This window comes from Mustela putorius, unplaced genomic scaffold (genome assembly GCF_011764305.1).
Source record: "Mustela putorius furo isolate JIRA1106 unplaced genomic scaffold, ASM1176430v1.1 tig00000253_pilon_pilon_pilon, whole genome shotgun sequence".
Lineage (NCBI taxonomy): Eukaryota > Metazoa > Chordata > Mammalia > Carnivora > Mustelidae > Mustela > Mustela putorius.
The window spans coordinates 10,642,514-10,714,602 of NW_025421329.1; positions in this window are offsets into that span (position 1 = coordinate 10,642,514).

Below are 72,089 nucleotides of genomic sequence, written 5' to 3' on the forward strand. Positions count from 1 at the left end.
GATGGGGAATAAAATTTCTTAGTGAGTTCAGAAAAGGAGTTTTTATGGGGACATCCACGAGGCTTAAGGCATATGCTTTAAGGACGAGCCTTGGCTCAACATAATAAGGAAAACAGTTCTACACACTGGTGCAGTTTCCACCAGGTACTTACGGACACTTGTGATGATCCCTTTGATCCTTTCCTTGATTAGATGAGGCTAGATGTCCTGTCTGACTTTGGAGATTCAGCCTCTTCAAGGAAACTTTTCGCAAATCTTCGAAGGGGAGTTTTTGTTCCCAAAAGGTTAGCTGGGTTCCCCTTCCTATTTTAGGCCCAAAATATTGTGATGATCATGAACAAATGAAAAATGATCCTCAGGTTTTTCTCCTCCAAACCACCACCAGAAAAAGGATTCCAACAATATTTTATTAGATTTAAGGTGCCTTCCTCATCAGAGAGAAGTGTTGTGGAGGGCTGCCTGAGAGAACAAATCTGTCCCTGTGGTGAATAAAGCATGACTGCCCTCCCTCACTTAGGAGGATCTCCCTCTCTCATTCTTTACCTGGCCGTTAGAGGATGATAATAGCAAGAGTTGTAATTCATCTAGTTTGTTACCCAAAGTTTTCAAGGAAACCTAAGCCCACTGTCTTTCAGGATGTCAAGATAAGGGACAAATGAGAATAAAGAAGTCCTTGAAAAGTATTTTCATTACTTTGTTCTGGAAAATTACATGAAACAGTTGTTTTTGGCCACGCAAACCAGATAAATTTATGTTTGGAATAAAATAATATTTAACAATATTTCCTACTAATTAAAACAACCTTGAAAGTTTGTTAAATGTATGGATTCCCAGGTCTCATCTCTGGAGATTATGATTCTGTTGTTCTGTGTGAAACCCAGGAATCTACTTTTTCTTTTTAAAGAAAACATTTATGTGTGTGTATATATATATATATATATATATATATATATACAGAGAGAGAGAGAGAGAGAGAGAGAGAGGAGTACATAAGCAGGGGGAGGAGCAGAAGGAGAGGAAGAAGCAGGCTCCTTGCTCAGTCGGACATAGGGCTTTTCCCCAGGATCCTAGGATCATGACCAAAGCAGAAGGCAGTTGCTGAACTGAGTGAGCCATCCAAGCACCCTGGGAATCTGACTTTTTATAAGCATTTCAGATAATTCTTTTTTTTTTAAGATCTTATTTATTAATTTATCAGAAATCACAACTAGGCAGAAAAACAGGCAGAGAGAGAGGAAGGGAAGCAGGATCCCCACTGAGCAGAGAGCCTGATGCAGGGCTTCATCCCAGGACCCTGCGATCACGACCTGATCTGAAGGCAGAGGCTTAACCCACTGAGCCACCCAGGTGCCCCAGCATCTCAGATGATTCTTATGAACAGTCTAGAAAAATAGTAAAGTGGGTCAATCTACCAGGACTAGAACAAATGCACTTTATTTTTATTTTTATTGTGTTATGTTAGTCACAATATAATAACATCATTAGGTTTTGATGTAGTTTTCCAAAATTCATTGTTTATATACCAGACCCAGTGCTCCATGCAATATGTGTACTCCTTAATACCCACAACCAGGATCAACCCTCTCCCACCTCCCTCCCCTCTAAAACCCTCAGTTTGTTTCTCAGAGTCCCCAGTCTCTCATGGTTCATCTCCCCCTCTGATTTCCCCCACCCAATTCATTTCTCCTTTCCTTCTCCTAATGTCCTCCATGTTATTCCTTATGTTCCAAACATCAGTGAAACCGTATGATAATTGGCTTTCTCTTCTTGACTTACTTCACTCAGCACAATCTCCTCCAGTCCCATCCATGTTGATGCAAAAATTGGGTATTCATCCTTTCTGATGACTAAGTAATATTTCATTGTATATATGGACCACATCTTCTTTATCCATTGTCTGTTAAAGGGCATTTTTTCTCCTTCCACAGTTTGGTTATTGCGGACATTGCTGCTATGAACATTGGGGTACGTATGGCCTCCTTTATTTTCACTACATCTGTGTCTTTGGCATAAATACCCAGTAGTATAATTTCTGGGCAAAAGGTAGCTCTATTTTTAATTTTTTGAGGAATCTCCACAGTGTTTTCCAAAGTGGCTGCACCAACTTGAATTCCCACCAACAGTTTAAGAGGGTTCCCCTTTCTCCACAGCCTCTCCAACATTTATCGTTCCCTGTATTGTTAATCTTTGCCATTCTAACTGGTGTAAGGTGATATCTCAGTATGATTTTGATTTGAATTTCCCTGATGGCTAATATGATGAACATTTCTTCATGTGTCTGCTAGCCACTTGTATGTCTTCTTTGGAGAAATGTCTTCTCATGTCTTCTGCTCATTTTTTGACTTATCTGCTTTTTGGGAGTTGAGTTAGAGGGGTTCTTTATAGATCTTGGATATCAGCCCTTTGTCTTTAGTGTCATTTACGGATATCTTCTCCCATTCTGTGGGTTGCCTCTTTGTTTTGTTGACTGTTTCCTTTGCTATGCAGAAGGTTTTTATCTTGATGAAGTCCCAAAAGTTCATTTCCACTTTTGTTTCCTTTGCCTTTGGAGACATGTCTTGAAAGACGTTGCTGTGGCCAAAGTCAAAAAGGTTACTGCTTATGTTCTCCTCTAGGATTTTGATGGATTCGTGTCTCACATTGAGGTCTTTCATCCATTTTGAATTTATCTTTATGTATGGTGCAAGAGAATGGTCGAGTTTCATTCTTCTATACATAGCTGTCCAATTTTCCCAGCACCATTTATTGAAGAGATTATTTTTTCCACTGGATATTTTTTCCTGCTTTGTCGAAGATTATATGACCACAGAGTTGAGGGACCATATCTGTGTTCTCTACTCTGTTCCTTTGGTCTATGTTGCAGCTTTATCTTAATAAAGCAGCTTTGAATTTTACAAAAACCCTAAGCACCTCTAATTCTGGGATCTGGGACCAACTCCTATGTAATTATTAGGAAAACAAAAACAAAAACAAAAAAAAACTCAAACCAGGCAGTATACTCATTGGCCCAGCATATCATTCTTCACTCAGCAGTAAGAATCCTCTTTCGAAAATGTAGGAAAGAACTATTTCCTTACTTGAAACCCTCAAAGTCCTCTTTCTCTGCTTAGAGGAGAGACAAGTCCCGCATTCTGGTTTTTGAGGTTCCCAGCTTTGGCTGCCTCCCATTACTACATTTTACTCTTCTCCATGGGCCCACTATGTTTTAGCCACATTCATTTTCTGTGCTCTAATGCACAGAGTACATTGCTGCTTTTGGATCTTGGCTCATGGGTCTGAGATACTTTTCTTGTGGGTGTTATATAACACATAAGTTGGTCTCTGTTTTACTCAGGCCTCCAATAAAACTCCCTGTGCTAAATGGTTCAGTCTAAATAAGGAAAGTACTGCTTCAACATCATAACCTTTATATTCTCAATAGCACTCAGTAGCATCATCTCAAATTGCATTTGTTTACAGTATAGGGTTTTTTCTACCTCCATCATTATAATCTTAGCACCTATCTTAATTGGGAGTGTCAAAAATCTGAAATTACTGAGGATTTCATTTTCAAAAATGGAGTTTCAATATTCAAGTGACATCCATGTCACTGAATGTTCTCCTAGTCTGGTTCAGCACTGAATGTTCTCCTAGTCTGGTTCAGCACAATCAGCCTATCCCAGGCATGAAACTCAGCATAGTCTTGTCATATTTGGTGGGTGTCCTATTACCTAACATTTTACTGAAAAATCTGTTACAATTAAATAAAGCAATTTGTGTGGTTTTAATTGACCCTTATTTTTTGTTTGATTCTGTGCCCAGGCTAAATAGAACAATTAGAGGACCCTAGTTATTGATACTTCCACAAATTCCATAGCTCAAAAGTTCAAGATAGACTGAAAGTGTACTATGATGGTGACAAAGCAAGCCAATGGGTCCAGTCACACCTTAACACAGATAAAATGGGGGCTAGGATCCTTCTTTTCTTTCATCACATATATCTTAAAGATCTGGAACATTATCTGGATGCCCTTCCCAAAGATTGTTGGGCAACTGTTGGCAACAATCTTTGGGAAATTTATGTTGCATGTTGGAAATATGGTCTTACTATCATTAAGTAGAAGACATAGAATACCAAGATCAGTGATCCCAGACAAGAAGCAGAATCATTCTCCAAAATGTAGTTGGTCCATATCCAAAATTCAAGTTGATTTAGTTAGATACCTGGAGACATGCATATTCAGCCATGAATTTGTTCTAGCAGGATGTGCCATCTCTTAATATCAGACTCTTAATAGAAGTACTATTGAGGTTTCTCTGCACATATAAATTTCTACCTTGAAAGTGTTCTAGGCAATAATAATTGCGTTCATGCTTTATGGAGTCATCATTGGTTCTTTTCAGTAGTTAGATAAGGCAAAGAACAATTTTTTGAATAAATATTATTTTTTTTAAATGACATTCCACCTCCCTGAGGCTACATAAAACCTTTACTCTGGCTATCCCCTCTCATGAGTGAATTTCAACTTTCTCAGTTTGTCTCCTGTTTCCTAAAGCATATGAATCAGGTCCTGATTCTCAAGGCAAGCCCCGTCTTTCCAGAAAGATAGACTTCAAATCACTGATTGATGGCACATACACAAAGCCTGATTGAAATGTTATTTTTGCAAGATGCTTTAAAAACTATGCAGTTCATTTATTTCTCTACATCTTTTTTCTTGTGATGTATTTATTTATTTGAGAGAGAGAGAGAGCTGGAGAGCACAAGTTGTGGGGAAGGAGAAGCAGGCTCCCTGCAGAACAGGGAACCTGACCTGAGACTTGATCCCAGGACCCTGGGATCATGACCTGAGCCAAAGCAAATGCTTAACTGACTGAGCCACTCAGGCACCCCTCTCTAGATATTCTAAGCCCCAATTTGAATTTGGTTGAGTCATTTTGCCAAATATCCTTTACTTATCTGTGCTTGCATGCTCTACACTTTTCTTTTTTTCCAAGAAGAACTCAGACCTGGGTCTATTCCAGCATTTGAGGTACATATGTAACTGAGGGCAGATACTACTGAAGCATCCATTGCTCTCCCTGAAAGGATGCACAGGGAGCACCGGCTTGAAAGATTCAGTGAGATGGATCCTCCAGCAGGAAAGGGTTCATCCTCTCTCTCTAATAGACACTATTCCATCCTTGCTTTGGCTGAAGGAAACCCAAAAGAGACACCAGTCTTGATTCTGTTTCCTCTGTTAACCATTATTCTGGCACTTATTTAACCTTTGGTTTAACAACTACTGCACCCTGAGGGTATCAATCATTTAACTATTTGGTGAAGCTATTAAAGGGAATTGGGATGCCTAGGTGGCTTAGTCAGTTAAGCATCTGCCTTAAGCTCAGGTCATGATCCCAGGGTTCTGGGATTGAGCCTCAAGTTAAGCTCCCTGATCAGTAGGGAACCTGCTTGTTGCTCTCCCTCTGCCCCCAACTTGTGCTTATTTTCTCTCTCTAGTTCTCTCATTCTCAAATAAATAAATGAAATATTTAAAAAAAAGATATTAAAGGAAATTCTAGAACAGGATAGAAATATGATTATCAAGTTTCCTTTTAGCCCATAAATTCCATGATGAATTAACTTCATGATTTTGGACTGAAATGCCCTCCCTTTCCCATTCATCCTACTAAAAATATGTGTATCTTCAAGATAGACCTTGACAACTACTGACTGCTCACATTTTTCTTCATAATTTATAACTGATAATAAATTTGCTTGTGGCTTCGTTGTAATTTCATGCATCAAGCTTGGATGTGAAAACCTGGTGACTAATCAAAATGCAATGCCTGAGTGTATCAGGTAAACTTCTGTGTTTTCTGCTGAGGAGACGAATGACCCAAAAACCTTTCTAGGAGTTCCAATAAGAACCCAGCTGTCAAAGTCAGTTTGAAGACTGTCTTTCCAACACTCATTTCCCCTGGCTTTCTCTCAGCTTTGCCTCTCTCCTCTTCTTTCCATCCCCTGTTTTCTTAAATCAGTTTTTAAAATGTGCATCATTTGAAAGGAATCCACAGTTCAGGTAAAAAAAAATGTGGCCCCTGGTGAAAAGTGGGGTCATGATTGATAGAATTTGTAGCTAAAACATGCCAACATCCTGAAAGAGATCTGGCCATTCACAATGATGATTCTCAAAATGAATGTAGGGCACCAACGACCTGAGGAGCACAAATTAATTAAAATAAAACTGATTCTGCCAGGATTTTAATGAAGATGTTGAGAGGCTTGCTTATAGCTGGCTGAAGTGGAAACTTACTGGAAGTTCTTAGATTAATGGGTGGAGAGAGCAGCAGATTGAGGAAGCCAGTGTGTCTTAATTGAGGGACAGATGGCTCCACCAGCCACAAAAGCTGCTCCCTTTCTCAGTTTCAACCCACTGGAGGCACTCACTCATGGTGGCGGTAAGCAATAGCTGTGGAGCTCAGGGTGCATGTAGGTGAACATGTTACAGTGGAGAAAGGGTTTGATTTTGTGTCCTGAGGGGTGATCCTCTGATGGGACTGTTAAAGAAAAAAAACCACAGAGTTTTCTGACAGGAGACTAAATAATTCTGATCTTGCTATGCAAAGCCCACCATCCTGAGTAAAAAGGAAACAGCAAGCATGCAGAGCTGTGCGGCACCTTGGGCAGGCTGCAAGCCTCTGGTCCTAGAGGTCACTCTGTGCCCTGGATACCTGGGGTGACTCCCAACTGCTCCCTGCAGCCCACTTCTTCCCAGAATTCACTTGGAAAGTGCAGAGCTAATCACTACATGCATCTGGGTGAAGCCCTCTAGGACTCTCCATTGTTCTAAGTGTCAAATTCCTTAACAGGAGCCGCAACTTTCATCTGGTGAGACACTCATTTCTCATTTTTTCTCTTTACATCACAGGACCACAAGTCCCTCTTTCCCTCAAAACACACTGGGTTCCCCTTCCCACCTGGAACACTGTTTCTATTTCCACCCACCTGACAGGAATATGTCTCAGGCACCTGCCAGGCCATGTCTTCGAGACCTGTGTTCCTACTTCTCTTCTCTTTATTCTTTGTTTTTGTGCTGGTGTTCCTATCAGTTTTTCCATCTCATTCAGGGCTTAGATGAATGTCTGACATATAGTATGTGCTTTATATGTGTCTGTTGTAACAGCCATTACCTACATACCATGAATCCCAAATCATTATCTCCAGGGACCTTTTCTCCTGGGCACTAAATTTTAATATGTGCCTTTTTACTAGGTATCATCAGAAGGTACTGAAGCATCTGCCAGTCAGTATGCCCCCAAGTGAAATCATTCCAAGTAGTGCAGTTGAAGGAGCATAAATTTCTGACATATCTCACTTGGGTTTGAATTCCAATTCTGGCATTACATATACTTGAAAAAGCTACTATATTCTGGAATTTCATTTCCTCATTTATACAATGAGATATACAATGAGATAATTGTATAAATTGAGATAAAGCATTTCATGAGAATTCAGTTAAGACTACAGAGACATAGACATACACCAGATAGAATGATTGGGATAGAGTCAATGCTTAATAACTATTAATTTCACATCTCAACCAAGTCCTTATCCTCCCAATTTCCAAACTGTTGTTATTTTTACCTTTAAATCTTCCAGTCCAACCTTTCCCATTCATTCATTCCTCACTTGTTTACTCAATCATCCATCCACCATCTGTCCATTCATTTACTCTTCCATCTGTTCATCCATCCATCCATTCATCCAAGCTGGGTCCCTAGAAGTGCATGGATACAAAGGGAAAGATGAATAATTAATGGTGGCTAGAGTGGAGGTTTGTCCCTGGAGCAAATAAAGACGACTTATAATACAGATGAGAAAGAGTGGTGACTGATTTGTTGTTTATGCTAATATAAGAGGGCTTTATCCTAAAATGAGAAGCTATCCAGTATTGCAGAGACCATTACTGATACTGATGACCAAGCCACCCATGAAATGGGAACAGTTAAATCAACAGCCATATGAATTAAAGCTCTCTGAGAATGGTTGTGTGACTATAGGAACTTAAGATCTAAGAATAATGAAGCTAGGAAAAATGATGTCCTAAAATGTTGAAAGTCAACAGTTTGGGGAGAAAACCAACTTGTGTAGTAGAGATAGTGAGGGAAGTAGGGAGAATTTTACAACAATTTATGTAAGGAAAGATAGGGCCTAAATTTACACTAGGCAGAGAGGTGGAAAAATGGATTTGCAGAAGAGATCTGAGAATGCATGGGTTGGCTATCTGGGTGAAATGGGGGCAAATTATTCAAATCCCTTGTGCCTTGGCTGCCCATCCATACAGTGAGCATATCTCTACCATAAGCATCTGATGAGCTTATGCGTGTGAACTGCTGAGATATGTACCTGGCACATTGTGAGGCGTTAGTAAAAGCTCAATCAAATTAAGATTATTAAACAAAATATAGAACCATTTCTGAGAAAAAAGAAGAAATATTTCTGAGAATATTTCACAGATATGATGAATAAAAGAGCTAAGAGATTTGCAAAATAGAGATGGTTTGGGGTGGATGCAGAGCCTAAAGAAAGGAGGGGCAGGTGGCATGGTATCCACATAACAGGATTAGATCAAGGTGGGAGCCACCAGTTCATACCTGAGCCATTAAAAGCCAACAAAAAGAACTTGCTCTTTTTCGCAAGTGACTCATTTTCTCTTCCCACATAGGCCCAACCTGTTCCTAATTTATCTCCACTGCTGAAGTGGACTTTCCATTATTACCAATGGTCTGGCTAGCACATTCTGATTCCTGACTCCAACTCACTTCTCCCCAACCCCTAATTTTGACAGACTCTTGGGTTTTCCTTCTATGAAATGAAGACAATCGAGAACAATGGACTTTATTACCAATATCTTCTCTGATTAGTTTTGTGGCAGTATCTTACTTGATAATAATCACACTTTTCGGGGTCATCCTAGGTCCTTCCTAAGGGACTCAAATGCAGATTCACATGAAAGTTTGGATATTTTGATCAACAGCTGGAGGATGTTGAGCATAAATGAAAACAAATACCAGGGTTGATGAGTCAGAAGTTCTGCAGAATATGACTAATGGTTTTGTATTTATTTCTAAGTGTGTACTATACACTGTGGTACAGAAGGTAAATGTAAGATCTGGGGAATTCTGAGAAAGCAACAATTTTATGGTAGAAAGAGGAAGGAAAAATGAAACTGTATATTGTAAGCATATCAGTGTTATTCTGAATTTCTTGCTCTACATTTCAGCTTATCTTGTGATTTTGGTAATCACCACCTCCCCACCCCCATCACAGAGATAGATGGATGAATGGACAGACAGATGGGCAGAAATATCAATAGATCTACTATGAATATAATGTGCCATGTATAGTGCTTACTACCTCATATCCAACATATCATTTAATCCCTCAGAAAATTCCATGATGCTGGTGTCATCATTATCATCCTTATGAGGAATTAGAGGTACACAGAGTTACTTCCAGGAAACTGACATGAGCATCATCTATAGAACATATTCAGATATCAACAGTTCATATGAATTTATGTGTGTGTATGTATGTAGATGTGTAGCTCTTTGTAAGTTTATCACCTGTGTAAACACCACCACAATTAAGACACTCAAGTCTACTATTACCACAGGCTCCCTCTTGCTAGCTCTTTATAGCCATACCTACCCACCTATCCCTTCACTGTCCTAGACTTGGTAACCACCAAACCTTTCTCCAACTCTATAATTATATTATTTCATGAATGTTACATAAATGTATTCTTTTGATATCAGCTTTTTTCACTCCACATAATTTCCTTAATGTTCACCCAAACTGTTGCAAATATCAAGTATTCATTCCTTTTTTATTGTGGAGCTGTTTTCCATTGTATGCTACACTGACATTTTAAGTCATAGATTTGTTAATTTAGCAAAATTAAGAAACTAATTTTGTAAGCAAAATTCTGTGTAGTTGATAAACTATATGAGTTCAAACTTTGAAAGGTCATAAAACATGGAAGCAATCAATCAGATGAATTATATGAGTGACATTAATGCCCAACACTGGTTTGCAGATAGGAAACTAGCAACTAGCATGCGGGAGGTGTTCTGTGGCAATTGTTGAATAAATGAGTAGTCTGTGGGTTTCAGAGCTGGACATCACATGTGTGCAAGGCTTGAGGGACCTGTCCTAGCTTTTGAAGGTGAGTTGATATATGCAGCTGGGTGCTCTGGCACAGTGACTAAGGAAATAGAATGGTCTTGATTTCCAGATGCTGCATGGATCAGAGTACCGAAGCAAGAAACCAGATCAGAGTCAAATACTCAAGTGTCAGAAAGGGAGGAGACACTCATTCTCTGAAACTGTGTGTGTGTGTGTGTGTGTATAGAATGGTCAGAATCTGATTCAGAAAATGAACTGACAAATGTAGCAGGGCCTCAATAAATGGTGGTCCTTATTGCATGCTGCACAACCATGGGAGCACCATTATGGAGTTCTCAGGTGTGCAGTGCACATGCTGCAGCGATAGAAACTGTTCTGTGTAAGGAGGAGGCCTGACGTCAAAGCCCAATCAACATAGACTTGATTTCACTGCAAGGGTTTGGTCATTTAAGAGGATGACAAGGCCCAAAAAGTCAGTAGGAGAAGTTGGTCGGTACCAAATAGGGTACATCTAGGCAAGATCAGCCTTTTAGAGTTTGTAAGGTTTTATAACGAGATAAACACGACACCAGGCGAAGTGGGTGCAAGGCAAGGTTTATTAAGGCACTCTCTGGCGAAGTTTCAGGGTTCAGGAGAAGGGGAGCCAAGAAAGTTGCTCTGGGAGGAGGTGGGCACCCTCCTGCGAGGTTCCAGGACTCTGGAAAGCAGAGTGGGGGAAGTCCCGCTGGGAGGGAGTTGGGGGGGCGTCTTTTATCTGTCTCCTGCATAGGTATCGGGTTACCTATGGAGATGTGACCTGGGCATACACCCTTTTGGTGGGAGAGTCAAGGGTTAAGGAGGGGGGTAGGCTGGAAGAAGGCGAGACCCAGCAGTGGTCATTTCCATTGCTCTTCCTGCACTCCGGGAGCCTCCAGAGCCGCAGGTCATTTCTATTGTTCCTCCTGCACTCTCCGATCCGGGGACCCAACAGAGCTCTGGCCACATTGGGTAGTGGAAACTCCAAAGATAATCAGGACTCATTCTCTGCATGTCCTTTTCTGAAGTGGGTCAGTTTTAAAGGAGACTTGAGGTTGGGGGTCCCCTGACACTTTAGTCTGGGTCCAGCAATGTGACTTAATTCTACACCACATCTGATTTGGTAGAGGCTGGGTAAAGGGGGAGGAACTAAGACCCATAAATTTAAATTCTTCTTGGGACTAACAGAATAGTAGGTATTGGCCTGGGTTTAGGGAGCAAAGAAAGATTTAAAACAAAGTTTAAATAGGGAGATTTGGAACAGAAAAAGCTCTCTTGGTCCAGTCTCTTGTAACCATCTCCCCCAGAGACCATCTTGAGGTCTTGAAAAATGCATTGCATTGTATTTCATTAGTAAGCATCCTTCTATTAACCAAAGATCACATGCACACAGAAATTTTTTCAGAGGGAAAAGAGGTCTAGAGACTTAAATTCCCTAATGTAACAAAGATACAAAGATGCAGGAATTTCAATAACAAGGTGTTTTAGACTTATGAGTGTGTTTTGTTATTGCAAGCTAAAATTTGGAAACTGGTTTATCTATAGCCGAGACAAACAAATGAACAAACAAATCTAAAGGCTTCCTCCTTTGTCTTTAAACCCATATGGTCCGCAGCTATTCAGAACCTCTGTCATCCTGGCGCCTGCAAAATGTGAAGCAAGCCACCCTGTTAAAGACAAAGAATAACAATGAAATCTCAGGGGTGAACAAAAGAACAGGAAGCTCCTTTTCTCCCACTCATTCAGCTTCTAGTTTCAGATCCTAATCAAGTTAGAGCCAATCCCAGTCAAGCCTTAGCAAATCTTATTATCTAATTCATGAATCTCATTATATCCAGTTCATGTTGTGACAACTCCTGTACTGGGAAAAGTGTCAGAATTAACAAAAATGGGAAAGCCATCTGTGACTCTGAAACCACCACCAGCTTGGAGTGCCTTTCCGCCTGTGTTAGTAGGGTCTGCCTGGGTACGTTGCCTCCTTCTGTGATGAGGGGCCTGCACGGACAGAAAAATGAAAATGTGGACACCAAAAAAGGAAGGCAAAGCCAATGATGTTACTGCCACAGGTGAACACATGGCTGGTGTTGGGCTGCCCTTGGTCTCTGTCTGGGTAGATATCCCAGACTGAGAGTGTATTTACTGGACACCATAGGTGAGTTACTTGACTCCTCCCATCAGTCACCAAGTCCTGAGCTGTTTGGCTCCAGAACACCACTCAAATCTGACCCCTCCTTTTTAAAACTTATTTTTATTAACATATAATGTATTATTTGCCCCAGGGGCACAGGTCTGTGAATTATCAGTCTGACACATTTCACAGCACTCACCATAGCCCATACCCTCCCCAGTATCCATCACCCAGCAACCCTATCCCTCCTAACCTTCCACTTCCCAGCAACCCTCAGTTTTTTGTGTGTGACTTTAAGAGTCTCTAATGGTTTGCCTCCCTCCTGATCCCATCTTGTTTCATTTATTCCTTCCCTACCTTCCACAACCCCCACCCTGCCTCTCAAATTCCTCATATCAGAGAGATGAGATGATATGATAATTGTCTTTCTCTGATTGACTTATTTTGCTCAGCATAATACCCTCTAGTTCCATCCACATTGTTGCAAATGGCAAGATTTCATTTTTTGATGGTTGCATAATAGTCATATATATATATATATATATATATATATACCACATCTTCACCCATTCATCTGTTGATGGACATCTAGGTTCTTTCCATAGTTTGGCTATTGTGGACATTGCTGCTATAAACATTCAGGTGCATGTGCCCCTTCAGATCACTGCATTTGTCCATCCCTACAACCAGAACTTTGTCAGTTCTCCTGAATTTCAGCAAGTGTCTTCACTAGCCCATCTCTTCCAATGGCAGCACACTGCATTCAAAATGAGCCTCATTCTTTTCTTGGGACACTACATCAAAACTAATGGCATACTGTATGGTGACTAACCACCATAATGAAAGTAATAAAAAAGTAATAGTATTAAAAGTAATTGTAAAACAAAAAAATGAGCATTCTAATATGCATATGGGATAGGGTCACTTGGCAGGTTACTCTTTCAGAAAATGTTTGACTGTTTTCAGAAAGTGTTTTCCACTTGTTATCAGAACAAAAAAAGATGTGTTTTTATCTGATGTTTGTCTAACCCCATGACCTTCCCCTTACCTACTTGCCCTGTGAACACTTGGGTTATGAAATGAAGTCTAAAACTCTGTCTCCAACTCTCTTTTCCTTCCCCCCACTTTGCATTTCTTATGATAATCTTTTCACATGATATGACTTTATCCCAAAATATGCTTTTAGGACTGAATGAGTGAATTTTTTCATGACTTCCTGAAGGCTATACTTTTGCCTTTCCTGTGCATTTCCATTGTACCTTTTATCACACAAACACCCCTCTCATAACAGTAGTATGATGTGTTTTAATAATCTTTTTCCCCAGTAGACTGGCAGATTCTTAAGGACAGGGAGCAGATCTTATCCAGAACTGTTTCTGCAGAATCTACCACTCTACTCAGAATATAAGTGTATTGAAAATATATCTGTTGAAAAGAGTGAAAAAAATGCCTTCTCTAAAAGTAATTTCTCTATTATCTCAGTACTGAAAAGTCAGTGTTGGATCCAGAAAGAGTTTTTGTTGTTGTGGTGGTTGTTGTTTTGTTTTGTTTTCATTTGTGTTTTTGTTTTTTGTCCATTAGGACTTTCTTTGGAAAATTTAAAGCAGAATAGAAACCAGAGTACATTGTAGGAAAAGGAATGGGTTAGATTGGAGATAGACTGATGTTTCTATGTTAAGGTGTCTCTGTACATAGAAATTTTGAGATGCATTTTCCCAATTAAGGATAATAGAGAAATAAGAGCTGAATTCCTCCTCTGCTTTCCATCAAATATTCCAATGAGTTGCCTAAATTATAACCATTACCACTATTTCTGCTTCTGTACCTTTGCTTGCTAACCCATGAGGAGATGGAAAAATACCAGCAAACTTTCTGTAGGCACTCTGTAACCACACAACCCCCACCCAGAATTGAACCTGGCAGAGTGGCCACTCCTGGACTCCCACCCGGCTCTGGGCCGAGAGATAACAGCCATCTGGCACCAGAGAAACCCCCACCCAGAATTGGACATGACAAAATGACTGCTCCCGGACCCCCCACCCAGCTCTGGGTACAAGAGATAATAACCATCTGGCACCCCGCGGCTTGACAGGGAGACCCTGGCCAATCCTGAGGTGACACATACCCTAGCGGTGCCAACCAAGCAGTTTGAAAAATGACAGCCCTTTGACCTAACCAATAATCTGTTCCCAGCTTTTTCCTGGTCTGTAGTGCGCCAGTCATACTATAGAGTTGCTTTTTGATTTTCCCGCGGTATGTGGCGATTTGCTACAAGATACTATGATGTATGCTAAGTCCCTGCCTCCCCACAAATAGTGTATAAAAGATGTTGTGATCCCGAGCTCAGGACCTCTCAGCGTCACCGGCAACGAGTGCGCAGAGGTCCGGGTTCGAACTCGTAATAAATGACCCTTGCTGTTTGGCTTTGACTCTGGACTCTGGTGGTCATCTTTGGGGGGGGTCTTGGAATTTGGGCACATCATCAAGATCTCTATGGAATTTTTTTTATTATGTCAGAGACAAGGTGGTAGTGCAGGTTGAACCAGAGTTTCTTTTTCAGTGACTGATGGACATGAAACACCCCCAATGCCCAGGTGGCAATTACTTGAAAAGCCTGGGACTTGAGTTCCAGCTTACATCCTTTCTATGTGGACCAGAAGTCCAGAGTGATGAAAGAGAGCAAGACGTTCTGAAAACTTTATATCAATAACCCCTCAATATTTAGTGTCCATAACTCAATTATTTACTTCTTACAATCTGAGGGCTGGCCACTGAGGAGTTCCTCTGTTTGTCCCAAGGGCTCACTAATGTTGCTGATTGCTTCAGTGGGCCTGAGGGCAGATGGTGTGACCTGTTGGCTTGGGCACCTTGATGTTTTCCCAGTGGTCTCCTGTCTTCCAAGAAGCTGGCTCAGGCATCTCTACAACATGGTAAGCCCAGGATTGCAGGAGGGAGAAGGTGGGAGCTGTGACCATATTGAGGTTCTAGAGCACGCACAGCATTGCCTGCCCCACCACCATCAGTTAGAGCAAGAAACAGTGGTGCCCAAGTTTAGAGTCGGAGGGAAAGGCTCTTGACAGGAGCCAACACTCAACTGTCAAGGGAGGTGAGATTTACTGGGGCTTGAATTGGATAACCTGCCACAGCACAGAGTAAATCAGTGCAAATCACTTGGTCTAGAATGGCACCAGCTTGTGCCTGAGACAAATCAGAGAGATTCAAAACATCCACAGCTGCAATGGTGGTAGGGCTGAAAGTGACAGATAAAGAGGAAGAACCTTTCCTCTGCTCTGGCAGCTCGGACAGTCCTGGGGCATGAGCAAGGTCGTATACCACAGGTGCCTGCGAGAGGACACTTGATTTGACTCCAGGCTTGCTTTTGAAGCATGTGTCTTCCTGAAGTGATGGGGGAAGGGCCGACAGAAGGGAGAAGAGATGGGGAGATGTATTGCTGTCATCAGTAAGTCCAAGGCAGAGTAAAGCTGTGATACTACCCTGGGGTGGAGAGAAGAAGCAAGGACAAGACCCCATAGTTTCTGTGAAAGGGAGTGTTTTCCTATGAATCCATGAACAGAGCCCACAGAGGGAGGAATCCAGACCAATGTTTGTGTCTGTTATGGTAATCACATGTGCGCTCTGGCTTCTCTTAATGAGCTCATTCAGACTATAAGAGCAGAATGATAAGTGGATAACAAATGTCTTATTATGTAAGACATTAAAAAATAATTCTGGGTTTTAGAAGTACCAGGAAACCAGGGATTCATAGTTCCAAAGCACCAGGTTTGATGAATTACTCCTAAGGGTAACATGTTTGTATTGCTTATATGTGCAGTTAGGATGGCTTCCTTTGAGAGAATGATAATGTCATGATAGAACAGGTGGCAGGTGATAACTACTGCTTCTCTCTGGCTGGACTAGGATCGAAGAGGGAAAGTGTATGATATCTCATAGAAAGACTATGGGATTCCAAGACTGGCTCTTTTTTTTTCATGGTGGTATATTGAGGTAGTGCCTTCAGATCATGTACCTGGTAAACATAAACTTGGCCATGGAGAGTTGGGTTTTTATACCAACAAATAGGCAGCAAGTTAATCCTGGGAATCCCAGGACAACTTAAAGTCCCAGCAAACCCCAAACTTGTCCCGAGGCCATTATGTCAGCACTGGTAATCTTGTTGATGAACAGGCTAATATATAGACACACACACACATATATATATGTGTGTGTGTGTGTGTGTGTGTGTGTATATATATATATATATATATATATATAATGGGTATAACAAACTGTGTGATAAGTGAGCAGCAGCAATCTCACATCTGAGATTGTCTTCCAGATGAATGCACTGGTCCAAGGATCCTCTTGCAGACAGCCCTTGTAGGAGCCACTGGGGCTAACAGGGAGGTTGAAAGCATTGGAGGGTGAAGGGACCTTCTTGCTGCTGCTTCCAGATTAGGGAGATGAAGCGTTCTTTGGTTGAGCAACCATACATTCTCAAGGGGAGGGCTGCCTAAAGGATGAAGCAGAGTTCCATGCACAAGTTCTGGGCTCCTGACCCACACAGACTCTTCTCACAGCAGTTACAGTTGTGGTGAAGCAAAAAAATATGCATGGTAAAAAGAAAAAAAGAGCAGCTTTAACCAACATTAATCAAGCTACCCACTTTGAGAGCTATGAAACTGACCCATGGTGAGAGATACTGAAAACAACTGTGAGGATGTTATGACTATTTTTGCAGAGTGGAACTTGTGTTACTGGGAGGTCTGCTGATGCAATCTATATACGTATGGCCATTTTCCTGAATGACTTATAGTGGAAGCTTATCAGATTGCACCACTTGTTTAAAATTTTAAAATTTCAAGTTGTTTTGCTATAGTCCCAAGCTGATTAATAATTGCCCTAGCATGGCTCACATCTGCCAACCATGACACAGCATAATACAATGAAATCCCTGTTGTGGTCATGAGCTGATACCATTTGGTGATTTTGACACTTCATTTTGAGAATTAGCCAATGAGCAGGGTGGATGCAGAGGCATCAGTTATAGTCAGGGTTTAAGCTATACAACATATAATATATGTTGTATAGCATATATATATATATATATTTATATATGTATAATAATACCTATAAGATACTAAAAATATACTTTATATAATAGTTTAAATGACTAAAATATACATAAAGATATCACTGGTTTATTTGATTCATTTAATAACAGAATCTTAATTCTTTGAGTTTCAGTAATGTTCTACCTGTTAAAACTCTGATTTAAACTTAAACCAACAAAACATATCTGGATGATCCATATACACATAAAAATTGTTTATTATTTATTGGGAAACACAATTTACAACCACAATGAGATACCAACTCATGCACATAAGGATGGCTAATTTTTTTTGTAAAAGACTGACAATACAAAATATTGGCCAGGATTTTGAAGAACGGGGGTCAGACCCTTTGGAAAGCAGTTTGTTAGATTCTTATAAAGTTAAGCATACACTTACTATAAGAGTATGAAAGAATATGCCCATCAGAAAGTTGTACACTGGGGTTCAGTGCAACACCATTCATTATAGCCAAAAACTGGAGAAAAACTATCCACTTGTAAATAAAAATGAATCTCTGTTGATACAAGCAGCAACATGGATGGTATACGGAACTATACATATTGTATGATTCTGTTTGGGTGGAATCCAGGAGAGGCAAATCTGCTGTGACAGTGAACAGGTCAGCAGTTGCCTGGGTCTGGGCTTGAGGAGATATTGATCACAGAGGAGCACATGGGATTTGGGGAGTGATAGGAATGTCAGAAACCTTGATGAGAAGGAAGATTACATAGTTTATATATTTGTTAAAAGCTATCAAATACTTCCCTAAAAATAGATGCATTTCATGCATTACAGCTTTTGCCTCTAAATAGTTTATTTTTTAGAGGGTTCCTAAAATGTATTTGTTGATTATAATATTCAGTCAATACAAAGATTAAGACATGAGTCCTGTATTCTTGCACTGCTATGCTCCGATCAATTAGTGAGAGCAAGGAGTGCTGTCCACAGCTTTCTGGCTCCACTTTGGCTTAATTAGACGGTGACGTTCCTTCTGCGTGCATGACATCTCTGCTTCCTGTTCCTCTCAGGGCAGAAATCATTTTGCTAATGGGATTAGGTTTTCTCGGTTAGATGCCAGCAATGATCAAACAATTCCCCAGAGATTAAATCCAACCTGTCTCCTTCTGATTTCAAATATTTATTATTGCCAAATTCATTTCTGTTCAGTCCCCAGAAGATTCTGTTTCTGACAAAGCAATTCCACTAGCATTTTTTTTTCTTTTTTTCAACCCAAAGACAGGAGTGGTTTTTTATAAATTTGACAGAAAGGATGTCACTTGTACTCTGCCCTTTAAAGCTTAACCACAGATACAGTCATTCTGTGTTGACAAGTATAGCCAAACGGCAGGAAAAAACAAAACACAACTTTAATTAGAATGTGGTATTTGCCTCTCTGACTACATAACAAGCAATTGCTTTAGAAAATATTCAGTAGGTGGTTATAAGATACTTTGTAAATCTATCAGTGAAACACATGAATTAAAACTATCTCCTCTTCACATATCTTCTAATGAAGTGTAGGAAGGAAACTTTTTGAAGCTAAAAGAGACATTCTTTGGGCCATGATGAAATAACACTGCAAAATATAGGTACCTCCTAGAAGAAAAATGACCTCTCAGAGAAATTTTATATTCTTCACAACAACCAGAGGCCAGAGGTGCCTCCTATGATGATGTCATTTCAGACCAGAAATAAGGTTGACCCATCCTAAAATGAACGCAGCAGGGAAACCCAAATCTCTGGAATAAAGATTTAGTCTCTCTCTCTAACATGTTTTTTGCAAGATGGTCCACAGTTCAAGATAAAAAGGTCAGGCCGATATCACAGTGGGGAATTTTTCAGAGCAGATGGTGTCCTTTTTTCCTTTTGATTCTGATGGCAAGTGGTACTGGGATGTCAATTTTCAGGTGCAGAAATTGAGCTGCCCCAGCAGTATCACTTGTGAAAGCACCAATCAATAGAACAGGAAAGAAACCCCTGCCAACTGGAAGGTGGGGACTGCAGGCTGACATCCATCACAGACCTATGGCCATCTCTCAGGGCAGTATCAAAGGGAGATGAGGGGGGCGGGGAGAGGATCTGTATTGTCTTTTAGACGGACTGCTAAGTTCCCAGTGCTCCCATTCTCTTTTCCCACATTGAAAATTTGGTGTTGCTGGAAGAGGAACAAGACATCCCAGAGTCATGCTCTCTGGTTTTTATTTCACAAACTTCAAGTACCTCAGCGATTTTCTCCTCTAACATGAGAATAGTATAGCAACAACTCAGAGATATTGCAGGTTCTGTTCCAGACCACGTCAATAACATGGATATCATAATAAAACTCAAACAATTTTTCTTTTCCAGTGCATATAAAAATTGTTTGCACTATACAGGTTACTAAGTGTGAAACATAGCATTATGTCTAAAAAAATATAAACCTTAATTAAAAAATACTTCATTGCTAAAAAATGCTAACCATTATTCAAGCTTTCAGCAAGTTGTAATCACTGATCATAGATCACCATAACAAATAATAATGATAAATTTTGAAATATTTGCAAGAATTACCAAAATGTGACACAGGGACACAAAAGTGAATAAATACTATTAGAAAAAATAATACTAATAGGGTCTCTCGATGCACAGTGACCAGAAATCTTCAATTTGTAAAACAAACAAACAAGACACAGTATCTACGAAGCACAATAAAATTAGGTATGCCTGCAATTTGAATAATATATATATATTCCTTTTCCTATAGGAAAGGCTCTCTGCAGGCAGGGATGAGGTCTCCCATATGGCATTGCAAATGCCTCATGGTCTGATGTTTTAGTTTCTTCTGGTATAAATCAGGGAGCTGAGGAGAGGGGTTTGCTGTTTTCAATCATCCTAGATGAGAGACCTCCAAGGAGATCTTGACTGGCCCAACTGCCTCTAGTATTGACTAACTCTCATGGCCAGAGCACCTGGAAGTCTGTGATAGGTGAAGGGATTGGGAACCGGATTCATGCTTTGCAATTTAGATCCTTAACATCCTAGGCACATCAGGTGAGATAAGAACCTAGTTTAGTCCAAGCAAAGCAAGGCTTGAGCCAATGAGAGGGTGTGTTACAAAGTCTCTGTCCAACCACAGTGAAGGATTGTGACACAGGGAGCCAACCAGAGCCCTGCTTTCAGGGAGTGTGATCCAGGACAGATGAGAAAGGAAGTGGAAGTGGAGGAGAAGGAAGCAAATGGAATGCACCTGGGTGGTGATGGAGGCGACCCTGCCTGGCCACGGGGCAGGAACCACCATTCTGATCTGGCAGATAAGGATGGCTTCTCCTGGAGAACCACCAGGATGAATGCCCTAGCTTCTGGTGAACCCTTGGAGTGAGTCTTTCATCACCTTGGGTCACTGCCATGACCAACAGCCCTACACTACTACTGGAATTAATACATTTTTCCTAAATGTGTAAGTGACACAAATAAGTAAAAATGGAAACTCCAAAAACTGCTGCAACTCTATGACAAATAAATAAATTAAACCCTGATTATAAGACCAAGGGAACATAGCTAAGGAAGAATGTGATGAGTATTGCATGTTTTATATGTCTGTATTAGAAAGAAGAATTAAAGGGGTACCTGCGTGGCTGAGTCAGTTAAGCATGTGACCCATGGTTTTGTCTCAAGTCATGATCTCAGGGTCATGGGATCGAGCCACGCCATGGGCTCCATGCTGAGCCAGGAGTCAGTTTGAGATTGATTCTTTCTCTCCCTCTGCCCCTCCCCGCCCCACTCTCTTTCTGTCACTCTCAAATAAATCTTAAAAAAAAAAAAAAAAAGAAAGAAGGAAAGAAAAAAGAAAGAATTAAAAGCTAACTGTAGAACTTAAGATGATAGAAAAGGAACCACAAATTAAGCCCGAAGGGAACACAGGAGAAAAGTAATAAGGATAAGAATAGCAAGGAATAAAACAGAGAAAATCTACTTACTCAAAATCTGTTGTTGAAAAAACTAAGAAAGGTGAAAAGCCTGAGACAAAACTTTTGGAGGAAAACAGGAATGACGTAAACAACATTAATAATGCAAAGTAACATATAATTACAGATGTAGCAAATAATTAAAGCTTCTAATAAAAGAGAACATGGGTGCCTGGGTGGCTCAGTAAGTTAAGCTGCTGCCTTCGGCTCGGGTAATGATCTCAGAGTCCTGGGATCCAGCCTCACATTGGGCTCTCTGCTCAGCAGGGAGCCTGCTTCCCTTTCTCTCTCTCTGCCTGCCTCTCTGCCTACTTGTGATCTCTCTCTGTCAAATAAATAAATAAAATCTTAAAAAAAAAGAGAGAACATGTGTTGGAATATTAAGATAAAATTGATATTAGAGAAGTACAAATAATAAAAGTTGAATGGAGAAGAAAAAGAACACTGGACTAACTCTATTACTTCTGTCATTACATGAACTAAGCAGGTATTTAAAAGTTTTCCCACAAGTGAAGTTCCCTACTTAGTTTTGCCGGTAATTCACTTTAGGACCCAGTGGCTCTTCCTTATATACATTTGCCATGTGTCTGCATTATTTTCATTGGCTTATACATATTAATTCATTTGTCACAATGGTTCAACCTTGCAGGTGTTGTGCTATTCTGATCCACAGGTAAATTGGAGAAGGGAGGTTATGTGGCTTGCCTAGGACCACACAAGAGAGTGTGAGGATTTGAACCTGGGCCATTGGTGTATACAGACTCCACAATACCACCACACTCTGGACATTCAGATTATTTTCTAGGAACAGCAATCCCTTTTTACACAAACCTTTCCAGAGAAGGAGATCCCCTTTCATTGAGCTGGTCTAATTCTGATGCCAAAACCAGACAAAGAGAGGCGTGCCTGGGTGGCTCAGTAGGTTAGGCTCTGACTCTTGATTTTGATGATCTCAGGATTGTGAGAATGAGCCCTGCATCAGGCTCTGCACTCAGTTCAGAGGCCACTTGTCCCTCTCTCTCTGCTCTTCCCTCTGCTCTCTCTCTCTCAAATAAATAAAGTAAAACAAAACAAAGCAAAAACAAAGGAAAGGAGAATCAGACCAAATTCTAGGGAGCTCAGATGCAAAATATTTAAACAAAACCCTAAATTATACCAAAAAGTAATACTCATGACTAAGTTGAAATTATTACATAATGCAATATTAACTAAACATTAGAAAAATGAATAATTTAATTTAATTAATTAGTAATTTAATTTAATCTAATTTTTATTTTAATAATTAAAAGAAAAGGACAATACAGTTAGCTCAATGAAAGCGGAAAAATCATTTGAGAAATTTGATACAAATCTATGGTAAAAAGTCTTAGCCAACTAGAAATCTATAAAAACATTCTTACTCTGATAAATGATATCTGCCAGAAAGGTATGAAAAAATCCTGATTAAATGAAATGTTAGAAGCATTTCCTTTAAAAATAAGAACAAGACAAGGATACCCACCACCAGCACTTCCCATTCATGAAAGAAGGTACTGGCAAATTATAAGAAATAATATAACAGCACCTAATATTATTGGCTAATACAAGAACTGTTTATTAAAGTATTTTATACTCAACTACAGTATTATGTACTCAACTGTAATTAATTAAATGCAATGAAAATATTTCATTTACAATGGCACATATATAAGGGGCCTAGAAATAGTTTTTTTTTTTTTTTTAGAAATAGAGTTTTTAAATGTAAGACTTTAACATGAAAAACACATGATTCTTTGTCAAAAATGATTATAAAAGTCTTAATGAAGTGAAGAGACATTGATTATGGTAAAAAATTCTTTGTATTCTAGAGCTATCGAATGTCTCTAGTGTATCAAATGGATTTTTCGATATAATACAATCCCAACCAAAGCCTCACCAGGGGTTTTCATGGGGCCTGACAAGCTGATTTTAACAGGCGTTTGGGAGGGTAAGAGAACCACAGGAGCTGGCTCAAGCTGTCCACAGATGTGGACCACCTACTTCCCTGCTCCTCACCCACAGAGCCTAACTGGCTACCCCAAGATGTCAGGGACCCTCATCTCTATCCATGTCTCCGGTCACACACTCACCTTTTGCAAGGGACACATGTGGCAGTTACCCACAAATGTCCTTCCGATCCCTTAGAGCAGTGTTCTCTCTCCGTGGTAGGTGTTCCCCTTGGGGCAGTGGAGGAGGAGGCTGGCCTCCACTGTGTTCTGCTCAGCCACATCCAGAAGATTCTTTCAGAACTCGGGGACAAAGGGCTCCTTGTTCTGTCCTGCTAAGACAACCCACCATGGAGACAAGTGGCCCCAAGTTTGCCCCTTGACTGGTCATCCTGAATATAGGACTAAACTCCCCTGCTTCAGATACCTCATTCACAAAATGGCAATGGCCCCAATTCCTGTAGGAGTGCTGTGAGGGTAAAATGAGAGCTCTCAGGTCTTGGTGTAAAACCAGTGGTGGTCTTTGTCCCTTTTCCAGGGAAAAGCTAGGGGATCGTGGTCTGAATTAATTCAGACCCTATTTGACCCTTCCTCTTCCCCTTCATTCCTCCCTCCCCATAGGGCTTTCTTGGCCATCAGGTGATGCTCACCCTGATGCCTGCCAGGGAGTTAAACCTCTGGGTCTAACTTTCCAAATATGGCAATGAGAATGAGCAGCCAGCCAGCTGATAGATGGGATAGATGGGAAACTGAGGCTCAGAGAGGTGATGAACATGTGAAGGTCTTGCCATGATACAGAGCACGTCCCTTAGGATGTGCCTTCAAGGTCTCCTTGTCCCTACAGAGAAGGCACTGGATTAATGGGGTGGAGACATGCATCGGCTCTGTCACCAGGAGTTCAGCCTTTGGTGAGTGGGGGGCCCACTGGGGAGACTGAGCCTGAGAGGGTGTCCTTGATGGTCATAACCTGAGAATAAAGCAGTGTGTCTGCACACTCTCTGCAGGGAGTCACTGTTCTCCTTTCCTTGTGCTCTTAGTGCATAGGCAGCATTTATTTCCTGCACCTCCTTGTGCCCACGTAGTTAATTGCCCTTTTTCTGGGCCCTTGGAGTCACCTTCATGTAGATGTTCTGTGCGTGCCTGAAGCCACTTTCCAAAGGTTTGGGTCTGTGGCTGTCTCTCATTTCCTAATCAAACGGACAGGTTTCACATCCTTGTGGTCAGTGCATTAGGTAGCAGAAGTAATCACTAGCAAATTGGCCAGACAGGCTCAGGCAAGGCATCTCAGGTCAGCCTAATTTAAACGTGGGTGAAGAAGAACAGACTGGAAAATGAGACCAGTGCAGGCACACCCACAGAGTGAATTAAGCAGATTCAAGACTGACAGTGTCACACACATCTAACAACATTAAGGAGTGAGGACCAGGAGGTGGGGATGGGCCAGGACAGGATGGTTAGCTCCTGACTCCTAGAACCACTCCCATGGGATCAGACAGGCAGAGAGTGTCCACACTTCCCCTGCTAAGAGGCAGAACAGTAGATCGGGACCCAAGTACATAGATGCCTGAGTGCTGGCAGAGCCTCCCAGCCTCAGTCAGTGGCCACAGGGCAGATAAGACTCCTGCAGGTCCAAGGTGCCACGGGCACAGAGGGTTTCAGCCAGGAGGGTCTCAGGCATCTGGTGCCAGATTCATTTTCTTAGAGATCTGGAAATCAATTTGTTCTAGTCCCAGCTCTGCCATAGCCACCGAACTGTTTTCCTTCAAGTTGTTTTATTTCTCTGAGTCTCTAGTGACTTATTTGTTAAATAAAGTAACAAAAACAACAACAACAAATATACAAAAGCCCAAACTGTCCTTTAAGAATGGATATTCTACAATCTGAAATACTGGTAAGATCTTCTGAATTAACCAATGGCTTTACAGATTCACCCATCACCCACACTCACCCCAGGCACCACACCATAATCCCCTCCTCACCCCTCCTGAGCCCTGCCCCCACCAGTAAACCTCCCACATGCATACACACCTCTCTGGGCTTCTGTGGCCATGCCTTGACTTCAGTTTATTTTCTGCCTCACAAAGCAAAGTATCATTCTGATACAAGGTTGAAACTGAATTAAATACATTTTATCTAATAATATGTCTTCTGCATTCAGCCAGGCAGACTAGGCTTCATTTTCCAAATATGGTTTTTCCGCTTAGTGGCAGGTGCTGTAGGTTGGCATTAGTGACACCCAATGAACAGCTTCCCCTGTCAGGGTCCACAGTTATTAGGACCTAGTTAGGATGACCAGGGATGGACTGGTGCTGTGCTGCAGGCCACTGTGAGGAGGAGCGGCAGCTCAGGAAATGGAAGGGAGGCTAGTGTGGAAACTCTCCCCACTTTATCACTTCTTATAATGTAAGGACACTGAGTATGTGGGGACCAGTGTTGGTTTTTAAGTCTGAGGTCGGCCTTTGCCTAGTTACAGGGCCCAGGGCTCCCCTCTGGCCTTCGGGATGTTCTTGTCTATAAAATAATAGAAATACAATTGGGAAGCTGCCAAGTACAGGATTCTGTGATTTTGAGGGAAGGAGAGGACAGGGTGCTGGGGGGCACTGCCTGATTTTTGCCAGCAGGCAAAGAGGTGACTCACAATTTCTTTGAATCTCCAATTCTTCCTTATTTCCCTTAGAACTAACTCTGTCTTCAGTTTCTCTTGACAAGATGAGAACAAGGATTAGTTCAGAAATGTAAGTCCATCCTTTGATTTTGCCCTTTCGTGGTAAGGTGACCTTGGGAATTCTACTTCATCTTTCTCAGGTTTGTTTTCTCATTTGAAGAAAAAAAAATGTGATTTGGGGATCCTTCCTATTTCTAGCAACCTTGCTTCTGTGAAAGTAAACCTCTGTGAATTATAGCATGATCTATGATGTTTACTCCCTCAGATGCAAAAACTCAGTACCACCAGAATGGAAAACTCACCCCTACGTAAAATAATAAAAGTATTTCTGTGAACAGAAGTCTATATTTTAACAAAGTTTCCAAAGCAGACTTTGGCCAACTAACACCCTCAGGGGAGTTCTTTCTGACACCTGAGCTCCTTCTATTCTTCTAAGACCTTCACCCCTGGACTTCACAGGCCATTGCCTCTGGGATACCTCAACCCTGGGCCTGTGAATGTGCAACCGTGGGGCCTGGTAAAGTTTCCAGTGTATGAGTGTTTCCAGTAGCTGTGATAAAACACAGCTGTGTTTCCTGCTTTCTCCCTCCACAGGGGATGCAAACTTCTACCCTGTTCCTCTTCCTGATGAATTCTCTGGGGAACCTCAAGGGAAAACCAGTCAGCTCATTTTTCTGATGGGGAAGCAAGTTTGGCTAAAATTGGTTCTTAAGCTTGAGTGGTAACGATTCATGTTTGTTCTTTTTATCAGTTCTGGATGCTCAACATATAATACATTTTGTGGCTGCACACAGGTCTTTAAGTTAAACAAATAGGGGAAATTATAAACCAGAGGGTCTTTTTTTCCTGGGCTGCTGGCTAAGATGATTATGGGCAGATGTGTCGAGTTTTGGCTTTCCTTATCTTAAAGTCTCCTGTTCATTTCCTTAGCTTCCACTCTTAATTTACTATGTTTAACAGGCTCTTGTCTCTTCTGGTATTTATGGTACTCATGAAAAAAGATGAACTTAAGAGCAAGTTGCTTATACTCCTGTACTGATTTATATTTCATCTAGATGCTGTTTAACTTTTGGTGTTGAGATGCCTTTTAGAATTAACTGAAAGAAATCAAAGTGCATATTTTACTCCTCCACTGTGAGGTAGGTGACTGAGGAATGGACATTCCCATGGGCTTGCTGTCTGCCTCCGGGGGCCCTCTAGGGATCACGTGTAGGGCTAAGCCCTGCGACAGAGGGAGTGGCGGCAGAATGACCACCACAAGTACTCAAAATGTGATCCTAGAGCAGCCACACTGGACTCATCTGGGATCTTGTTAAAAACAGATCAAATTTTAAACTTGTTTTTATCCTTGTTTCAAGGCAGAAGTCAGGCCCTGAGATCCTGCATTTAACAAACTCCCTGGGTGATTCAGGTGCACATCACTGTTTGAGAAACCCTGATTCTGGCCAAAGAGGAGCAAGGCTTAGGATTATGACATGATTGAAGGTAACTTCCTGAGGAGGTGAAGGCAGAGCTGAGTCACCGGGTTGAAGAGGGAACCAGAGCTTGTCTAGCCCCCAAAGGGAGAACATTACTGTAGTTGAAGGAAGCATCTTGTGTAAAATGAGGAAGTTGCTAAAGTTATCACTTTGTTCTGGGAAATGAAGGAGTTCGTTGTGTTAACGCAGAGGCTGTCCAAAGTGGCAGCGGCAGCTTGGAGGCAGGAAAGGTGGTCAGGGGCCAGGGTGTGATTGGCCCTCAAGTTAGCCAGTGGCATGATGGGATGTGTCCAGACTGGGAGTGTAGCTCTGCAGTCAGGCAGCCTGTTTTCCAGTTCTGATGCTGCAGCCTCTTGTGTGTGAGCAGGGGCAAGTTACAGAGCTTCTCTGTGCCTGTTTCCTCATATGCAACGTGGTGGTGATGGTAGCACCCACCCAGCAGGGCTGTTCTGAGGATTAACTCCAGAATTAACTCCATACACACAGCTGTATGAGTGGTCCGTGTTGTTACTGATAACAGCAGGTCTGTAAGTAGTAAGCACCATGGGGAGATTTAGTTTCTTTTCTGTTTGTTTTTATCTGTTTCTTTAGAAATGGAGTTTTGTAAGTGACAAAGGTAATGGAATGGAAAGAGGAACAGATGCTACTGCAGTTTCATGGGAAGTCAGCAGGATAGTGAACCTAGCTCCAGGTCTGGGCTGACCTCATGCTGTAAAGGAGAGGCCAGAATCCAAGTGTCCATGTGCTCCTGGCCACTCACCCCAGTAAGGGACAAGTAACAACATTTCCAGGCATGGCCTTGCCCCAGCTTGACCCAAGTGTTGACAGATGTCAAATCATAAATGAAGACAGATTTCTTTCTAAAACAAGGCACCTGGTCTCCAGGAGGTTTAGGCACAGCTGAGTGCCATGCCATTGGACAGAACAAGGGAGTGGCAGCCTAGCTGGATCTCACATTGGCCAGTGTCCAAGGGGAAAGGAGGACAGAGAAGGGGACAGGCTGGTGGCATGCTGCAGCCCTCAGAGGTGTTGGCATAATAGATCTGCCACGTGTCAGCCATGTAACTGTAGTAGAGTCACCAAGCCACAGTGCCCTCAGTGTCTTCATCTGTGAAATGGGTAATAATGAAGGTGATAATCGCCTGCTTGGTATTATGAGTAATAGATGAGAACACAAATGTCAGGTGCCTACATGGGCTCAATATGAGTCTTATTTTTTTTTTAAAGATTTTATTTATTTATTTGACAGAGATCACAAGTAGGCAGAGAAGTAGGCAGAGAGAGAGGAGGAAGCAGGCTCCCTGCTGAGCAGAGAGCCCAATGCAGGGCTTGATACAAGGACCCTGGGATCATGACCTGAGCCGAAGGCAGAGGCTTTAACCCACTGAACCACCCAGGTGCCCCTCAATATGAGTCTTATTAAAGCTAAACCTCTAAAGTGAGGTTTGATGGTCTGCCTCTGACTGCCCCTTGAGTTTCACGCTGAGGGAGCTAATTCATGAAGATGAGAACTGATTAAGGAATTAACGTTCCATCTTGTTAACACCTAACGAGTATACAACGGCCCCCCATGCAAGGGCAGCTTGAAGAAATATGGCTTTGACAAGGAGCTCTGAGAAACTGGAAGACCTTTTGCCCTCTGTCTGTGGAGCTGGACGCAGTTTATACAAACAGCAAACTGAAAGAGGAACAAAGGAAGACAGAGGATGGGGTGCTTCAGGCAGGCCCTCAGAGGAGAAGAGAAGAAGCAAAGTTCTCTTCTGACTAGTCCCACTGCTGCTGCCCCCCCTATCCTCTCTGAGGAGGAGCCAGTGGGGTAGGAGCATTTTCTCTAGGACTGGCCAGACTCCAACCCCAGAGAAGGTGGAAGAGCTCCCCTCCCCAACATGAAAATGATGTTGGTGGCCCTACATGGGTACCACCACCCACTACTCAGAACATGGTTTAGAATGAAGTAAGGGAAGGAGGAGAGGAGGAGGAAAGTCTTTTTGTGTTGTCTGACTCACTGGAGCCCTCAGAGGGAACTTTTCAGAAGGCTGATCCTGCTATGGTTATCAGAAGCACTGTCCCCTATCTGTGAGACAACTCAGAACTCAGGGAGAAGAAGGCCCAATGGTGGGGTGGTTGCTCTTGAAGGGTCAACATGTATTTCAAGGAAGGAGCACAGTGACAAAGAAGACCCATCCTTGCCAGGGACACCAGGGGAAGGAGCTGAGATGCCCCAGAGAATCAACTCCACAGAAAGGCGGTTAAACCAGGGTGACTTAAACCTGCTCTGAAGGTGCTTTTTCTATTTCAAAATGGTTTTTTTCCATCACTGACCCAGTGCTTTACAGTTTGGGCTGAAATTACAGTGATTAACGTCACCAATGGCCTAAAGACTTGAAAGCTGAGTCATTATCTCTGGAAACATTTCATTAAATATGCAGTTCCCTGGTGCTGACACTTCCCCTGCATCCTGTGCCATCCAAAAACATTGGCAGGCCCCTCATGGCTACAGATCTACCCCACGTCCCAGGCTCCCGGGACAGGTGATTGTTTTATGACTTAGAAAAACATTTAAAATAAGGCCTTTATCATTTATGTCCCTAGATGTCCAAAAGAAAAAGCCTGGAGAAAATGTGTTCCTTTTAAATGGGAAGTTTTGGGGGGCAAATTATAGAAACCTTTTTTCCTTGACACCCACTCTTCAGTTTCTCTGCCTGCTTTAGCTTCATCTGTTTCTCCCAGCTACCTTATTTGTAAGAAAATAAACACGTACAATGAGCATTCTATGATTTATCTTTAATTCACTTCAGCCCCTTTCTCTGCAGCTTCTTCTTAATTTCTTTTAAATTCTGATTTTGTGATTCTCTAAAACAGGAGTATTTTTTTCATGACAAATCCTCTTCACTCAGTAGTTGATTATATATTCTCTTAAATATGCCATTGCTTCCCAATGGTATTTATTAGTGTATTTTATTATTCTTGACAATAACTTACACTTTTTTATCTTATTGTTCATTAAGAAGATAAGTATATACATTGGAAATCAACATGTAAATAAAAATGGAATGAAGTGGGGCCATTTATAACCTGCAATACACCACAGTAAATTTATGCAAATTTCTAACTTAACTATTGAAACCAAGATATTAAAAACAAAACAAAAAACAACCATTGTAATAGAAAATAATATACCAATAGCTTCTCTGATCTAGATTAGCAGTGGTAGCGATGATGAAAATGTGGGAAAAGAGAGAAATGGCATGCATGTGAGTTCTCAGGGGAAACGCTAGCTCTTAGGTGTGCAGAACATGACTCCCAGTTACCCCAGTGAAGCTGTAGCTCTGAGCTCCACCATGTAAGGAGAAGGCAGACTTCCATTCTCAAACATAGGCTAGATAACCTGAGACCCTCTTTAACTATAATACACCCAAGAATGTTGAACACAATCTAAGAAACATCCTCTTCATGCAAAATCAAGCTTGTTCAGAAATAAGGAAAATTTCAAAGTGCCAAAAGCAACGAAGAAGGTGAAAATCAAGGAGTTGAGAAAAAGAAAGTGTCTCTGGAAAGCTATCAGATAACAGCTGGCCTGGTGCTAAACTGTTTCATAGAAACCAACATCAGGATAGGCCATTCAGCAGCCATGGGGGAGCAAGAAAAACCAAGGCCCCCACCATTGTGTCTGAGAGCAGACAAAAATAGGAATGCTGCACAAAGCACAGGTGGGACCACACATCCCTCCCCCTCCCAGAGGAGTGACTGCTGCTTCTCTACCTATTCTAGCTCAAGTCCTGCTCCATCTTCCCACCCCTTGGACAAAAATCATTAGAGACTCAATCATGGAGTGATCTCATCTTCAGGCAGGATCCAGTTCAGAGATCTCTGCTTTATTGACCCCTTTCAGGTCATACAACACTAGCCCTGCCCTGGTCATAGGCTCCTCCTGGCACCCTCTGACTGGGAGGTGCAAGGTCTTTCTATGCTACAGCAGGTAATAACCCCAATGCTGGCCCCAGGTGCAGTAGACCCTGATGGTCTACCGCAGATGGTATGGGCAGAGTCAGCCTGTGCTGACACCTGGGGGCTCTTGGGCAGAAGGGGACCATCTCAGGAGATCAGGTCTGGGTGAGGTGATGAGGCCAGTGGGAGAGAAATCTTGAAAGGGCTGCAGCAAGAATTGAAAGATTTGCATACTTCACAAGAGTGTGCTTTATATGGTACAAGATTGGGGGTTCAAAAGTGATTTGTTGGGGTGCCTGGGTGGCTCAGTCTGCTAAGGATCTGCCTTTGGCTCATGTCATGATCTCTAGGTCTTGGGATCGTGTCCCAGCCCCCTACTGGGGGCTTCTCTCTCCCACTGCCCCTCCTCCCTCTTGTTCTCTCTCTCTCTCACTCATTCAAGTAAATAAGTAAAATCTTAAAAAAAAAAAAAGTGATTGGTCATATAAGTGTGGGTATGTTTTTGGGCTCTCTATTCTACTCCATTGGTCTATGAGTCTATTTTTGTGCCAGTACCACTCTGTTTTGATAAATATAGATTTGTAGCATAGTTTGAAATATGAGATCATGATACCATCAGCTTTGTTCTCTCTCAAGATTGCTTTGGCTATTCAGGGTCTTTTGTGACTCATACAGATTTTAAGTTTACTTGTTCTACTCTTGTTAAAAAAAAATACTATTTTGGTAGGGATTGCATTGAATCTGCAGATTGCTGTGGCTAATATGGATATTTTAATAATATTAAGAAGAAATAAACAAAAAATGGAAAGAGACTTATAAAGAACAAACTGGTGTTGCCAGAAGAAAGGCTGATGCATGGGGGGGTAGGAGAAATATGTGAAGGGGATTAAGAGGTACAAACTTTCAATTATAAAATACATAAGTCACAGGGATAAAAAGTATGATATAGAAAATACTATCAGTAAAATTGTAATAACATTGTATGGTGACAGAGAGAGACTACGCTCATCATGATGAACACTGTACAACATGTAGAATTGTTGAATTACTATGTTGTATGCCTGAAACTATATAACATTGTGTGTTAACTATACTTTCATTATAATATAAACATTAACAAATCAAAACATGTGGATTTGTATCTTAGTGGGTCATTTTTGCTGCAGTTTTGAGAATGTTTAAGATTAAAGACAAGCCAATGTGGCGGCCACCGCAACGAATTGACCAGGAAAACTGTGAGGGCTAAGAGGATGGTGAAAAGAAATTAAGAGACAAAGAGATGGGGACAGGAGGGACACTGAAGATGATGTCCAACAGTGCCAATTTTATTCCACATCTCACAATCATTTATAAGGCAGGCCAGAATAGGAGGAGCATTGCATCAGTACATAGTCAGATGACCACAAGTTTCTATAACAAGTTTACATTTACTACAAGCAAACCTCGTGATGCCAGGTAGTTTTGGCTAAAGCCATTAGCAAGACAATCAACCAGGGAGTGGGTTATGGTAGGTACAGAACAACAAGGACTAACTAAGATTTCAGGACCCTGGCCACATTGTTTCCTACTGTAGGGAGTGTGTGTGGGAAGTCACGTAGGCGAGCGCATGACACATAGCACAGACCCTTTCTCAGTGCACTCAACTTTCCCGTCCTTAACCTTGCCAAGGTGTCCAGACTTTGAAGGAGACACAAGTCAGGGCCTGGTTTGGTCCTTGACTCCAACCATGCCATAGCCTCCAACATCTCCCCCTTCTTTTTTAAATAAAGCAAGCATATGAATTATGAATTTGTGCCTGAGTATGCAGTCCTTGTTGTCCTGTACAAAACAAGGAAACTCCCCATCCTATAATCAATATAGCCAAGACAGTGAATATAATGATAAAAATCTGAAAGAAATATTTCATTATATTTCCAGGATTAAACCTGTATAATCCATCCAAAATCTGAGATACCATAGTAGCAGGATTTTGTACATCTAGTTGTGAATGTCCTATATTTGCAATTTCCTTTTGCAACTCTGTGAGATCTAGACTTACATTACTATGAAACCATATTCCTTGCAAATGATGTTTAACAGCATCCCAAGAATAGTTCAAGGCTTTCAAGGGAGTGACATAAATATGTTGAAATCCTCCATGACATATTAAAGACATTTGAGTTCTTAACACCGGTAATTGTCCCCCCCCAAATTCTACTGCTTCTTCCAATCCCTCCAACCAGCTTAAAATTTTTGGTCTCTATGTTCTTGAGTAGCCAAAGCATGAGAGATATTTTGGGCTAGAGAATTCACAGATGCGGCAGTTTGTACAGATTGCGAAAGAACATACAATGGTCACAATGGATATTATACAATAGATGTCCCCCTTGGAAAGAGGTGAGAACTATTGATCCCGAGCCCACTAACAGTAAAAAAGATCTAGGAACACCGGCCCACAAAGTCAGATTATAGTCTTTTGTGGCAGTACAACCACTCCTGGCTATTTGGTCCCAGGGCAGCAACCAGAGTTGCTCCAGAGTTCTGCATGAAACATCCCTCCGGCTGTAAGGGGAGAGACATCTTCTTTGTCTGTTCTGGCCCTTTAACGTGAGGCGAGCCAAGCTCTGTTGGAGACCCGAGGATTCAGCACCACCTTTCTGGAAGCCAGCGTCGTAGGGTGTCATCCTGCGGAAAAACACAAACAAAACCTCCTCTTCGGAGGACAGGGTCAGGACCCTTCCATACTCCGGTCAAGGGATCTTTCCACTGGGCATATGGAAGTGGAGAAAAATCAGGATGCCAGAATCGATCAGGCGCTGTCCGACCGGTCATCATCTACATACAAAAAATTTTAATATATAGAGTTAAAATTAAATGCATATGAGGAGAGTATTTTACTTTTCCCTGTAGTATCTCCCCCTCTTTTAATTTTTTAAGATAGGATTTAAGAGTACTATTTGCGCGTTCAACAATGGCTTGACCCTAAGAATTATATGGGATGCCTGTAGAGTGTGCTATGTCTAAAACGGCACAAAAGGTTTGAGAAGCTTGAGATGTATAGGCAGTCTCATTATCCATCTTTATTGCTTTTGAGGTGCCCAAATGCTGAAAGCAAATGATTTTGAACATCAGTAAAGCATTCCCCAGAGTGTGCCGTAGCATGTAAAAATCCAGAAAAGGTATCAATAGAAACATGGAGATACTTAAGTCTTCCAAAAGGGGGAAAAATAGCTACATCCATTTGCCACAAATGATTAGGCATTAAGCCTCGAGGATTCACAGAGTAAGTTGGTTGGGGATGATGAATAGGGCAAGTGGAGCTGCTCTTAACTATTTGTCGAGCTTCTTCCCAAGTTATCCAAAATTGTTTATGTAAAGCCACTGCATTTTGATGAAAACAAGCACGACTTTGAGCAGCTTGCCCAAACTTAGTGGTTAACACCAATTGTATGTGAGTTAACGCATCTGCAATAGCACTGCCTTCAGTTAAAGATCCAGGCAAGTTAGTATGTGCTTGAATATGAGCGATATAAATAGGATTAGCTCTTTTTTGCAGTAAACATTGAATACTCATAAAGAGATGAAAAAGTTCGTCATCATTAGTAAGAATATAAGCAGTTAGTAACAACAGAATAGCATGTACTACATAATGGCAATCACTGTATAAGTTACATGGTTCAGGAAATTTTTCCAAGGCTAAATGTACTGCTTTTAATTCAGCTCTCTGTACAGAATTAGTGGCATAAAATGCTCGAAAAGATTCATGACCCAAATGAGAAGATTTATAAATGCCAATATATCCTCTTCTGGCCAGTTTATAGAGAGGTTGCGCCATCTCTGCAAAGGCGGTATCCACAGCCTGCAGTAGCCCACCATCCCAAGAAACTCCCTCTTGGAGATCAAAGCCTAAATAAGTGGCATGGCTCTGACCAAGGTGTGCTTTCATTGCTGACACCTTATACCCTTTTCCTGCAGAGTCTGTAAGAGAGCTCTCGTCCCCTGCAAGCATGACCCATAGTCCTCAGCGTCTATTTCCACTATTCCCACTAAGTCAGATTCTTCCTTTCAAATCCTTCAGTTCATCTAGTCCCATATTACTAATTCTGGTTTACTCCAAATGCAGCTTTTACTTCTGGAAATTCTTACCCATTTCAGTTCCCAGGATTTTAACTTATCAAAGACCTGTATTTGTCCCAAACATCTCCCATTTCACTTTCCTTTAGCGCAGTAACCCAAATGCAACACAAGGTTATCCTATCAAGGAAAAGTCTTGAGTCAAAGAGACCTCATTTACAACTCTGGGCAGGCAAAGAGAAAACATTTACATTTTCATAACAGCAGATCAATTAATCTCAGAAAACTTTGCCCTTTAAAACAGAATTTCAGTCTTACACCAATATACCTGTAAAACCCATTTATTTCAATCTTAGTCTGTCTTGACCATAGCTAAAATTCCTTTTCTGAAGATTTCCCTTCACAAACCTTCTACAACTTGCTTTGCATTCAGGTTCTGTCCCAAGCCATTTCTTTCCATACAACCATCTCATTTAGGACAAGATTACCTTTTCTTACCCTCAAGAAAATGTATTCCCATTCCTTAAATCTTTCTTACATATCTCCTACTTTCCTACATACAGGGTTGCTTTCTCATTTCCAACAGCCTTTCTATACCAGTGTCTTTCCTTTTTCTTCCTAAGACAGTTTTCTGGGTTTCCCTCCCATCGTAAATGATGTCACAGACAAAAGGGAGGGGGATGTTTTAGATGCTGTCCTGCTTGCATCCCTCGCGGGAACTTAGGAGTGTCTTAGCTAAGGTCTGTCCTTATAAACCCCAGACCAGTCTACTACATGGAGTAGATGACCGTTATGCCATATGATGCCCCACAAGACTCAGGTGCAGCCCACTCAGACTCTGTAGCTGAAGAGATGGAGCCATACAGACACATTCACACAGTCAGTCACTCTTCAGATTCAAACAGGATGGACACCCTCCCCTTTGGGTATCCCTGGCTAATGGGAGGTGATCAGTCTCCCCTTCCATTCTTTATGAATGGGTCTAGCTCAGACAGTGGCCCCGGGGCTGTTACAACAGAATTCAGTTAAGCACAAAAGATGTTTACCAACAGATTTCAAAAGCACAAACCTAGTTCCAGTGTTGGGGGTCTTGTGCCTAGAAGGGGTTAACCCAATCAAGCAACAGTTCTTGGGAACCTCTTCCACCGAGGGCCTTCACAGGTGGTGAGCTAGAGTGCCACCTTGTCTCCCTGGTGATTGTTTTGAGAACATTGTGAGGTTTGGCTTGTTGCCATTGCAGCTGCTGTCTCAAAACTAAGCTAATAAGGCTCCTGTGTTTTGTGAATATTGAGTTATGGCCTAGGTGCCCAAACCACGAAGGTCAAGGCTGTCTGATATCTCTGCATGGCCAGCTATTCTCAGGCCAAATTAGAAGCTAGCACCAGATGTACAGGAGGTGATTCCCTTACTGTGTGATATAAATCAGAACTCTGCAAAATAAACTTTGGCACTTGCTTGACACGTTCGCCTGTGTCCCTCCTGTTCCCCACATTCCCTTTCTTCATCCTCCTATCCTTCAACCCTGCTCCTTCTTGTCACGCGGGCAGTGATGTTCCGGTGACCGCTCAAGCATTTTATCCCATTGGAATTAAAGTTTCAGGTTAGCAAAGACTTTGAAAGCTACTTTAACAATTACCCATTAAAGCTTTGAGACAGACAATTAACCATCAGTTTAATCATCTCTTTGCTAACAGATTATAACCCAACAGGTTTTAACACAGATTTTAACAAATAACATGAGCTTATTTGACTTTAAGTAAAAAACTCTAAAGTTTCACATTTACTACTGTTAACTCAAAAAACATGTGTATCCTAATTAATCCAACAAACTTAACTTAGTTCAAATACTGATTTACTGAGAACTTAGACCCCTTCTGCTTTAGGGCCTGCAATGCCGTAACAAAAAGATCCTTCCTGCACAGGAAGAGACTGCCCCATATTATTTTACTCCTGCTGTCGCCCGCCGACTCCGTCTTCTCTTACCGAAATTCGTACACTTACTTGTACCCGCGTGCTCCCTTGAAACGCCTCATGGTCCCTGTTCGGGCGCCACTTGTCGCGGCCAGCGTGACAAATTCACCAGGAAAACTGTGAGGGCTAAGAAATTAAGAGACAAAGAGATGGGGACAGGAGGGACACTGAAGATGATGTCCAACAGTGCCAATTTTATTCCACATCTCACAATCATTTATAAGGCAGGCCAGAATAGGAGGAGCATTGCATCAGTACATAGTCAGATGACCACAAGTTTCTATAACAAGTTTACATTTACTACAAGCAAACCTCGTGATGCCAGGTAGTTTTGGCTAAAGCCATTAGCAAGACAATCAACCAGGGAGTGGGTTATGGTAGGTACAGAACAACAAGGACTAACTAAGATTTCAGGACCCTGACCACATTGTTCTCTACTGTAGGGAGTGTGTGTGGGAAGTCATGCACATGACACATAACACAGACCTTTTCTCAGTGCACTCAACTTTCCTCAAACTTGTCAAGGAGACTTTGAAGGAGACACAAGTCAGGGCCTGGTTTGGTCCTCGACTCCAACCATGCCGTAGCCTCCAACAAGCCAAGAAATTATCTATGATGTTCAAGATTGTATAGATGAGAGTTGATGCTGGGTTACAGGGGAAAGAGTGGATTGAACAAGTTTAAAGTGAAAACAAGATTTGGCAGGGGGTTTGCAGGGACAAGGGAGGAAAGAAGACCCCCAGTCTTCTGGGTCAGGCACTGGGAGAGTGTTGGTGCCATTTGGCTAAGGGAGAATGGGAAGAGAAGGATCAGGTGCTCATTTTAGGTGGAAAGTGTTTATTATTGTCTGGAGCATTTGTGGTTTGGGGGAGTTGGGACACACAGGTGGGTGCTCCCTTGGGAGTCCTTTGGATTTTCTGAGAACATGTTGAAGGATGAAGACACTAGGTGAGCTAGGTTGGGTGTGAGACTGGGTGTTCAACCTGAGTGCCTAGCCATGGTAAGGAGGGTGTGGAATATTACAGTGGGGATGTGGAGGGTTTCATTGTGACTTCTGACAAGGAAGTATGGGTGAGCAGAGCAAACTTCTACAAATCCTTTCATTTCTGAATCTACATCTCTGTACAGTAGGAGTGATTGCATCTTCTGTGCTACTCTCAGGGTTGGGCAACACTTTGAGAGGGTCCTCATTACCTGAGTGATGTTTTCTGATGCCACATAGTTACGTGCTTTCACAGGGAAGCATCATGGCATGAACATAATTCCCCACAAGATGGCAGCCACTAGAATGTAGAGTCTCCATTCCATCATTCTCTCTGTTCAACCCTCATATCCATCTCTACTAATCCATTAATATTCATGTCACAATCCCTCTGTTGATAGTTGTTAACTTGGATAAGTCAGAGAAAATGCAAAGTAACTGCAAAAAGAACACCACTGATTTGCAGAAGCTTCAGGATTTGGATGAGTTGATGAGGACAATATTGGGAGCTAGACAAAGAGCAACACTCTGGTGGCTCTGGCAGCGTCAAGACCCCAGGCTGGGAAGGAGAGAGATATCCCACAACACAACAGCTTCAGAAGAGAGAATCTTGACCATAAGAGGATTAAAAGAGCTCTTAGAAAATTAATGCAGCTCTGGAATACTATGTCCCACATCCAACAACCTTCTCCCCTTAGTATAGGACTGTGGGAGTCCAACCCAGGCAAAGGACTTCATACGGGGCATTCATAATATGTTTTGGAAAAATTCAATTCCTACATCCCCTACATACTTGATTCATTATTTGTTTATCTTATGAAGTAGAGCATGGTTATAAAGAAACCTAATTTTTGTCTTACACAAACCAGGATCAACCGGTTATATTAGTTTTTCTTTCATTTTTCAATATATTATGTCACACACATTTTTACTTCAATTACGATTGCGTTTGAGGGTTCTCTGTTCTGATATGAATAAACCTCCAGCAACAAGTAAGGAGTGAGGAGCTGGCTCTGTACCTAGCACTCCCAACAGGTGCTTGATAAAGGGAAATTCTCTCTTCCAATGCCTCAGTTTCTTGGGGACAGGAAGGAAAGGGGAGGTTAAATATGGTAAACCCTAGATTTCAGGGGCTGGAGAGAAATGAGGAGGGGACACACTTATGAATAGAAGTGCAAGGGGTAGATTGAGCACACACAATGTATTCAGTAGGGTGAACGGAATCTTAATTTTCTTCCTACCAGCTTCTTAAATGAAGATTGCTGTTCATTCACTTTGCTCAAAGAGGAAAATCTCTTTCTTCTCCCTCAAGTAAGCAGTTGGGTCTGATTTTAGAATCTGGATATCCTCTCCCCATTTAAGCCCCATGGTTTGAGTTTTTCTTCTCTCTAGATTTGCCCAAAGCAAAGTAACATTGAATAACTCATCATGCAAGAAGAGATTAATTACTCTGAATAAATTAGCAATATTATTTTTAAGTAACAGGTAGTAATATAGTCATCAGCCAAAGATTTGAGTACCCCCTGTGGTTTGACAAAGTGAATGTCACTTTTTCTTCCTGTCACTGCGGGAGTGTGGACAAAGGGGGTTATCTGAGAATGCTATTCTGCTGGCAGTAGAAGGAGGTGCTACAATTGTTTTTCTAATTTCTGAAAAATGGGGAAGGGATGGTGAGATCCACCATTGCCTGGGTGTAGCGAAAAAGAGGCAATCTAGGACTTACCACTGCCATTAATTTATTAGATTCTATAAATGGGCACTGGAGGTAAAACAAGGAACAGAGGGGAACTTGCATCTATCTTCTGCTGAGACAACATGCTGATGTTCATTGAGGTTAGAAACAGAACCATTCCTTGTTTATAAAAGTCTATTTAACTTATAGAAGAAAAAGTACAGTGACATGTTAACCTACACATCCAAATGAATGAATACAAAGACTAAATTGTAATGGTGGGTAGGTTAAGAGCTTATCTGGGCAGGTGCTAAACATTTGGAGGAAACTTTACACACAACTTGAGGTGCAAGGGTGTTTTCAAAGTCTGAATGACTTCGAGAGAGATTTGGGAGATAAATAGCTAGAAATGAAAAGGGTGGCCACAGGGTATGATTTTTTCCCCCCGAGGGCCAGTTCAGTCTTATTTCTGTTATTCTCTGAAATGATGACGTTTTGGATATTTGTGTGGACTAAGCCCCAAGCTCACATAAAGTTGGCTGTAAAAGGGCTGATACCATAAATTCATGATTTTTGAGGAGTCATCAGTGCTTTATGATGAAAACTTGGGAGAATATTAGAAATGAGAGGTCAGGAAAGGAGAAAAACCCCAGACCCCAAGCTTGGTTTTTCCCTGGAGCCTGAAGTATCAGGCTAATTGTGTCTCACACTGAAGCTTGTGTGTTCTGTGCACAGCTCTCAATTGGTTTGATTGGTAGAAAGTGCTGACCAAGACTGTGTGCCACCACAGTGATTAGCAAAGGACCTCCTGCAGGACCCTGGGTCTTTCTCCATAAGGTAAGGAGAGATGTGTGTGTATAGGAGGAATCATCAATTTTCAGAGTTGTTCCTCACCCTCTGACCTTTGCTCTATGAAGAAAACTGCCTATGAAGAGGAACAGAGCTTGTCTTAATGAATGTCAGAGAGAAGAATCCCAAATTGTCTCCTTGGTGCTGCCCAATGCCTTCAGGGACCATTTCCATCCACCTTGGGGATCCATCCAAGGGGCAGAGGTGCTGCTATGCCAAGTAGGGTCCAGGGTTTAATTGACCACCTCACTTTGGAGCTCTTCTCATTTTTCTCTTCTCAAAAGCAAATTTCTCATTGTTTTTAATTTAAACTCAAAGTCTATAACACTATTTTAAAGATAAGGGAAAGTGCTGTCCCAGGCCATACTTTAAAACTTACTTTTAAATAGTCCAAGACAATGAGTATATACACTTGTGCCATTTCTTGACAATAACTTATACTTTCTTGATCTGTTTACTGATGTTCCCTATTTTCCACCTTCTTCACTTTGTCTTCCTTTTATGCAATATCTTTCATCTTGTATAAAATATAGAAGCAAAGTTGATCTCTCTATTTTATAAAGATTTTATTTAAAAAGTGACTTACCACCAACCATAAGACTGGCAGCAGGATTTCTTGTAAGGTCTTCAGTCTTCTATATTTTTATAAATTGGTATCATGTAGAATAATAATAAAAGGGAACAGGAACATCATTTCAGTTCCTCTGGTATTCCAGAAACTGCACTATACAACACAGTCATGCTGTCTTAAATCTGCACAAAACTCTGCAAGGGAGAGAGGAATTGGTTACACGGCATGAAAACAATGGAGTCACCTGTGAACCTATCTCTTTAACTGAGAACCACTGCTCAGTGGACACTAACACTGCAACATAGTGTCCTCTGCATAACGTCCTCTGCTTGTACAAAGTGTAAACATTATTCTGAGCCCCAGGGAAGATGGTGGAGGAGTAGGAGACATAAATTTCGTCTGGTCCCAGAAATTCAGCTAGATAGTTACCAAAACATTCTGAACACCTACAAACTCAATAGGAGATCAAAGAGAAGAGCAGAAATTCTAGGGATAGAAAAGCAACCAATTTTTGGAAGGTAGGATGTGTAGAGAAGTGAATCTGATGTGATATATGGGAGGAGAGACTGAGGGGGTAGAGGCCAGCTCCCAGAAAACAATAGAGCAACAAAGCACAAAATTGGAACTTTTAGAAGTCTGTTCCACTGAGAGATGTAGCTCCAGAGGCTAAGTGTGGGGCAGAGACATCCTGGGACAGTGCAGTCTCAGGATTCTTGGTATTACTAAAATACTGGGGGTGCCTGAGTGCAGCAGAGCTCTCAGGTATCAGAGAGGAGAACCTGGCTGCAGAGACAGAGCTGAGAAGTGGGCTCTCAGCGTGGGTTAGCTTAAACTGTGATCTGATGCACAATCAGGCCATTGCTCTTCAAGCAGGGACTCCACAAGTTGCAGATCCAGGAAGATCCCCACTGTCCTCCACCAGGAGGTGTGGTGTGGGGGCATATTGCAGGAATTGGCTGGGTTTGGAGACTACAAATGGGACCACATGCCAGAGATAGAAATCCTCATTCACAGGCTGACTGAGCAGGGAGCACAGCCAGAGACCAGGAAGACAGGCTTGATAGTGTGCTTTTCCCTGAGGGCTTGATGAAGAGGGGGGCCTGAGCTCTTGGCTCCTCTGGGGGCTGGAAATTGGGAGGCCACTATTTTCATTCTCATCTTCCAAAGCTGTACAGAAATCTTTTAGGGAACAAAAGCTACACAGAGCAAACTGAGCAGATTATTTAGCCTGGTCCTTGGTAAGGGTGGTGTAATTCCACCTTGGGCAAAGACATTTGAGAATCACTGTGACAGGCCCCTCCCCCAGAATATCAGCAAGAACATCCAGTCAAGACCAAGTCTACTGATCAATGAGAACTACAAAACACCAGTGCTAGGGGAATGCAGAACATAGAATTCATGGCTTTTTCCCAATGATTCTTTAGTCTTTCAAAGTTAATTTTTTAAAATTTTTTGAAACAGCTTCAGGAGAATAGGTATTATTTCTTTTTGGAAAGTTTGGTAGAATTCCCCAGGGAATCCATCAGGTCCTGGGCTCTTGTTTTTTGGGAGGTTTTTGATCACTGCCTCAATCTCGTTACTAGATACTGGTCTATTCAGGTTGTCAATTTCTTCCTGATTCAGTTTAGGAAGTTTATAGGCTTTCAGGAAGGCATCCATTTCATCTAGGTTGCTTACTTTATTGGCATATAACTGTTGATAGTAATTTCTGATGATTGTTTCTATTCCCTTGGTGTTAGTTGTGATCTTTTCCTTTTCATAATTGTATTAATTTGGCCTTTCTCTCTTTTAGTTTGTCCATTAGTTTATCAATCTTATTGATTCTTTCAAAAAACCAGCTTCTAGATTTGATGATGTGTTCTGCTGTATCTCTAGTTTCTATCTCATTGATCTCTGCTCTAATCTTGATTATTTCCCTTCTTGTGCATGGGGTTGGCTTAATTTTTTGTTGATTCTCCAGCTCTTTAAGGTGTAAAGAGAGCTGGTATGTGCTGGATTTTTCAGTTCTTTTGAGGGAGGCTTGGATGGCTATGTATTTCCCCCCTAGGACCGCCTTTGCTGTATCCCATAGGTCTTTGACTGAAGTGTCTTCATTCTCATTGGTTTCCATGAATTGTTTAAGTTCTTTTTGATTTACTGATTGATCCAAACATTCTTAAGCAAGATGGTCTTTAGCTTTCAGGTGTTTGAATTCTTTCAAAACTTTTCCTTGTGGTTGAATTCCAGTTTCAAAGCATTGTGGTCTGAGAATATGCAGGGAATAATCTCAATCTTTTGGTATTGGTTGAGTCCTGATTTGTGACCCAGTATGTGGTCTACTCTGGAGAAAGTTCCATGTGCCCTTGAAAAGAATGAGTATTCTCTTGTTTTAGGGTGGAATGTTCTGTATATATCTATGAGGTCTATTTGGTCCAATCTGTCATTCAATGCTTTTGTTTCTTTATTGATTTTCTGCTTGGATGATCTGTCTATTACTGTGAGTGGCAGGTTAAGATTCTCTGCTATTAATGTATTCATATCAATATGACCTTATTTTGATTAACAGTTGTCTTATATAGTTGGCTGCCCCTGTATTGGGGCATAAATATTTATAATTGTTAGATATTCTTGATGGATAGGCCCTTTAAGAATGATGTAGTGTCCTTCATTATTCTGACTACAGTCTTTAGTTCAAAATCTAATTTATCTGATAAGAGAATTGCTACCCCAGCTTTCTTTTGAGGCCCACTGGCATAAAAGATGCTTCTCCATCCCTTCACTTTCAGTCTGGATGTATCTTTAGGTTCAAAATAGGTCTCCTGTAGACAACATATGGATGGGTCCTGTTGTTTTATCCAATCTGCAACCCTGTGCCATTTTATGGGAGAGTTTAGGTCATTCGCTTTGAGGGTGATTTTTGAGAAATACATTTTTATTGACATTGTGTTGCCTGTGAAGCCCTTGCTTCTATAGATTGCCTCTGTAAATTTATGTTCTATGACACTCTTGGGTTCTTTCTTCTTTTATAGAGCCCCCCCCTTAATATTTCTTGTAGTACCATCTTGGTGGTCACATACTCTTCTAAACCTTGCCAGTCTTGGAAGCTCTTTATTGCTCCATCCATTTTGAATGTCAGCCTTGCTGGATATAGTATTCTTGGTTGCATGTTATTTTCATTTAGTGCCTTGAATATGTCTTGCCAGTCTTAAAGCAGGGAAAAAATATACAGTGGAAAAAAGACAGTCTCTTCATTAAATGGTGCTGGGAAAATTGGACAACTATGTGTAGAAGAATGAAACTCGACCATTCTCTTACACCAAACACAAAGATAAACTCAAAATGGATAAAAGACCTCAATGTGAGGCAGGAATCCACCACAATCTTAGAGGAGAACATAGGCAACAAGCTCTTTGACATTGGCCACAGCAACTTCTTTTAAGACATGTCTCCAACAGCAAAGGAAACAAAAGCAAAAATGAACTTTTGGGACTTCATCAAGATCAAAAGTTTCTTCACAGAAAAAGAAACAGTCAACAAAACAAAGAGGCAACCCATGGAATGGGAGAAGATACTCACAAGTGACAGTACAGACAAAGTGGCTGATATCCAAGATCTATAAAGAACTACTCAAACTCACCACACACAAAAGAGATAATCATGTCAAAAAATGGGCAGAAGACAATAACAGGCAATTCTCCAAAGAAGACATACAAATGGCTAACAGACATATGAAAAAATGTTCATCATCATTAGCCATCAGGGAGATTCAAATCAAAACCACATTGAGATACCAGCTTACATCATTTAGAGTCACCAAAATTAACATGACAGTAAACAACATGATTGGAGAGGATGTGGAGAAAGGGGAACCATCTTACACTGATGGCAGAAATGCAAGTTGGTACAGCCACTTTGGAAAACTGTGTGGAGATTCCTTAAGAAATTAAAAATAGAACTTCCCTATTATCTTGCCATTGCACTACTGGGTATTTACTCCAAAGGTACAGATGTAGTGAAAAGAAGGGCCATCTGTACCCCAATTTTCATAGCAGCAATGGCCACAGTAGCCAAACTGTGGAAAAAATCAAGATGTCCTTCAATGGATGAATGGATAGGGAAGATGCGGTCCATATATACTATGGAGTATTATGCCTCCATCAGAAAGGATGAATACCCAACTTTTGTATCAACATGGACAGGACTGGAAGAGATTATGCTGAGGGAAGTAAGTCAAGCAGAGTCAATTAACATACGGTTTCACTTATTTGTGGAGCATGAGGAATAACAAGGAGGACATGAGGAGATGGAGAGGAGAAGGGAGTTGGGGGAAATAGAAACCAAAAGAACAATAGAACAGATCAATGAAACTAGAACAGATCAATGAAACTAGGAACTGGCTCTTTTAAAGAATTAATAAAATTGATAGACTCCTGTTCACATTTATGGAAAAAAAAAAGACCAAGGATGCAAATTAATAAAATCATGAATGGTAAAGAAGAGATCACAACTAACACCAAATAAATACAACAATTAAAATAACATATTATGAGCAATTATAGGACAGGAAATGAGATAGTCTGGAAGAAATGTATACATTCCTAGCAACATATAAACTAACAAAACTAAACCAGGAAGAAATATAAAACCTGAACAAACCCATAACTAGTAAGGGTATTGAAGCAGTCATCAAAAATCTCCAAAAAAACAAGAGCCCTGGGCCAAATGGCTTCCCACAGGAATTCTACCAAACATTTAAAGAAGAATTAATACCTATTCTCCTGAAACTGTTTCAAAAAATAGAAATGGATGGAAAACTTCCAGTCTCATTTTATGAGGCCAGGATTACCTTGATCCCCAAACCAGACAAAAACCCTATCAAAAGGAGAATTACAGACCAATATCCCTGATGAACATGGATGCAAAAATTCTCATCAAATACTAGTGAATAGGTTCCAACAGTACTTTAAAAAGATTATTCACCATGACCAACTGGGTTTATTCCTGGGCTGCAAGGTTGGTTCAACATCTGCAAATCAATCAAGGTGATACAATACATTAATAAAAGAAAGAACAAGAAGCATTTAATACTCTCCATAGATGCTGATAAAGTATTTGACAAAGTAAAGCATCCTCTCTAGGTCAAAACTCTTCACAGTGTAGGCATAGAAGGTACATACCTCAATATCATAAAAGCCATATATGAAAAATCTACAGCAGATATGATTCTCAATGGGGAAAACCTGAAAGCTTTCCCCCTAAGGTCAGGAACACAGCAGGGACATCCACTATCACCATAGCTGTTCAACATAGTACTAGAAGTCCTAGCCTCAGCAATCAGACAACAAAAATAAATAAAAGGCACCTGAATTGGTAAAAAAGAAATCAAACTCTCTCTCTTTGCAGATGATATGATATTTTATGTGGAAACTCAAAAGACTCCTCCCCAAAATGGCTAGACCTCATAAATGTATTCAATAAAGTGTCAGGATATATAATCAATGCACAGAAATCAGTTGCATTTTTATACACCAATAACAAGATGGAGGAAAGAGAAATTAAGGGCCCATCCCATTTACAATCACACCCAAAACGATAAGATCCCTAGGAATAAGTCTAACCAAAGAGGCAAAGAATCTGTACTCAGAAAACTATAATGTACTCATGAAAGAAATTGAGGAAGACACAAAGAAATGGAAATCTTTCCATGCTCATGGATTGGAAGAACAAATAATGTGAAAATGTCTATGTTACCTAGTGCAATCTACATATTTAATGCAATCCCTATCAAAAGACCATCAACTTTTTTCAAAGAAATGGAGCAAATAATCCTATCATTTATATGGAGCCAGAAAAGACCCCAAATAGCCAGACGGTTGTCAAAAAAGAAAATCAAAGCTGTGGCATCACAATTCTAGACTTCAAGCTTTATTACAAAGATGTAATCATTAAGACAGTATGGTACTGGCACAAAAACAGATACACAGATCAATGGAACAGAATAGAGAGCCCAAAAATGGACCCTCAACTCTATGGTCAACTTTGCAAATCAGGAGATAAACTTCGACAAATCAGGAAATAATGTCCAAAAGAAAAAAGATAGTCTCTTCAACAAATGGTGTTGGGAGAATTGGACAGCCACATACAGAAGAATGAAACTGGCTCATTTCCTTTTACCACACATGGAAATAGATTCAAAATGAATGAAAGACCTCAATGTGATACAGGAATCCATCAAAATCCTTGAGGAGAACACAGGCACCCCTTTTTCAACCTCAGCCACAGCAACTTCTTCCTGGAAACATCACCAAAGTCAAGGGAAGCAAGTACAAAAATGAACTATTGGAACTTCATCAAGATAAAAAGCTTTTTCACAGCAAGGAAAACACTCAACAAAACCAAAAGACAACTGACAGAATAGGAGAAGATATTTGCAAATGACATATCAGATAAAGGGCTAGTATCCAAAATCTATAAAGAACTTATCAAGCTCAACACCCAAAGAACAAATAATCCAATCAAGAAATGGGCAGAAGACATAAACAGATATTTCTGCAAAGAAGACATCCAAATGGCCAACAGACACATGAAAAATATCATGTTCAAAAATATCATGCTCAGTACCACTCAGTATTAGGGAAATACAAATCAAAAGCACACTCACACTCTAGTCAGAATGGCTAAAATTAACCAGTCAGGAAATGACAGGGGTTAGCGAGGATGTGGAGAAAAGAGAACCTTCCTACACTGTTGGGAATGCAAGCTGGCACAGCCACTCTGGAAAACAGTATGAAGGTTCCTCAAAAAGTTGAAAATAAACCTACCCTATTGAGGGTAGATAGAGGATCATAGGGTAAAGAAGGGAAAAATGAAACAAGAGGAAACCAGAAAGGGAGACAAAGCATAAGAGACTCAATCTCAGGAAACAAACTGAAGATTGCTGGGGTGGTGGTGGGAGGGATTTGTTGACTGAGTGATGAACATTGGGGAGGGTGTGTACTATGCTGAGTGCTGTGAATTTTGTAAGACTGCTGAAACATAGACATGTATCCCTGAAACAAATAATACATTATATGTTAATAAAAATTAGGAATTAGAAATATTAAAAAAAAAACATTATTCTGTGTCCCTAGGTGTGTATTCTGTAGCTGCTGGTCTCCAAGCTCCTGTGGATCTTCCCTGGTGAAATATGAAATTGGCCTCCATCCATGGATGGCAGGAAGAAACCAATGAAAGAAGCAGCACACTCCAGATTGGTAGGTGGCAGTTTTATTAAGCAAGGGAACTTGTGTATGAGGCTTGCATTGGGTTACTGCAAGACGAGTAGATCCTGCACCTTCCTGCCATAGTCCCAAGTTTATATAGTGACCTTAACTGAGTTCAGTCGCATATACCATTCAGATGGGCTCAACGCTACAATATTGTCTCAAGTCTGTGTCCTTGGGATATCCTCTTAGGGCAGGGGAGGGGAAAAAATGTACATTCCAAGGACATGGGCAGAGAGGAACCTTTAGTTGTCAAGGTCCAGTTCACAGGTGAACCAGTGGTCATGTCATCTCAATGATCTCCCTCAATAGTAGCAAGTAAGACTTCCATAATAACCTCCGGATGAATATGTGAGTGTATGAATGATAGAGTCATTCAAGTAATCTTATTATCAGATGTGTAGTCCACCTAGAAATTTCCCACATGGGAATATATATTTTAAATATATATTTATGGGGGTGCCTGGGTGGCTCAGTGGGTTAAAGCCTCTGCCTTCAGCTCAGGTCATGATCCCAGGGTCCTGGGATTCAGCCCCGTAGTGGGCTTTCTGCTCAGCAGGGAGCCTGCTTCCCTTCCTCTCTCTCTGTTTGCCTCTCTGCCTACTTGTGATCTGCCTGTCAAATAAATAAATAAAATCTTTAAAAAAATAAATATATATTTATGAAAACATGCTAAGGTCTCTGGAACATCACTCCTTTCTTCAGATACCTTGGCTCCAACCTTTATAATGAGATTGATATGTTGGTGTTCGTCACTATGTTCACCAAGCAGGTGCATTAAAAAAAATCAGCCCACTATAGTTTGCTCCTCACAGAGAAACACCACCTTGACACCACCTTGCCACGCAAGCTACCATAGTTGGCTGGAAAAAAACAAAGGGATGAATGAGAAAGATATCATAAGAATAAAGAAGAGAAAAAGAGAGGGACAGAGATACAGGATAAAGAGACAGAGAGGGGTGACATATAAAGCAAACCAATGGCAAAGTCAATGAAGACTAAACATTTACTCTTTGATTCTCAGAACTGAAAGAAAATATTTCTATTGAAGTTAGTATAGACTTACGTGCTTAACTAAATAAACATGCATGCATGTATATAGATGTGTATGTATGCACATGTTTACATGCACGTAGATGTATATGTGTGCACATACATGTATATATGCACATCCTTATCTGGCTGGAACTGTTAGTTGTCCCTTGTGGAAATGTCACTGATGCCCCTCACCCAGATCCCCATTATTCAGCTGGTACACCCACTCCCAGCTGCAGTGAGGTTTATTATCAAGCCCCTAAGCCATACCCTTCCTGGGAAACTGCCTTTGGTTAATGGAAAGCCTCCCTTAGGTGGTGGGAAATGCCTCTCCTTGAGCTTCCCTCAGCTTGTACCCCTGCAATAAAGCCTACTTGATTGTAAAAACTAATCCTGGGACATAAGGGCCTGGTTTCCTGCCTTGGGTGGGACTATCTCAGATGTCATTTACTATCCCAAGTCCCCCACTGATCCCAGTTTCCTGTATGGACTAATAGCCACCCTAAACTAAGCAACTTAAAACAACATTTTATTATATATCATGGTACATGGGTGAGGGATTTGGGAAAGGCTCAGCTGGGCAATTCTTCTGCTCCACATAGTGTTGTCTGTGGCTTATAGTGTCTTTAGCTGTCAGATGGATTGGTCCCAAGGGTCACAAACAGGTTCACTTACTTGCCTGGTGCCTTGGTGGGGGCAGTTAGAAACCTGAGCCTGGCTGGGACCTTGTCCCTCTTCATGATATCTCAGGGTCTCTGTGTGGTGTCTCCAGGAGGGTGGTTGGGCCTCTTATCTGACAGGTCAGGGCTCTAAGAGATAGGATGTCGCAGCTAACAGTTCCTTAGGGCCTGGCCTAGAAACAATCATAGTGCCACTCCTACCACTTCCTTTTGTCAAAGTTGTCAGAGATATATCCAGACTCCATGCGAGGGGCCAGAGGCCTTCCTTCAAATGCAAAAGGTCACAGAATTTAGTCCTCAGTATCAGGCAGGTGCTAGACTTCTGATGAAATCACGTGTTGCCTGCCACGTTCTGATTCCCTCACTTCATTGTTTTCTCCTGTGAGCCCTCCCTCAATAAATCAGTTTGCAAGAACCCCCATCTCAGACTCTGCTTGTAGGGAACATGATCAAAAGTGTCAACATTGGGGACGCCTGGGTGGCTCAGTTGGTTAAGCAGCTGCCTTCGGCTCAGGTCATGATCCCAGCGTCCTGGGATCGAGTCCCACATCAGGCTCCTTGCTTGGCGGGGAGCCTGCTTTGCCCTCTGCCTCTGCCTGCCATTCTGTCTGCCTGTGCTCGCTCTCTCCCCCTCTCTCTGATAAATAAATAAAATCTTTAAAAAAAAAAAAAGTGTCAACATTGCATCCATCTGTTGTCCTCTTTGCTATCAGGATCATAATTTTAGAGGTTTATTGTTGTAGCCACAGGCAACCGATCATTCTGTTTTTAGCTTTCCTGGCTTACCTTGCAGCTGAGGGGAGGTTAGATGACCTAGTTCCGTCCAATGAAACCTGAAAGAATCTTTCTGTGGGACTTCTCAGAAACCTTTAGCTTTCTCAGTAACAAGAAACAGATGTGTCTGACACTGACATTCTTTTTTCTCCTCTCTCTCTCTCTCCCTTTTGACCTTGAGTACAGTTGTGATGGTTGGAGATGCAGCAGCCATTTTGCAAACATGAAGGAAGGGTCAAAAGACTATAAAGGCCATCAATTTTGACATTATTAAGTCACCAAGCCATTGGCAAGAACCACTTACCTCTGACTTCTCACATGAAGCAAAACAACCACTTTATATTTAGGGTATTATCTCGGGTTTTCTGTCACTTGTATCCAAACACAATCTAACTAACCATTTCAGGAGGATAAATTAGCAAAACTAATAAATGAGGCACAGGACAGGTTCCTTTTCTACAGCTTAAACTATAGATAGGTATCTTTGCAAGATGATATTAAAGCTGCAATTTGAAATATTGGCTTCATTTGGGGGACTTTTTCCCTTGAGTCTATGTTTAGGGTTAGTATAAATATGATAAAAGAAATAGTATGATTTACTCTCCTTTGTCATTTGTGAATTTTTGTTCTCTTTATTAAATTCAGATTATGGATTGTCATGTCTACAAATGTATCAGAACCTAGGTGTCATTTTCAAAACATTCAAGAACTAACAAAGTTTAGCTTTGAAACTGGTTTATCATTTTCCACTTAATTCTGTACTCTTTCTGTTCACATAGATTTCAATGGGGCTCAAAGTAAATATTAAAAATCATTCAAATCTAGTGTCACCATTGCTCCAGATTTTTTTTAAAGATTTTATCCATTTATTTGACAGAGATCACAAGTAGGCAGAGAGGCAGGCAGAGAGAGAGAGAGAGAGAGAGGAGGAAGCAGGCTCCCTGACAGGCAGAGAGCCAGATGTGGGGCTCGATCCCAGGACCCTGAGATCATGACCTGAGCTGAAAGCAGAGGCTCTAACCCACTGAGCCACCCAGGCGCCCCCAGATTTTTTTTCTTTGGATGCAGGCTACTGAGGAAGACATTTCCCTGGGTGGCAATAGCTTTGTACCAGTAGAGAAATGAACTTGGGCTTTCCTTTATCTTCCTGAAAAAGGCCAGTGGGTAGGGCCTGATTACACAGCTGCTAACTCTATGACCTTGCCATTGTTTTAATACAATTAATACACAATATTATGTTAGTTTCAGGTGTACAAAATAATGATTGGAAAACTCTATGTTATGCTGTATTCACCACAAGTGTAGCTGCCTTCCATCACTGTATAATGGTATTATAGTTTATTGACTGTATTCCTTATGCTGTACCTTTTATCCCCATATCCAAGCTATTACAATGTTATTGACCATATTACTCATGCTTCGTCTTTTATCCCTGTTATCCAAATCATAACTGGAAGCCTGGATCTCCCACTCCTCTTAGCCTATTCTGCCCATCCTCTACCTCCTTCCCCTCTGGCAATCACCTGTTTGTTCTTTGTATTTATGGATCTGTTTCTGTTTTTTGTTTATCTGTTTATTCATTTGTTTTGTTTTTTAGATTCCACATGTAAGTGAAATAATTTAGCCACTTGTCTTTCTGTCTGATTTATTTCACTAGGCCCATCCATATTGTTGCAAATGGTAAGATCTCATTCTTTTTAGGGCTGAGTAATGTCTCTGCCATTTGTTGTCTTCCTGGTTATTTCTTTTTAATACTGCCCTCTTTTTTTAAGATTTTATTTATTTTTCAGAGAGAGAGAGAGAGAAAGAGAGAGCATAACCACAAGTAGGGGGAGTGGCAGACAGAAGAGGTCTGCCTGCTGAGCAAGGAGACTTGTGTGGGACTTGATCTGAAGACCCTGAGATCATGACCTTAGGCAAAGGCAGACACTCAACCAATGGGCCACCCAGGTGTCCCTAATACTACCCTCTTAATATTGTGTGGACACCCTGAGATTACCAGATATCATGGGTCAACCATTGTCTTAGCTTGGGTTCCTCACAGGAACCCAAACAGATGTTAAGGTAAGAGTTTACCAGAGGAGGATTTATTCAGGGGAAGTAATGCTAGAGAACAGGAGTGAAAACAGGAAAAAAGACACAAAGAAAGAGACCATTCAACCCGTGGTTTGAACAGATCACCACTGTGGGCAACTCAGCTCACTCTTGTTGAGCTTCCTTTGGAAATTGTGTCAAATGTGCCTTAGAATTGTCTGCACAAAGGATGGGAGTGGGGAGCATTTACCACAGGATCCATACCCTAAATTGTCCAGGTTGCCCCTTGGGTGTTGCTTTCTTGTGCTTCCAAGTAGTGCAGGAGTAAGCACCAAGTGGTTTCTGCAGCTGACACATTCTGTGGTAGCACAGGAGCCCTGGCACAGGGAGCAAGATATGAATGGTTCAAGAGAAGTGGCTCTCCTTTACATAGTTGACCCAGGCAGCAAAGTCTGAAGGAAAGGTGGGCTGAGAGGATACGAGATGAGACACAGGAAATGCTCAATATGGATCTAACAGGAGAGGTAGTAGGAAAAAAACAAATAAACAAACAAACTTTTGTGGAGTAAAGAGGGGCAGAGAACATGAATGCACCCATGGGAGGTAAAATTAGGATGGTACAACTGGAAACCCTAATGGACCATCTGGAAGAGAAAACTGTGAAAAATTACCTGGGAGTTAGAGGACATAAGACAAAGGCATGGAAAAGAGATGGGAAAATATGGAGTTTGTCAGAACTGAGAGAAGAATCTTAATACCCAACAGAGAAAGGAAGAACAAAAGCTCATTGCAAAGGGCCCAAATCAGTGTGGTTTTAGAAGTATCAGTAAAAACACCAACAGTAGAAAATTCTGGGAAAAATTATTTTCAACCAAATTATTTCTAACCATTTTTTTCTCCAAATTCCTGATAAACACAATAGTAGATAGTTTACAACATGTGTGTCTCAAAAAATCATCTGCCAACTGCCCTTTCATAGAAAACTGCTGGAGGATGTGCTCCACCAAAACAAGGGACTAAACCAAGAAACCAGAAGACAGTAGACTCAGAAAAGGGGAAACAACTTGAGAGAGAGTTTAAGGGGATCTGAGGATGACAAAGTAACTCCAGGATGACAGTTCTACTCCACCATACCAGACCAATCAGTCCCAACAGAAATAGATCTGAGAGGTCTCAGAGAGATGTTGTCAGGAAAATGGAATTGGTGGAACACTTTTTACTTCCCTGTGATTTAGACCAAATGTTGGCACCTTTTTTTTTTTTAAAGGGCCAGATGGTGAATATTTTGTGCTGGACTTTGCAAGAGTCTGTTGCAACCGTTCAACTCAGCCATTATAGGGAGAAAACAGACCTGGGGAAAACATAAATCCAGGGGGTGGATGTGTTGCAGTACAACTTTATTTACAAAAAGGAGAAAACAGGTCAGTTTTCATCCATAGTCCAATTTACTGAGTCCCATTTTGGAAAATAAGGGTGGAGTCAGGGTATGAATTAGTGATGATTTCATAGGAACCTAGGCATATAAAAAGCCAAGTTAATTGTTAGCTTCATGGCAGACAAATTTTTGAAAAACATACTCCAGAATAACAAAATAATGGTGCATATTTGGTGCTCATCTATGAACTATCTTTATGTAAGTACAATGATGTAAACACTGAATACTTACATACATGAATTTATAATATAACTGTATGGGGACCATGAATGGATTGAAATTATGCATGGGATGGGTGTGCATAAGAGAAGGAGGCAAACTCTTCGCTGCTATGGGAGGAAGCTTAGGTGATGCTTAGAATGGGGAAGCATGTAATTTAAATCCATGGCAGGGCACCTTAATAACAACTAGCTAAGGGTTGTAAGAGATGAGATCTAGGAATAGGATTTTGGAGGAGTGTCTGGGGATCTGAAGAGATTGCCTAAACTCTCTGAACCTCTCTTTATGGCCTGGCAAGAGCCTTCCTTCCCCAGAACAGCCCTCCTTGGGGCTGCTCAGTGCACCCCTAAATCAGAGACCTAACATGGGAGTACAGACAAAATTGGATATGTGGCCAGGGTGTCCCCCTGCCTATGGGCAGGGCAGCTCACAGTGGGAGTGGATTTGGGGTGGGAAGAGGAGTAGGTGTTCCTAGACTGGCGATAATAGGATGGCTTCCTTAACAATGCCACATTCCAGCATGAAACTCCTAAGGTTACAACTGTAGGATATTTGCAGGTGTATTTTTCAATGCAGGAGGATAGAATGCTTTTTACTTAACAGTTTATTTTATTGATTTATAACTTTTTTTCCAGATCTGAGGTAGGTGAACTCTTCCCCCAGGTCCCACTATGACGGCATACCTGGCTGCTCTGCCCAGTATGGAGAGCCAAAGCAGGCCACCAGAAGGAAAGAAGTTGACAGGAGAAAAAGGCGGAGGAAATTCAACCCACAGCATAGGTACTTGGCCTATGTGCCGTCTGACTTAGGACCGATGTCCACCCGGAGGTGTCAGTGGCCCTCTTTCTGTCTAGGTCTCATCCAAGGTTGCTATGAGAAGTCAGTGCTAATTCAGGAACAGAGACTTGGAGAGGGCAAGGTGGCCGTGGGGGGTTCTGGCACAAGCACATCGTGATGCCAAGTCTATCAAACAGCACTGGACTTCGGGTTGGCTGGTGTCAGGTTCTAGACCAAAACTGGTATGATCTGGGGGTGCTGCAGGTATGAGTCCATGGGCATACTGGAGCTGGGGCCAGCAGTGCTGGGGAAGGGGCTGCGGATGTACTGTGGGTCTGAGTGAGCTCAGAGGCTGGCCACTCACTCTGAGGTTTCCCCTTCTCAATGTAAAGAGGTCACAGCTCCACTTTAGGGGGTTCTGTGAGTTAAGCCTGGACATACATCTCTTTTATTCTGTACTGAAATCCTGTGCAGTACTCTGTCTCACTTTACATGTAAGGAAACTCAGTTTCAAAGAGTAGTGTGCTCAGGGCCACATGAGCTGCTCCATCTCTAGGATCATGCCTCACAGTCTTCAGAAGTTCTCTGAACCTCATGGCCTCTCTTCATATCATTGCATCGAGCCAGTTTCCACCTAGGTGCTAAATCTCTGGACAGGAGCTATAAAGCACACTGAAACCTTTGGAGGAAGACAGAGTACTCAAAAAAGAGAAAAAAGAAAGAGTTTTTGTTTGTACTTTATGTCTTTGATTTGGGTTTCATTAACCTCTTTGGTAGTCAGAACATCATGACTTTGGTAGTGACTTGGGTAATCTTTATAATACAGCTTTGCTCAGAACCTCAAAGAACTCATTTACACTTTCTGGATATGTTATTGTTAGAAACCTTTAATAGACTGATGCCCAGTACTACTGGGGGAAATCGAACTACAGAAATGTCAAGTCTCTTACCAAGATTTAAATAGCCATCAGGGAAGCAAACAAACCGAGTATGATCTCTTACTGTGTGCCTGGTCATGTGGGGGCTGCTCTGTGAAAGACTCACAGGATGGCCACTTTCCTCAACAAGCAATGTGTGCTCTCCTAGCTGGAGTGGGTCAATCTACAGCCTCCTGCCAAAGCATAATTATTGAGGACAGAAGCAATATTCAGGGACAAGAGCCTTGTTTAAGACGGCCCAGAGTAGGGATGGAACCTGCACTCAGAGCCAAGTTCATGTCTCCTGTTATGCACTAAGCATCACTTTTGCAATCCGTCAAAGGAGACAATCCCACCTGGCTCTGAGCATACTGAGATATTTGCAGGTGGTTCTGCCAAAGTGCTTCTCACTGTGTAGGACCTATGCCCTGCAGGGTGGTCTTCCTCTATTCCCCATATAATAATAAAAGAATAGACACTCTTGGGTGTGGACATTGTCAATGTAACCCTAGAACAAGGCTGAGAAAAACACATGGTAATCATTGTGCAGTGAGGACCACTGTGGCTTGATCTCCTACCATGACAATCATTTCTATATCTTCACTGTCCAATATGGTAGCCACCAGCCACATGTGGTTATGAGCACATGTGTCAAGAGCACTTGACATGTGGCTCTGGGAACAGAGAGACTGACTTCCATTTAATTTCATTTTAATTAATTCACATTAAACTTAAATAATCTCACCTGAGTAGTGACTACCCAAGCGGACCATGCAGAGCTGGACCATAGTGTATGAATAAAGAGGGCTTATCTATGTTCAATTTCACTCTTCCTGGGATACTCTCTGTGCATCCTAGATCCCATTCTCAGGCCTTCTGGAAAGCCTCCACCAGAGTCTGGTTCTGCAGGTGGCAGCAGAGTTAGTACAGCCCCAGCTATGGGCTCAAACAATTACTGACTAATTAGAAGAATGAGCTGAGCTACAAGGGCAGGGGGAGCACCTGGGTGTGTCATTTTTGCTTTTGCTCTGATCAAAGGAAGGAAGGTGTGAAAAATTCATGGAGAGTGTAAAGTGCTGGGGAAATACTAGTTACTCTGTCAAATTGTAATTATCACAGTGGCCTACTTTTGCATCTTCCCCCTTTGTGTCTTGTGTGATTTTCACATCCCTTTGGCGGGGTCTATTTCAAGTTTACAGAATTGAAAACAGACTTAAAATTTGAGGGACTTACCTAAGACACATGACAGTGAATGCAGGGCTCAGTGGAGCCCAGGTCTTGATCCTCTGAGCCCCTTTGGCTGCTAGATAGGTAGGGGACATAGTGTCCCTAATGTCTGTCCTGACCTCCTATTTCTCTATCCAAAGGAAGTTGTTCTCTTTCCAGGTGGGAGGGGCCAGGAGCTTCCCTCAACTTTGGCTATGAATGAATCCTCTTGTCTGGGCATAGCACACCCAGAACTGGCTTTGCTCTGGGGACAATCACCTGCCCTTTCTGCCCCTGAGCTGAGTGTTGCTGGGCTGGCTACATAGCTTCCAGGTCCTCTTGCCAGTCCCCTTCTCCCCAGTGGCTGGCACTATGACTCAGCTCATTGCCTGGGTGGGGAAAAAACAGGCTCTAAGGACAGCAGAATTAGTTGTTTTGGAATCTGAATCAAGCATATCTGAACCCCAGTGAGTTCCCTGGTACGAATGCACCCTTGACTTGGTTCTACAAAGATGAGCAAAGCCCCTGGTGGGATTTACAACCTGAACACTGCAGGTATGAACTCCATCTGCCAAGATCCATGTGCTGGTTGTGCAAGCCCCTCCCCACCTTCTCCAACACAGTCAGATTCCCCTGCAATTCCCATGGTGTGAGACCAGAGTAGGGGCTCTCACAAAGAGACCCACGAAGCTGGGGGCTGGTTGTCCCCCCTGGGTTCTCTTTTCCCACTGGTGGGGCTAGAAGCTCAGGAGAGACCTCTCCACATGGTGCTGCACTGGCCTGGGGGAGAGGCAATGTAGTCAGTGTTGGCTACTTCCCTTACTCTTTCAGTCTTGGTCTCTGTGGTAAAGGGGGTGCTTTGGGCTCACCCCAGTGTTCTAGGATTGTCTCAGTGGTGTCTGTTATTGAATTATTGTTAGTTGTTCTTGTGAGGGAGAGCAAAATCAGAAACAACCTGTGTTGCACCATCTTGGTGACATCACTCCACCAAGTCTGACATTTTTCATTGTACTGGTAGGAGCTTCTTCCAAATTACATTTCATTAAACTCCAAAATCCATTCAAAAGCTCTGATACTGGTGAGGAGAGAAGAATGTGCCTCATGTTTAAGGGTCTGTATAGATTCCTCCTGTGCATGCCAAAACCCCAGAGCTGGGAGAAGATCTTGCTGAGGTAGAGAAAGCACCTCATTTTTAGTTGATGTGGTGTGCTGTTGCCTAGTGTTCATGATCAGGGACATACGTCTCTTGTCCTCCATGCCCCACCACTGCACTATCATCCTGCCCACCCAGGCTGACCTTTCACCTTTCTTAAGCTAGAGCCCTAAAGCACAGTCATGTTCTTTTAACTGTGGAGGTTGGATTGCCACCCCAGCAGCAATGGACTGCTTCTAGAATTCATGCTCTCTGGACACTCAATAGGACCTCACTGCCATCTTGTTAGGTGTTCTTTTGCTTGGAAGTGCTTTTGCTTCTCTCTCTAGAAAATGTGTGTTCACACTTCTGGGTCTGAGTCAGATGCCATGGGACAGGAGGCTTAGACAGAATGCTTCCTAAGGGGAGAATGGACTTGGCATCCCTCTGCAGCCAAATAGGGGGATTCTTACACAGGGATTCTCCCCCTTGCACAGGGGGATTCTCATACAGGGTCTAATTGTCCATACCAAGGGGATTACCAAGGGGTCCTGAGCTATTTAAAGAGGATATCTATGTGGGGTGGGTAGGGTAGGGTCTAAGTTGAGTGCCAGATCACAGAGGCCACCAGTTTTGCTGGATGAACCAGGGCCTATGCTGGCTGCTGCTGAAGAGAGGACCCTGATCCTTCCCCAGCTCCTGGGCACAGCCTGGGTCCTGCTTATTCCATCTAGCACATGTGCTCTCCTTGCGCCATAGGCTCCCTGGTGCTTGATCTAAAGATGAAGTACCCTCAAAGGGGCTGATCCTGCCCCATCCCTCTTCCTCTACCACCAAAGCCATGAACTTGCAGCTTGTGTCTTAGGTTGGGTTCAAGAGGAGGTAGTTTATTTGGGAGGTAAGGGAATAATGGCAGGGGAGGTGGGGGAAGCAGGAGGAAAGGCAGCCAATGAGAAGGTGTTGATAAACCATTTACCATGATGGTGCATGGATCTTTTTTTTTTTAATTTATTAAATTTATTTATTTTTTTAAATAAACATATAATATATTTTTATCCCCAGGGGTACAGGTCTCTTAATCACACAGGGATGCTGCAAAAGGGGTAAATTCCACTGTTCCTTGAAAAGCTCCCACTAGAGGATGTTATGGGTTAAATTGTGTTCCCCCAAAAGATTTGTTGACGTCCTAACCAGTATCTGTGAATGGGTCTTTGCAGATGTAATTGAGTTAAGGTGAGGTCATTAGGGTGGGCTCTAATTCAATATGATTAACGTTCTTATAGAAAGGGGTGAGAGAGGGGCGCCTGGGTGGCGCCTGGGTTGAGTCTCTGCCTTCTGCTCAGGTCATGGTCTCGGGGTCCTGGGATAGAGCCCTGCATTGGGCTCTCTGTTCAGCAGGGAGCCTGCTTCCCTTCCTCTCTCTCTGCCTGCCTCTCTGCCTACTTGTGATCTCTATCTGTCAAATAAATAAATAAAATCTTTGGAAAAAAAAAAAAGAAAGAAAGAAAAGGGTGAGAGACCCAGAGACCTAGACATGAAGGGGAGGAATGCAGAGCAGAGACTGGAGTGCTAGGTCCACCAGGCAAGGCAAGCCTGGGCTTCCGAAAACTGCAAGACATGAGGCAGAAGCACCAGTAGAGGCTTTGGAAGCCCAGCATCCAGAACTGTGAAAGAATAAATTTCTGTTTCCTTAAACTACCCATTTTGGGCATTTGTTATGGCATCCCCAGGAAAGCAAAGTGGAGGGTGTGACCTGGGCTGTTTGTCCATGTCCCATCTTTGTACTCCTGTAGTGGAGTTTCAGTGCATATTTTGTTGTTTCCATTTTAAGAGAAGGAAATCTGAGAGCTGGTGCATGAGACACAGGGCCGTGTCTGATAGGTCCAGAACCCTGGGGTGGGGCAGTGGAGCCCTGCTTGCTCCTGGTGGTCCTCCTCGGTACATAGTGAGTCCCACAGGAAGGAAGACACACCTTTCCCTTGTGTGTGGCCCTGCTAGAGTCCCAGGCTGTGTGGCTGCCTGGAAAGAATGCCTCTTCCTCATTTGATGGGAAGCTACCACCTCGCTCTACCCCATCCTTCTAGTTGAGGACTAGCTATGGGTAACCCAGCTCAGCATAAACAGCTCCCCTGTCCTAGAGAAGGAGGTGGCTTGTCACTGCTCAGGTCAGTTCTCCCTGCCACGCTGGAGCCTGAGCTCTCCAAGGGCAAACAGGCGGCCTGCCTGGGGCAGGAGGGCACAGGACAAAGACTGGTCTCCATGCCTGCATACACTGTGGAAGAAGGTGTCCACCAAGAGCTAACCTATCTTCATTTATATATATTTTCCTTCCTTGTTCAAATAATAATTCCATGTTCACTCTCTCTTTTCTTTTTGCTCATTTAGGTTCTAATACTCACTGTAAAATGTCCTTAAAGCAGAAACTTCTTCCTCTTTATTCCTCAGAGAAATCAGTCATGAATGACATTTGCCTTTTGCTGGTCTAGTCATCCCTTGTGTATATTTGGGGGAATAGGGTTTCTTCTACATCTTGACGCTTTCTCCTGTGTTTTGTTTTGTTTTGTTTAATTTCACAATTTCTTTGTCTCTTCTGTTTTTAAGGTCATAGGTAAACATTCACACAAACATTGGTAAAAACTCACAGCTTGGATCACAGAAGCAGCACAGTATAATCATGAAGCCCCTGGTCAGGTGACCATGCAGGACCCATGCCATAGGTTGGGGCCACTGTCCCATCCCCCTACTGGTCATGTGACCTTTAGAGGATCATGCACCTTCTCTGTACCCCATTTTTTCATCTGAGGATGGAAATAAAATTTGTACCCACATTGTTCTAAACATTGAATGGGAGAATATGTACCAGGGATTCACAACAGTGTCCGGTATTGGTAGATTCAATAAATGTCACCTACAAGAGATGGAGAAATGATTAGATATGGCCAGCATTATGCATACACTCACTCACATGTGACATGGGGAGGTATAAACACTACACAGATCTTTGTCCACTCACAGCCAACATTACCACGTTGACCAAGTTCAACAAGACTGTCTCAAAACAATTTTATTATAAAACAATTCAGCTGAGTAATTTTAAACATCTTATTGGCTTTATTGAATGATATATGAATCAGGCCACATACAATTCAGCCAATGGAAAGGAACTCATAGGAGTTGTGAAAAATAAAAAGTTTTTATAAGCAGAAGGGAGTGAGAACAGGAGGTTACACTGAAGGGGAAAAAAAAAAAAAAAGTGAGGCATGCTACTTTCCTCTAGCGGATGGCAGAGGTCTGCCAGGCAGATTACCTTGCTAGTGCTGACCAGGTGATTCCTGACGGACTAATTTAAAATTCCATTTTTGAGAGACCCTAAACTGTAAGTAAATTAGGTCTCACCTTGGTGATGTGGGACTTAGCATAAGGAACTCCATTTGGGGCCTATTGTGTTGTTTTTAACAAATTAATAAACTTTACATATCCAACTGAGAACAACAGGCACGCATTGGAAAAACCCCTCCTTGAAAACACTGCCCTGCCCCAAGCAGTCAGGAGGAGCAGAGGGCACTGAATGAGGCTGGGTCCCTCAGGATCCTGGGGGCAATTACGGGCTCTACACCTGTCAGCTCTGGGACCTCAAACAAGTTACTTCGTTTTTCTCTCCTTTCGCATTCTCAGCTTTAAAATGGGGTTAATAATGATTCCTGCCTGAGAAAATGAAGTGAGACATTTGCAACAAGCAAACATCCCATGTTTCTTTTCTGGGTCTTAGGACAGGATGCCTTCAGGGATGCCAGTAACCTGCACCCCCACAAGACCCGGCCCGCTTGCCTGAGTTACCTGATCTCACAGTTAAGGCTGCCCCTGCTCTCCTTGCCTCCTTTCTCTTCCCCTATCTCTCCCACCCTTACCTGTGAATCCATGAAAATGGGGCTGCATCCTGGGCTCCGGAAGGCCCTAGAGAAGGTCCCTGCACACAGACATTAGGCCATTCTGGCTTGGGAGATCTGCTCCCCTGTTCTGCTCCTAGGAGCCTCTAGTTCTGTTCTCCACAGACACCAGCTGGCTGGGGCTTCTGCCAGGGAGAAGGGGCCTCTCTCTCCTAGCTGCACACATCTGCTGTCCCCAGCACTTCTCCTGAAAGCCAATTAGCAAGCCTTTCCCAACAGGGTTATTCTGGCAGCATATAGATATACAGCACCTGTTTGAAATATCTGTTAATTCATCTTTGCTTCAGGGCCCTCTAAGTCCAGATCTTATTTGCTTAGTGCCATCAGCAGAATGTTTGGGAGGTGATTAGGTCATGAGGGTGAATCCCCTGTGAATGGGATTTACACTCTTATAAGAGAGGCTCCAGAAAATTCCCTTACCCTTTCCAACCAGTGAGGGCAGTAGAAACACAAGCCAGGAAGCAGGACCACCAGACACTGAATTTGATCTTTCCAGCTTGCACAACTGTGAGAAATAAGTTTCTGTTGTTTATGAGCACACCCCCAACCCCGTCTCTGGTAGTCTGTTATAGAAGCCCCAAAAGACCAAGACACTTAGCCCCTTCCTCAGCAGGGCAATGGGATTGTTGCTGACCTTTTGGACTATGTTACTGGACAGGGCCACAAGCATATTCTCAGAAAGGTGGGACAACATGGGAGAACACTCCAGAGGTGCCAAGGGCCAGCCCTTACATGGCTCAGTATGAGGAAGGGGGGAGGGATGGGACAGACGGACATGCCCACGGGACAGAAGGACATGGCCTGCGCTTATCACAGTAACACAGCTTTATGACAGCTGCCTTCCCCTCTCCCCAAATCAGTTACAACCTCCAGCCAGCTCATCCCCTGTGTTAGGAAGAAGCCAGGAGGCTTCTTAGATGCCTGCTTTATTCTACAGTTTCCTTTACACAATATTCCGAGGTCCCTCCAATTTCACTGCTCCTAGACTGTTAGAACGAGAAGCCCTTGTTTTGTTCCCAGGAACGAGCTTCAAAAGAGAGTGTGGTTACTTCACAAGTCAAGACTTAGATCAAAGGATACTCAAAATAAAATTAATGATAATGTAATGATAGTAATAGTAATAATAACCACAATAATAATAATAATAATAGGCGGGATTGCTTCCCATATGCCAGGCACATCCTCTGAGCCTCCTGTGCTGATGCTAACCCATCTGGGCTTCACGTCTCCTATGAAGAGTTATTTCAGTCAATGTTTCCTCAAAAAAGGACATTCTTCTCCCTGAGTCTGCACACCTTTCCCAATTTACTTGTGTCTCTACTCAGAATACCTCTTATCAGAATACCTTACCTTATCTTATCAGAATACCTTCCTTTCTACCCTTAAACTAAACCCCTCCCCAAGATTCTCTCCTCTGACTTGCTGGACTTTGGTGCACATATTTTTTATTTATCCAGAATGCCCCCACCTCCAGGACATAAGCTTTACCTGGGCAGTTACAGCCCCCCAGTGCCTAACCCAGCATGGCACATGGGGTGTGCTCAGTGAACAGCTATTGCATGAATAAATCCCCATATTACAGATGAAGAAACCGAGGCAGAGGCTTTAACCCACTGAGCCACCCAGGCACCCCAAGATTTCATCCTTTTAATGGCTGAATAATATTCCATTATATAATGTAAATAATGCTACTATAAACATCAGAGTGCATGTATCCTTCTGAATTAGTGTTTTTGTAATCTTTTGGTATGACTGCTGGGTCATAGGCTAGCTCTATTTTTAACTTTTTGAGGAAATGCCATACTCAATGCATGAGTTTGTATTCCCACCAATAGTATGTAAGTGTTCTTTTTTCTCCCCATCCTTGTCAACACTTGTTATTTCTTGTGTTGTTGATTTCAGCCATTCTGAGAGGTGTGAGGTGATACCTCATTGTGGTTTTGATTTGCATCTCCCTGATAATGAGTGATAATGAGCATCTTTTCATGTGTTTATTGGCCATCTCTATGTCTTCTTTGGAAAAATGTTTGTTCATGTCTTCTGTCCATTTTTTAATTGGATTATTTGGTTTTTGGGTGTTGAGTTGTATAAGTCCTTTATATATTTTGAATATTAACCCTTTATCAGCTATGTCATTTGCAAATATCTTCTCCCACTCTGTAGTTTACCTTTAAATGTGTTGATTGTTTCTTTTGCTGTGTAGAAGGTTTTTATTTTGATGAGGTTCCAATAGTTATTTTTGTTTTTGTTTTTCTTGCCTCAGGGATAGGCCCCACACTCTTACCCATGCATTGTTCCCAGCCTTTATGGGCTCATGGCTTGCAAAGACAGTCATCAAGTAGGAATCTGATTGGACTCATGTGCCAGGTCCAGTTTGTTCATTCCACACCTCGTATCTTCTCAGGCACAGAGGCCAAGGGAAGCTGTGTTGTCTGTCCATTTATGCTCACTTCTCCTGCCTAAATGCTTGTGTTTCTCCACTTCTCTACTTGAAATTTCCTCTACCTGCAATGGAGTCCCTATGCCCATGTACAAAGCAGATAGATTTTATGGCAAGGGGCAACCTCAGTTGATGACGGATGGGAGTCCTTGGATACATTAATACCATCTTCATGAGTTTGTATTCCCACCTTATTGAGACAATCCTAAGGTATGTTCCACATGGTCTATAGCTGCACCCCTCCCCCCCGGTGGAATTGTGTCCCACTTGCTGATAGCAGTTACTGATTCATCAACAACCCCTTTCCCTTCTCACATCTCCACTCCTCACTTATATTCTGTGGGATTCTCTCCCTGGAAACCACCTGTACTTGCACCTCTTGGTGTGTCCTTTTGGAGAATCAAAACTAAGGCATTCATCCATGAAGAACATAATCTAGTTATGTTAAAATTGTGTATGACAATTTATCCCATAGACAGTTTGCCTTCAAATAACCAATTTTCATAGGTTCTGATGTATGTAAGGTCATTTCAGTTTCCTTTTCTATGCATTCCATTACCTTTAGTATCAGTGAGCTAAAATGTTCCTTAGATATGATCCAATTTAGTGGTGGTTGATAGTGTTTGCACCTCATGTCCCTTGAGGGTCTGATGAAAGCTACAGACTCATCCTCTCCCCTGAAAACTGCACACACATACACTATTATCTGCAATCTCAAGACATTCTTGGAATACCCAGATGAATACCTACATACACCTTTGTTCAAGTTCCCTAAATTCCAACTGCTCATTTCCCAGGTGAGTGAACTCAAGAGGAACCTGCACACACCTCTCAGCTGGTAGGTTGCATGAAGCTTCCTGACTCCCTAGCTAGGCATCTTTTTACCACAATGCATCTCTATCTGTATTCTTATTTGTTGTGGTCTTAAAATACAATGAAGTATAGGAGCATGAGACAGTGTAATCATCATCAATATAAATATCAATTTATTAATATTATTGATCATGAGGGGAAAAAAAAATTGTTCCCAGCCCAGCTTCTTTGTTCAGTATGCATTTGCAGCTCCAAAGCAGGATTTTGCATCTTGACAATGCTGCCTGAAAGGCTCCATTATCTTATTATTAGAGTCACGCCCACATTCACTTGCCTTCCTCCCCCAATTAATCTGACAGAGCCTGTTCTTTACCAAGTCTTGCTCAATTATCCAGCCCTCTGCTCTATTCAGATACCTTTCAGGCTGTTTTTCCTTCTAACCCTCTATCCACCCTCTACATTTTCTGTTCTTCTGGGGCCATCCTTTTCTAATGCAAAGTTGCAAAGTAAGTTTGTCTCTGTTATTCATAGCTCAGCCTCCTGGCACATGTCCAGCTTTCAGAATAGTTTTTCTTTGTGGTGGTAAAGGTTTAAATTTGGATTTCGAAAAAGCTCCCTTGGGGAAAAAAATGTTTGGGGAATGCCTGAGTGGCTCAGTGGGTTAAAGCCTCTGCCTTCAGCTCAGATTGTGATCTCAGGGTCCTGGAATAAAGCCTGGCATCTGGCTCTCTGCTCAGCTGGGAGGCTGCATCCTCCTCTCTCTTTGCCTGCCTCTCTGCCTACTTGTGATCTCTGTCTGTCAAATAAATAAATAAATAATAAAATCTTTAAAAAAATGTTTAAAGTGTCTCTGAGAATATTTTTATTTGAATGAGTTTGTCCTCCAGGCATCCAAGTCAGGCCTCAGATTCTTTCAAAATTTATTTTTAAAGTAAAGAAAATTTGGGGTGTCTGCACGGCTTAAGCAGTTAAACATCTCCTTTGGCATAGCTCATGATCTCAGGGTCCTGGGATCAAGCCCCCCGTCAGGTTCCCTGCTTAGTAGGGACCTGCTTCACCGTCTTCCTCTTCCTCTTCCCCCTGTTCATACTATCTGCTTCAAATAAGTAAAATCTAAAAAATAAATAAATAAATATATATATATATATATATTTTTTAAATCACTGCATTATTTATCTAGTGATGTCATTGTTACTCATTGTTCTTTCCTTTTTTGGTTATTTCTCTTTCTCTGTTGATGTGTATAAAGATGTATTATTCTTCGTTGAGTAACAGGTATATGACATGCAATGATTAAATATTCTACAAAGCAACCTGATAAAGCAGATGAAGATGGTTATACCATCACATTGATTAACACTAAACTCATTTCCATAGGAGCTGAGGCAAGAAGATGAGAATAGAAGGTTATAGATAGAAATGGTCTCTCCATGTTGGGAACATTTGGTTGTGAGCTCCTTGTTTAACACAAGGTTGTTGACTCCTGCTTAACACAAGGATGTAGCTGACTGTAACTCTGACCTCCAGAGCTAGATCCAAGTTCATGGAGTCTGGGAGTTGAAGTCCTGCTATTTCTTGGATCCTTGCATTTTCTAGAACCCATTTGCCAGGTGGCTAGTCAATCAGCCAATATTTGAACCCTTTTAGGCAGCTTTTGTCTTTTCTTTTAATAATTTTAATTTTTTTAATAAAAAAAATATTTTTTATCCCCAGTGGTATAGGTCTGTGGTACAGGTCGCCAGGTTTACACACTTCACAGCACTCACCATAGCACATACCCTCCCCAATTTCCATAGCCCCACCCCTCTTCTCCCCACCCCCTCCCCCCAACAACCCTCAATTTGTTTTGTGAGATTAAGAGTCACTTATGGTTTGTCTCCCTCCCAATCCCACCTTGTTTCATTTATTCTTCTCCTACCCACTTAAGCCCCCATGTTGCATCTCCACTTCCTCATATCGGGGAGATCATATGACAGTTGTCTTTCTCCGCTTGACTTATTTTGCTAAGCATGATACCCTCTAATTCCATCCATGTCATCGCAAATGGCAAGATTTCATTTCTTTTGATGGCTGCATAGTATTCCATTGTGTATATATACCACTTCTTCTTTATCCATTCATCTGTTGATGGACATCTAGGTTCTTTCCATAGTTTGACTATTATGGACATTGCTGCTATAAACATTCGGGTGAATGTGCCCCTTTGGATCACTACGTTTGTATCTTTAGGGTAAATACCCAGTAGTGCTATTGCTGGGTCATAGGGTAGTTCTATTTTCAACATTTCGAGGAACCTCCATGTTGTTTTCCAGAGTGGTTGCACCAGCTTGCATTCCCACCAACAGTGTAGGAGGGTTCCCCTTTCTCCACATCCTCGCCAGCATCTGTCATTTCCTGACTTGTTAATTTTAGCCATTCTGACTGGTGTGAAGTGATATCTCATTGTGGTTTTGATTTGTATTTCCCTGATGTCAAGTGATATGTAGCACTATTTCATGTGTCTGTTGGCCATCTGGATGTCTTTGCAGAAATGTCTGTTCATGTCCTCTGCCCATTTCTTGATTGGATTATTTGTTCTTTGGGTGTTGAGTTTGCTAAGTTCTTTATAGATTTTGGACATTAGCCCTTTATCTGATATGTCGTTTGCAAATATCTTCTCCCATTCTGTCAGTTGTCTTTTTGTTTTGTTAACTGTTTCCTTTGCTGTGCAAAAGCATTTTAATCTTGATAAAATCCCAATAGTTCATTTTTGCCCTTGCTTCCCTTGCCTTTGGCGATGTTCCGAGGAAGATGTTGCTGTGGCTGAGTTCGAAGAGATTGCTGCGTGTGTTCTCCTCAAGGACCTTGATGGATTCCATTCTCACATTGAGGTCCTTCATCCATTTTGAGTCTATTTTCATGTGTGGTGTAAGGAAATGGTCCAATTTCATTTTTCTGCAAGGGGCTGTCCAATTTTCCCAACACCATTTATTGAAGAGGCTGTCTTTTTTCCATTGGACATTCTTTCCTGCTTTGTCGAAGATTAGTTGACCATAGAGTTGAGGGTCTATTTCTGAGCTCTCTATTCTGCTCCATTGATCTATGTCTGTTTTTGTGCCGGTACTATGCTGTCTTGATTATGACGGCTTTGTAATAGAGCTTGAAGTTTGGAATTGTGATGCCACCAACTTTGGATTTCTTTTTCAATATTCCTTTGGCTATTCAAGGTCTTTTCTGGTTCCATACAAATTTTAGGATTATTTGTTCCATTTCTTTGAAAAAGATGGAGGGTACTTTGATAGGAATTGCATTAAATGTGTAGATTGCTTTAGGTAGCATAGACATTTTCACAATATTTATTCTTCCAATCCCGGAGCATGGAACATTTTTCCATTTCTTTGTGTCTTCCTCAATTTCTTTCATGAGTACTTTATAGTTTTCTGTATATAGATTATTAGCCTCTTTAGCTAGGTTTATTCCTAGGTATCTTGTGCTTTTGGGTGCAATTGAAAATGGGATGGACTCCTTATTTCTCTTTCTTTTGTCTTGTTGGTGTAGAGAAATGCAACTGATTTCTGTGCATTTGTTTTACATCCTGACACTTTACTGAATTCCTGTATAAGTTCTAGCAGTTTTGGAGTGGAGTCTTTTGGGTTTTCCACATATAGTATCATATCATCTGCAAACAGTGTTAGTTTGGCTTCTTCTTTGCCGATTTGGATGCCTTTAATTTCCTTTTGTTGTCTGATTGCTGAGGCTAGGACTTCTAGTACTATGTTGTATAGCAGTGGTGATAATGGACATCCCTGCCGTGTTTCTGACCTTAGCAGAAAAGCTTTCAGTTTTTCTCCATTGAGAATGATATTTGAGGTGAGTTTTTCATAGATGGCTTTGACGATATTGAGGTATGTGGCCTCTATCCCCACACTTTGAAGAGTTTTGATAAGGAAGGGATGCTGTACTTTGTCAAATGCTTTTTCAGCATTTATTGAGAGTATCATATGGTTCTTGTTCTTTCTTTTATTAATGTATTGTATCACATTGATTGATTTGTGGATGTTGAACCAACCTTACAGCCCTGGCATAAATGCCATTTGGTCGTGGTGAATGATCCTTTTAATGTACTGTTGAATCCTATTGGCTAGTATTTTGGTGAGAATTTTTGCATCTGTGTTCATCAAGGATATTGGTCTGTAGTTCTCTTTTTTGATGGGATCCTTATCTGGTTTTGGGATCAAGGTGATGCTGGCCTCATAAAATGAGTTTGGAAGTTTCCCTTCCATTTCTATTTTTTTGAATAGTTTCAGGAGAGTAGGAATCAGTTCTTCTTTAAATGTTTGGTAGAATTCTCCCGGGAAGCCGTCTGGCCCTGGGCTTTTGTTTGTTTGGAGATTTTTGATGACTGTTTCAATCTCCTTACTGGTTATGGGTCTGTTCAGGCTTTCTATTTATTCCTGGTTCAGTTGTGGTAGTTTATATGTCTCTAGGAATGCATCCATTTCTTCCAGATTGTCAAATTTGTTGGCATAGAGTTGCTCATAGTATGTTCTTATAATAATTTGTATTTCTTTGGTGTTAGTTGTGATCTCTCCTCTTTCATTCATGATTTTATTTATTTGGGTCCTTTCTCTTTTCTTTTTGATAAGTCTGGCCAGGGGTTTATCAATCTTATTAATTCTTTCAAAGAACCATCTCCTAATTTTGTTGATTTGTTCTCTTGTTTTTTGGTTTCTATTTCATTGATTTCTGCTCTGATCTTTATGATTTCTCTTCTCCTGCTGGAATTAGGGTTTCTTTCTCGTTCTTTCTCCAGCTCCTTTAGGTGTAGGGTTAGGTTGTGTACCTGAGACCTTTCTTGTTTCTTGAGAAAGGCTTGTACCACTATATATTTTCCTCTCAGGACTGCCTTTGATGTGTCCCACAGATTTTGAACCGTTATGTTTTCATTATCATTTGTTTCCATGATTTTTTTCAATTCTTCTTTAATTTCCCGGTTGACCCATTCATTCTTTCGAAGGATGCTGTTTAGTCTCCATGTATTTGGGTTCTTTCCAAATTTCCTCTTGTGATTGAGTTCCAGCTTCAGAGCATTGTGGTCTGAAAATATACAGGGAATGATCCCAATCTTTTGATACCGGCTGAGACCTGATTTAAGACCAAGGATGTGATCTATTCTGGAGAATGTTCCATGTGCACTAGAGAAGAATGTGTATTCTCTTGCTTTGGGATAAAATGTTCTGAATATATCTGTGATGTCCATCTGGTCCAGTGTGTCATTTAAGGCCTTTATTACCTTGTTGATCTTTTGCTTAGATGATCTGTCCTTTTCAGTGATGGGGGTGTTAAAGTCCCCTACTATTATTGTATTATTGTTGATTTGTTTCTTAGATTTTGTTATTAATTGGTTTATATAGTTGGCTGCTCCCACGTTGGGGGCATAGATATTTAAAATTATTAGATCTTCTTGTTGGACAGATCCTTTGAGTATGATATAGTGTCCTTCCTCATCTCTTATTATAGTCTTTGGCTTAAAATCTAATTGATCTGATATAAGGATTGCCACTCCTGCTTTCTTCTGATGTCCATTAGCATGGTAAATTCTTTTCCACCCCCTCACTTTAAATCTGGAGGTGTCTTCGGGTTTAAAATGAGTTTCTTGTAGGCAACATATAGATGCGTTTTATTTTTTTATCCATTCTGATACCCTGTGTCTTTTGATTGGGACATTTAGCCCATTAACATTCAGGGTAACTATTGAGAGATATGAATTAGTGCCATTGTATTGCCTGTAAGGTGACTGTTATTGTATATTGTCCTGTTCCTTTCTGATCTACTACTTTTAGGTTCTCTCTTTGCTTAGAAAACCCCTTTCAATATTTCCTGTAGAGCTGGTTTGGTGTTTGCAAATTCTTTCAGTTTTTGTTTGTCCTGGAAGCTTTTTATCTCCTCTTGTATT